Source organism: Manacus candei, unplaced genomic scaffold (assembly GCF_025592945.1).
Source record: "Manacus candei isolate 608988 ecotype Guabito, Panama unplaced genomic scaffold, ASM2559294v1 h1tg000037l, whole genome shotgun sequence".
NCBI classification, from domain to species: Eukaryota; Metazoa; Chordata; class Aves; order Passeriformes; family Pipridae; genus Manacus; species Manacus candei.
In genome coordinates, this window is record NW_026138085.1 from 13,051,615 (window position 1) to 13,119,559 (window position 67,945).

The 67,945-nt window shown below is 54.3% G+C and overlaps 4 protein-coding genes across 9 annotated transcripts; 2 read left to right on the forward strand and 2 right to left on the reverse strand.

The window, feature by feature from the left end:
- Positions 1-410: 410 nt before the first annotated feature.
- NDST1 (N-deacetylase and N-sulfotransferase 1) lies at positions 411-21,611 on the reverse strand. Its single transcript, XM_051793853.1, has 15 exons — positions 21,524-21,611; positions 9,299-10,202; positions 8,305-8,787; positions 7,990-8,077; positions 7,605-7,759; positions 6,312-6,497; positions 5,873-6,001; positions 5,528-5,710; positions 5,078-5,174; positions 4,801-4,924; positions 4,474-4,648; positions 4,092-4,262; positions 3,114-3,223; positions 2,226-2,328; positions 411-2,106 (listed from the first exon to the last, which is right to left on the reverse strand). Exons 2-15 carry the CDS (start codon positions 9,806-9,808, stop codon positions 1,987-1,989), a joined length of 2,634 nt encoding a protein of 877 aa, XP_051649813.1. The 5' UTR covers positions 9,809-10,202; positions 21,524-21,611; the 3' UTR covers positions 411-1,986.
- A 4,500-nt stretch (positions 21,612-26,111) lies between these two features.
- RPS14 (ribosomal protein S14) lies at positions 26,112-29,052 on the forward strand. 2 transcript variants are annotated; one of them, XM_051793906.1, is made up of 5 exons: positions 26,112-26,250; positions 27,385-27,535; positions 27,842-28,003; positions 28,182-28,258; positions 28,942-29,052. In XM_051793906.1, exons 2-5 carry the CDS (start codon positions 27,387-27,389, stop codon positions 29,007-29,009), a joined length of 456 nt encoding a protein of 151 aa, XP_051649866.1. In that variant the 5' UTR covers positions 26,112-26,250; positions 27,385-27,386; the 3' UTR covers positions 29,010-29,052. The 2 variants fall into 2 exon arrangements, with proteins under 2 accessions (XP_051649866.1, XP_051649867.1); XM_051793907.1 differs by lacking the exon at positions 26,112-26,250 and adding an exon at positions 26,961-26,983.
- A 3,912-nt stretch (positions 29,053-32,964) lies between these two features.
- Positions 32,965-37,264, forward strand: CD74 (CD74 molecule). Of its 5 annotated transcripts, none has more exons than XM_051793897.1 (9): positions 32,965-33,103; positions 34,328-34,503; positions 34,617-34,708; positions 34,797-34,850; positions 35,023-35,118; positions 35,356-35,446; positions 35,827-36,015; positions 36,352-36,444; positions 36,589-37,264. In XM_051793897.1, exons 1-9 carry the CDS (start codon positions 33,033-33,035, stop codon positions 36,594-36,596), a joined length of 870 nt encoding a protein of 289 aa, XP_051649857.1. In that variant the 5' UTR covers positions 32,965-33,032; the 3' UTR covers positions 36,597-37,264. The 5 variants fall into 5 exon arrangements, with proteins under 5 accessions (XP_051649857.1, XP_051649858.1, XP_051649860.1 ...); XM_051793898.1 differs by having other exon boundaries at positions 36,592-37,264; XM_051793899.1 differs by lacking the exon at positions 32,965-33,103 and adding an exon at positions 33,812-34,019.
- A 430-nt stretch (positions 37,265-37,694) lies between these two features.
- Positions 37,695-57,596, reverse strand: TCOF1 (treacle ribosome biogenesis factor 1). Its single transcript, XM_051793915.1, has 17 exons — positions 57,467-57,596; positions 56,968-57,023; positions 54,158-54,300; positions 53,329-53,435; positions 52,710-53,061; positions 51,781-51,881; positions 51,136-51,360; positions 50,233-50,502; positions 46,164-46,338; positions 45,857-45,999; positions 43,831-44,004; positions 43,344-43,593; positions 43,024-43,109; positions 42,071-42,302; positions 40,437-41,000; positions 39,270-39,370; positions 37,695-38,728 (listed from the first exon to the last, which is right to left on the reverse strand). The coding sequence occupies exons 1-17, from the start codon at positions 57,569-57,571 to the stop codon at positions 38,696-38,698; spliced, it is 3,117 nt and encodes a 1,038-aa protein (XP_051649875.1). The 5' UTR covers positions 57,572-57,596; the 3' UTR covers positions 37,695-38,695.
- Positions 57,597-67,945: the final 10,349 nt, after the last annotated feature.

Sequence of the window (67,945 nt, forward strand, 5' to 3'; positions counted from 1 at the left end):
ACCCGGCTGGGATTAATTAGGCTCTGTCTTCGTTTCCTCCAGCACTTCGCAGGGGCCGGGCAGCGGAAGGCGGTGGGGAGGGAGCAGACGGGCGGGCAGGCTCAGGCAGGCAGGGACTGGATAATGGGGCAGGGGGGAGAAGGTAAGCAGGGCTCCCCCAGCCCCCCAAACCCCTGCCCCAGTGCTAACGCAGTCGGAGCTGGATGCTGTCCCGGGAACAGGAGGCTGTGGGCGCTGTGCAGCGTGGATGGATCCAGGACTAGACAGCTGCTGCCACCTCGTGCATGGAGGGCTGCTCCCACACACCCCCTTCTCAAAATCCCCCAAAGATGGGCCCAAAGGCAGCCAGGACCCCCAGGGACAGGACTGGATCATGCCACTGAGGAGAGACACAGGCAACAACCAGCAAGTAAAACCAGAGCCCCCCCTTTATTAGCAGTTGGTTCAACAGGACTTTACACCAGTGCCTGGGAGCCTCTCCCAGCGCAGCCCCACAGAGAGGCAGCAGGAGGTGCAGCCCCCCCACAGCCCCCTAAGGCTACAGGGGCTCCTGCTGAAACAACTGGCTGGGAACTCCACTGCCAGCAGGGCCCCTCTGTCACCCATGGTGCCCTGGCCCCGCTCAGGAGGCAAGGGCAGCATCCTGGGCACTGTACCCCCTCTGTCAGGAACCGCTGCCATCCTGCATCCTGTGAAGCAGCTCCATCCAAGGGGAAATCTGGGCCCTTATCCCGGTAAACCCGTGATGGCTCAGTCTCCTCTGCCAGCGAATCCCAAGGCGTGGGAGAGCAGAGCGAGGCTGTAGCTCTGTACGGCACCACTGGTATAAAGACGTGTCTCCCACTGGGAAACTGTCCCGTTTCCCCACTGACCTTTGTCCATGTCACGTGTAACAACCAAAGAGACCACGTGAAACCCTCGGGGTTTAGGTACAAATTCTGGCACTGAAGAAAAACAACCCCCCCCCTGCAAAACGGGAACCAAACGAACCCTTCCCCCCGCCCCCCTAAGCCCCAACATTATTAAAATACTTTTGTTTTTTAATATTCAAGAGGTTTGAAGTTCTCAGAATCCTTCTGATTGCTGTTATCCCGATGTTCTGTCCCCGGGCTCTCCTCCATGCTGGGGGATGCCGGGCACCACTCGGCTTTACCACAGGAAACACCACGTGTGTACAAGATTGCAGGGTGGGCTTGGGGGTCAGGAGCATACTGGGACCAGCATACTGGAACCAGTATGCCCAGAGCAGCACACTGGACCCTTCTCCTGCTAGGCTGCACTCCCACCATGCTGCCCATGAAGGGGGAGCCAGAGGCTGAGGAGCTTGAAAATGAATAGAGATGACAAAAGAAATTGTGCCTGAGTCTTTGAAATAAAAATCCACCTGGTTTGCAGCATTTCCAAGTAGGTGTTGGGGGAATCCTGCAAACTCTTCTGTTTCCTGCCGTGGGGCTGACGGCAGGAGCAGGACTGGGTTCCTCTCTGATTTGGGTCTCCACCAGCTCCATCACTCTGCTCCAGCTCAGCAAAGTCACCACCAGTGCACCCAGAATGGCTGCTCTGCCCTCAAACCAAGAGGTGAGGGACAGCTCTGCTGCTGCCCTCAGGCTCAGAGCAGTTGGAGCCTGTTTTGGGCAGAGAAAGGAGGAATTTGTGCCACTTCTCTATGTCAGAACAGGGCAGCAAGGGGCCAGAAATTAAAAAGGAAAAATAAAATGAAAGAAAACACAGGTGTGGGTCAGGCAGAGAGGTGACAGCACAGGGACTGCAGAGTCGGACTGCTGCTTGGGCAGACGTAGCCTCCTGGGGGTCCCCTCCAAGCTTCTGGTGCAGCCATATGCTCCTGGGGGTCCCCTCCAAGCCTCTGGAGATGCTGTACACTCCTGGAGGTCCCCTCCAAGGCCACGGCTGGGTATTGCTGAGAAGGTCACGCCGGAGCAGGGGTCAGCCCTGCTCAGGTATTGCTGGGGGGGCAGCAGGCAGCAGCTACCTGGTGCTCTGCAGCTCCTCCCGCAGCCAGGTGGGCAATGTCTGCCCCATTTTGTACAGGAGCTTGGAGAGCTCTATGTTATGGTCCCTGTAATAGTCCCGCAGGAAGGCGCGCGACTGCAATGGGAGAACAAAGAGGAGGGTCAGGGGGACCAGCCCCAAGCCCACTTGCCTGGCACAGCCCCCAGCCCCCAGCCTGACTCAGGACCATCCCAGGACACTTTCTGCATACTCACATCCGAATCCATCTCGGGGTACTTCCTCCCTTTGCTCTTTCCCAAGCATTTCGTTTTTCCTCCATCCAGAAGCTGACACCAGAATCCTTTCTTTGGGTCAAACCTGCAAAGTCAGAGCTCTGCCTCAGCCCTCTTGCCCTCCCCCCCACACCTTCAGCAGGCAACCACCCTGCCCAGCAAGCCCTGCTGCTGCCCAGCCCTGCACAGGGCACTTCTCCACCTCTGGAATCCACAGCACAGCTGACATCACCCCCCTAGCACAACAGGTTCCCTCTGCAGCTATGCAATAAGCAGCCCACGAAGGCTCATTCACCACCACACCACCCTGCTGAGGGGGCATGGGGTCTACCTGGGTTTAATTACTATTTTCTGTGGCACCTTTGTCCTTGGATGCCCTCAAGTGCCCCACAGCACCTGGGTGAAGATTCAGAGTGGCCTCATAACTAAGCCCTGGCAGAGGTACACTATTATTTTCAGAGGTAAATTATTATTTTTCTAGGAGCTCTGGAGCCTCCTGCTTCCCACAGTAGGGTTTAACGCCTGGAAGGCTCAGAGCAGGGTGACACTTGTGGAGTTGCCACATGGCCAGCAGCAAGAACTGCTCTCATGCCTTCACAAGGAGGTGGGGTGCCAGGACTCAACACCATCACCTGTGCCACAAATGCACTCCAGAAGCCCAGAGTTGCTCTTGGGCTGTCTAGAGTGACTCCACTGTGGTGTCTGTCTGAGCCTCAGGGGAAAGCCTGGCCTCATCAAAACCAGCAGCAGCTCTATGGAGAGCCCCAGGACTGGGGGCTGCTTTGGGACACTGCTGAGTGTCCCCAGGGTAACCCGCTGCATGGGAGCAATGTCAGGGTGGAGGAAGGAGAAGTTCGGGGAAGGACTCACGCAAGGGTCTTGTGGTAATCGATGAAGTTGGTCACGCCGAGGAATTTCTGGACCGTCTCCATCACTTTGGCGGGTTCCGTTCGGAGCAGCTTGCCGTCCAGCACCAGGATCTGGAAGGAGCAAGGAAGGGTAGTGAGGTGCCGCTGGCTCCCAGCCTTGCTTTCCTGGGGCACCATACCCTCAGCCATCTCGGAGTCAAATCTGCCACCAGCCCCTTGCACAGGGGCCCCTGCTGAATACCAGCGTGCCCTGCTGTTCCCTTACACTGGATGGTGGAAAATGAAATGCAACTAAAAGTCAGGGCTAGGACCCATCCAGGACAACATTAGAGCTTTGGCTCAAGGCTGCCCAACCCATGGCCAGACAGGATTGCAACACAGCAATTATGCCAGCAGCAGGCAACTAATAGACTTTATAAGGTTAATCGACAGTGGAAAAATCATTCAGGGATTGATCCCGTACACCCCAGCAGCGCTGCACTGTGTGGGTCACAGCAGGGTTGGCATCCAGCTCCTATTTTGCCTGCAGGCAGCTCAAACCATGGGCAGCTTCACCTGCTATTTTTGTCCTGTTCGATGCTGTGGTGACACCAGACAAGGCAGCCCCGGGAGAGTCTGTGGACAAGCGTGCAGGCAAGTGTTGGGTGACCCTGCAGAGCCACCCACAGCCCTCCAAGCTCCCTTTCAACCCTGCTGTGACAGGACATCTTTCAACCCTGCACAAGGACATCTTTGTGCGTTGTCCATCACCAGCCTCACACTGCAAGGGCTCCCTTTTGCACAGTATCTCCCCACTGCCCCTCCTTCCAAGTACTTTTACTCTTCCCTCCAACGTTTTCAGGGTATAAGAAAAGCAGCTCCCATGGAAGCACCCCCACAGTGGGCCTTGGATCCAATCTCTTTTGCCCCCACATCCTTGCTTGGGTGAGGGGTCTCCCCAGGTGCTGCCACTGTAGGATTGGGGTGCTCCCATCCCTACCTGGTTGGCATGGTAGCTGTTCAGCCAGCGCTCGATGTGGGTGGCGTACCAGCCCGGCACCAGGCAGCGGTTCTGCAGGGTCCGGAGCTTCGGAGCAGCCTCGGGCCCAGCCGTGATCACCTCGTGGAAGGTGTATTTCAGGGCAATCGGGTCGTCGTGAGCTCGCTGGTGCTGTCAGGCAGGAGCAAGGTAGGTTTGTTCCTGGGGTAGCCCCAATCCTGGGCTCCCTGTGAGGTGCAGCGGCTCCCAGACCCCCAGGACGTGTCCTCATGCATCACATTCAGCCAACAGTGTGGCATCAACTGTCACCTCACATCCAAATCAAACTCCTTGCCCACTGCCCCATGGGACTGCTCAATCCAGAGGAGAGGCAGAGGCTCACCTGATACCAGGAGTAGGCTCGATCTGCAGGGTTGATAAGGATGGTGATGACTTTGGCCTTGGACAGCAAGGCTGCAGCTCGCCGGGGAGCCACTTCAGAGTCAAAGTAGTTGGCACTTTTCTCAAAGTAAAAGTCAGAAGTGGTGTTGGAGGGGATGGGGAAGAACTCCATGTACCTGGGGGAGGCATAGTGTGAGGTAGGCAAATGGTCACGAGATGTGCCCAGCACCCCCCTCACAGGTGACATCTCAGACAATCAGATGGGAAACCCCACACCACCACTGCTCCCATTCCTGCCCCACTCAGTCCCCACAGCACAGAGACCCACCAGTCAATGCCCTTGTGATAGTTGTGTCCATTGAAGAACTGTATCTCCTCAAAGGTCTCTGAGCTGGGATAGTTGCTGCTCAGGTCCGGGTGCATTCCCAGGAAGAGATAAAGGGCGGTGGTTCCTTCAGACAGACAGAAAGCAGGAGCTGATTTGGGCCAAACCTCCCTCCAAGCTCTGCTTCAGGGCAGGAGGGCAGAGAGAAGCTATCTGGGGGGGTGGGGAGTTCTGTCAAGCCTCTTGGAATGCTCATGGCACCAAAGGTGAAGGGAAGCACCTGTTTTTTGAGGCCCGATGATGAGAAGCTTTGGGAATCGGTCACAGGTCTTCTCTTTGGACCAAATGTCTTTGTGCCGTTTGTCTTCACAGGGATCCTGCAACACGGGGGGAAGGATCAGAGAGAGGGCAGCCTGGATGGGACTGCACACCTCTGCTCAGCCCCTCCAGCCTGAGCAGACACATGGGGAGGCCACACTGCTCAACAGGCAGGACAAAGACCAGGCTCATCTCCAGGTCTACAGGGCAAACTCCTTCCTGGCACTGCCCACAGAAACAAAGAGAGGGGAAAATCCACTGCTTACCCAGGGAATCAGAGGGAAATCCAGGTTGGAAACTACCTGAGGCAGTCATTTAGTCCAAGCTCCTGCTCAGAATGTGGGTATATCACACTTCCCTCGCTCAGCACAACAAACAGGGCCACTCCACCTACTCAAGGCATAGGGGGTACCTGCCACAGCGGGTCCTTCTCTTCAGAAAAGATCTGGAAGTATTTCTGTGCCAGCTGCACAGGTGGCAACGTCTGCAGCTTCAGGTTGGTCCAGGAGTTGAGGAAGCGGACCAGGTGCTTGAAGGTGTACAAACCAAGGCGGTCGTTGCCGTAGTTGGACAGATGGGTCATGAAGATGCTGATCTGAAGCAGAGAGGACAGAGCAGGGGTTTAGCAGAGCCTCACCCAGCAGCCATCCCATGCAAACAGTTCTGACCCTGGCTGAGGACACCGGGGACTTCTCCCATAGCAGCGCTGGGATAGCTCTGCAAGACGCCTGTCCCTCTGTCCCCGGGCAGTACTCACAGGGTTGAGGAGCACAGTCAGGAACAGTTCACCCCCGTTGATGATTTTGTCCAGCTCACTGGAGCCACCGGGGTATTCATTGTAGAAGATCGTGTGTGTGAAGAGGCCGCAGGTTTGCCGGGGGAGTACCTGGGGCAGGAAAAACATATGGATGGCTTCCAGAGCTGGGTCCCTTTCTCTTCCCAACAAAACGGGAGTCCTTAACCCCCTGGAGGTCAGGACCAATTCCATTGCCCCTCACCAGCCTCAACTTGAACCCACACAACAGAAGGGAGATTGTGGACAGAGGGAAAAGCCAAAAATTGTCCTCACACGAGCCTCTCCCATGCAGGATGAGCAGAGGGCACAGCCCCCTCGAATCGAACCACCTGCTGAGGTTCTGGGTCTTGCTGGGGGGACAAGAAGAGAGAAGCACCAGAGACAAAGCCTGGCCACTCACCATGATGCCGTTGTGGATGAAGCCGCGGCGATAGCGAGCAGGTTTCAGGTGTGGATACTCCTCCGTGCTCGTCACTTTGATTGACCAAACCTGCTTCCACGCCTCATACAGCTGCACGTGCACGGGGTACACCCCCGAGTGGTGCGGGGCCACGGCGTACCCCATGTCAGTGGGGATGCCATGCTCCTGCAGAGAAGGGAGTGGGGACTGCGTGACTGTGGACACCCCAAAATCACAACATCCCAAACTAATCTCTCTGCAAGGGACTGCCCATTCCCAGCTACAAATTGTCTAAGTTGTGCTTCTGGAGAGCAACCAGGGAAGGGGTGTGCATCCTCTCCTAAGCCTGGCTGTCTCCATGAAAGGGAGCCCAGGAGCAGACATGCTGGGTGGACACCCACTCCTGGCTTCACTCAGATCCTCCTCATCCCTGTCTTCTGCTGTCACCCACAGAACAGCAGCAGCAAAGCTTTTCTGTGAAGAACAAGGAGATACAGCTATACAGGACTGTAAATTGGTTTATATCAGGAAATTTAAAACAGCCTGGAAATTCTGAGCTGGACAATTGCCTGTCCCAAGTAGGGGTGATCTGGTGTCTCTCTAATTAAGCACATCTAATTATCAGGCAATGAATTCAAATTAGTCTGAAGATCCCTCTCTTAGGCCATAGGATGCAATCATTATTACTGAATCTGGCTTTACTCGCTTGGATTCAAGACAGCTGTGGGTCAGTCAGAGCACAATCTGGTGTCAGTGCTGGTTTCTGCAGGGCCACACAAAGGACAGCCAAAGAGGACAAACAACCCCTGAGCAAGCTGAAGGGCAGAGGCTGCCTTTCTAAACCAAACATGTCCCCAACAGCTCGGCCTGCAGAGGGAGTTTCCATCAGCTGAAGCCTCCCGGAACAGCCACCGCCCCAGGATCCTACATTATCACTCAGCACAACATCACATGGTGCCAGGCTGAGCATCCCCCTGGACTGGACCTCTGTACCCCCACGGTGCTGGGCCAGGTGGGCACAGTTGCAATGCAGAGACAGAGTCTTCCCTTGAACAGGCACTGGGGCAGCTCACTGCCAAAGCAGCAAGTTGGCTGGGGCAGATAAATCCTTTTGCTCCAGGTACTATTGTGTAATTGGATTTACCCACCCAGCTGCAATGTGGGGGACATGACTTAATGTCACCAGGTCCCTTTATTCCAGTAAGCAGAGATCATCCCCTGGGAATCCTCTCTGCTCCCCTTCTCCTCTCCTCCCCCCACCACAAACATCCCCACCAGTGGCATCTTACTCACGACAGCGAATTTCTTGTTTAAGGTCATCTGCTCGGCGAGAACCGACTGGTTGTGGAAGAGGTGAGGCTGCATGTGGCTCCACATGTGGGGGAACCACCAGAACTCCTTCACATAGGACAGCAACAGGTCATCACCTTCATCCTCGGCATCGGTACCTGTGGACACGACACCTGCTGTCACCACGGAGCATGGAGAGCATGTGAGCAGCCAGGGCTGAGGAGGGGGAGGCTCTCTCAGTGACTTTTGGTGCAGGTGGTGGGAGAACAGCGTCGGATGCCTGAGGACCTTCCTGCAGCCCCAGCATCAGCCTCTTTGAGCACCAACCGGTGCCTCAACACCAGTGGTGCAGCGACCACAGGCAAAGTGATGCCCTCGCCCTCCTCACCTGTGTGGAAGAATTTCCCTGAGTATCCCAGGTTGAAGGTGAAGTTTGGGATGTGGGTGCGCAGCTCATTCTGTGTGTCAAACAGCGCCTGGGAGAAGGGGAGGGAAAGCAAGGTGTCCTCAGCATGTGGCCTCAGGGATGGCTCCCACACCAGGGTGAGGACCCGTGTCCATGAGAGCTTTGCAGAGGGGCTCCCAGGAGAACGGGGGGATGCTCTGGGGACAGGAAAGCTCATCTCTGGTGCATCCCTGAGCAAGCACAAGTGTCCAGCCCCATACACCCCTTGCCCACCCAGCCAGGACAGCACAGCCGCACCTTGACATCTTCCACTTTCATGCGCGTGCCCTCCTTGCCCACAAAGATGTCATCAATGTCCACCAGGATGTAGCGGTCGAGGGGCAGGGAAAGCCTCTTGCCCGTCAGGAAGGAGACAGAGTCCACAAAGACCAACTTGTGCAGCCAGAAGTTGAGGTTGTTGCCAAACAGCACCCTCTGGATGCCGTCGTGGAGGCCCAGGTCCTGCATCACGGTGGTGTGCAGCGCGGCGTCCACGCTCATGTGCGGGATGGACTCGGCTGACTTGGTCTTGGCCAGGAGGACTGGCTCGTAGGTGGAGTGGTTGGACTGGAAGACGGTCCAGTCCTCCCCAGGGAGCACACCCTTCTCCACCTCGCTGGGGCGTGTGATGTAGAGCAGCGGTGACTTGGGGTTGATGCTGCAGTCCTTCAGCGCCAGGTTGGAGTGGAGGAAGAGGGGGAAGCCCTTCAGCTGGGCACTGAGCAGGCTGTTCTCGTTGGCCTGCATGAGGAAAATGGGACGTTGGGCACAAGGCAGGGGCTCACTGGGGACACCAACAGCCATAGCAACAGAGGAAGCGGCTCATCACCCCTGGACATCCAGGTGCTAGGTCCCCCTTTCCTCTCTGGAGCATGGGGTGCCCTTGTCCCTTTCACACACTCAATCCTGCTGCTGAGCGAAATATCTGCTCGTGCTTTTGGCGGACCCCAGCAAGGGTCACTCCTGGGAAACAGGGATGCTAAAAGCAACTGGACTGATCCCAGAAGTGTGTTTTTACCCCCAAAACACCCAGAGGCCACACATCCCCTCCACAGAGAGAGGGCTAAGATAGTGCCACCTGCTAGAAGCCTATGCCCCACGCCAGGTTGCAGCCCAGCTCCACACCAACTCAGGCTGCCTAAAGAAAGCATGGAGAAGGCAAAGTCCCTGTGGGGCAGCAGGATCCCAGAGCCTCCCTGCTCACATCTGGCCTGGCACTGGGGTCTTAGTTCCCCCCTTAGTACCCCCTTACCTTGAAGAAGCCGATGATGCCCACACCGTACTCCACACAGTACTTGTCCAGCAGCTCCCGGTTCCAGGCATCCAGGTTGACATACTTGAGGACGTTCTCATAGATGATGAGCGCAAAGCGTCCCCGGTCCTTGTCAGTCAGTGTGGGCATGTCCCCCTTCCCCGGGGCAATCTCTGTCCTGTATTTGAAGCGACTCGACTCCAAAATGGCCACGATCTCCTGGCCCAGCTGGGAGTAGAGGCTCTCTACGAAGACCAGCACCAAAGGGTCTGTGCGGGAGGAGTCGACCACCTTGACGGTCTTCAGCGGCAGCAAGCGGGAAGGGGCGACCTTGGGCTCGTCACAGTCCGGCCCTGCCACGTCCCCAGAGGGCTCCAAGCCCCTTTTCCACCCATATAAATAATATGCAGAGATGAAAACACTGAGCAGGCAGAAGGCAAAGAGCAGGAGCAACACCACCTGCGGAGAGAGCTGCCAGATACCCCGCCGGGCCCTGGCCAGCACAGTCATCCTTGCATCTGCTGGGCAAGGTGGGGCCCCTCTCCCCTGCCCGTCCCCTCCCCTCACGAGCCCCGGGGAGGGGAAGAAGCAAGCAACCAACCAACCAAAACAAAATTAGACAAAATAAAATTGAGTACTACTAATAAATTAAAATACTAGCAGGCCGCCTGTGCAGGCTCTCTCCCCTCCAGCAGTCGGGCGTCCCTCGCTGTCAGCTTCATGTCACCATGGCAGAGGCACCGAGAGTCCCCTTGCTGAGCCGAAATTCCTGTGGTGATGGCAGTGGTGGCAGCAGCAGCTCCATGGCCTCAGCAGGGCGAGGGGGTGGCGGGCGGCCTGGGTGCGGAACGTGGTGGGAATGTGGCCATGGCAGCTCCCTGGTTCCCTGGCTCCACACGGTGCCCTGCAAGACAGAGGTGGGATGAGAGGGCAGCAACAGGACCAACGCTGCTGATGTTATTTCTACCAGCACAACAGCCCCGGCTGGCGTGCCAGGGCTTGCCACAGGAACGCCGTGAGCTCCCGACGGCGCTGGGGATGGGGCGGGAGCGCAGCGCGCACGCGTGGCCTGGGATCCCGACAGCGATCCCGTGGGGTGAGCCTGGAGTGCAGCAGCATCACCAGGTGCTATGGAGGGGAGCCCTCAGCCCCTTGTGAGTCCCTGTCACCTCAAGCAGCTGGAGCAGCAGCCCCACTCCTGGTTGCCCAGTGGGAGCCAGGCTGTGTCAAGGAGAATGTTGGGGGTGGTCTGAGCCTCTCATGGCCCACCCTGACTGGCAGGGAGGGACACAGGCTGCCGGCCAGATGGGCGGCTCAAGGCCAAGCCAGGAGCCGCCAGACAAGGTCACTGAGAGGGGCACACAGGAACATCCACATGGAGCCAAAGAGACCTTGGGAATATTTTTCCCCTCCCTGTGAAAGGCACATTTGAAAAAAGAAAAAGGATGGCATTGCTTGCTGGGAGCTGCCCAGGTGACACTGATGCAGCCGGTGTGTTTTAAGGAAAAAATAGTGCTGGCATGGTGGCTCGCAGCCCTGCCCCAAACTCACCACCAGTGTTGGGGACAAGGGCACGAGTCCCTGCTCCTCCCAGGGAGAGCTCCCTATGCCCTGCCAGCACCATGGCTGAGCACCCTCCCAACCGACACCAGCCAGGCTCCTAACAGGATTAAACATGGCCAGCTGAGTGGTACTGTGGATTACAGGCTGGGGCTTGGCAGGGTAATCCTGTCATCCCTGCCCTTCCCTGCAGCGAGTCCTGCTCCAGACACTGCTTCCCAACCCTGCCAGTATGGCACTGCTTCAGCCAGGCCCCTGCAGGTGCCACCAGCAGCCAGTCTCCATCCAGCCTCTGCCACTGTCTCCTCCATCACCACCACCACCCACCAGCAACCTCCCCTTGCCGTCTGTACCAGGCACAGCCGAGCACCTGGGTTTATTGATTTGTAATTTATCTTTGTGCACATGGATCGTCTCCAGGCAGGACCAAGAGACGATGGACCTTCACTCTCAGACCCCCAAGGTGTGCCCTGCCTGTCTCACCTCACTCCTTTCTCCCCTGCAGTGGGGCTGAACTTTCAGCATCCCCGGGCAAACAGCCTCAACAGGATTTTAGGGCAGAGCACTTCTCCAGGTCCAAAAGGAGAAGCACATGGGGATGTTGATTTTAGGGATGTGCCTGTGCAGAGGGAGGTACCTGCCTAGGGGTGGGGAGAGCTGGGACTGTGTTATCCAGCACCCTGACCATGCCATCCTGCTCCCTCTCCATTTCTTTCATCTGCCAGGAGCAGTGGGTGCTAGCAGCATTCCCACAGTGATGGGTGGGCAAGTGACAACAGTGGGTTTGGTGCCAAGTGCCGGAGCTGGCGGGTGATGGACAGGACTGTGTGTCCATCCTTGCACCACCCTCCATGAGACAGGGACTAGGGCTCTGCACCTCCATCACCTGCCACTTCCAAGGGCGCTTCATTAGTCCATCTCTTCTAAGAGCTTTTAATTATGGTACTTAATGACCAGGCTTTGGAGACAGGATCTCTGGGCAGACGCTGGCTGACTCTCCCCAGGCTGCCACGTCAAAGCCTGCCCGGGCAGGGGGCCAGCACCGGACCCCTGGAGCAGCCAGGGGTGAGCCGGGACCAGGGCAGGCACGGTCCCGCCCCACACGCCCGCCAGCGCGGCAGAAAGCAGGCAGGAATCCTGCTCTGCCGGTTCACTGCTGGAGCAAACCCTCCATGGGGAGGATGCTGAGGGTTTTGGGGCAATGCCACGGGGTAGGGATGCTCCTGCTTTCCCCATATGAGTGGGTGCTGGTTGCACTGTGCCCAGCAAACCCCTCCAGTGGCGGTAAAGCTGACAGCTCTCTACCAGAGAAGGAAGCAGGTTTAGATCCAAGAGCACAAAACAAGTCCTTGAGACCAAGAGCTTTTCTAAAACAAAAGGGAAACATGATAAAATAGAAAAAAAAAACCCACAAGAGCTGGCAAGGTGACAGCCAGGGTCAAACTTCCTTTTAACCTGATTTTTAGAAGCTGCTCAGGTGCCTTTTAAACCCACAGTAGTTATTTAAAAGGCACCAGATGGAAATGTCAGCCAGAGTCCCACACACACACCTCAGGCCCCCAGAAACACTACACAGTGCTGGCAGGTTCCCATCACCCAGGTGAGTGCTCAGCCACAGCCACATGTCAAGGACCTTGGGAGAAAGAGCCCTGGAAAATGCTCTTTGCTGGTGGGTTTCTGAGCAATACCACAGCCCAGGCTCCACTGGAGAGGAGGCTCAGCAATGAGGCTTAGCCACAGTGCTCTTAATCCGGCTGCCCTGACAAACACAATCAGTGTCCAAACGGCTTCCCAGCATGGCTGGGAGCCCGGAGCACCCTGCGGAGCTGGATCCGACCCCAGGACAGGCAAGGAGTGCAACCAGTGGGCAGGGAAGCCCTTTACTATCAGCACTTCAAATCTAAGAGAGCTGCAGGAGGAAGAGGAAAATGGCTGAAAAGCTTTTCTAAATGCACACCCCCCCAGTGCAGTTGGGGGCTGCAGTTTCCCCCTGCCACAGACACTCCCTGGGGAAACACTGAACCCCAGAAAGCCAGAGGGGCACTCAGGAGATGAGAGGGGATGAAACCATCTCCATTAGCAGCTTGCAGTGCTCTTCCTTTAACCTCCGGTGAGATTTTGCAGGGATGCAATGGGAGGATTAAATATAAGCAAGGAAGTGCAAGGAGATCCGGAGGAGAGGGAAGGGTCAGTCATCCCAGCAGACAACCACAGCAGGGTTTGATTTATTGGGGGGTGGAATAGGTCAGGCTGCAGGTGCAAGCAGTGAAGATCAGGCAGTTCACAAGTCTAGACTGTCAGATAAATCAACTGTCCCAATCCCACAGCCCAGGGATGGGAGGTGAACTCAAAACCATGGGTGTGACACAGCAAGAAATTGCTCACACACTTCTCTTGCACTGCTTTGGAAAGGGCTGCAAGGGGGGATCAGGCACCACTTTCAGGGAGAAGACACCCCAAGACTTTGTGCAAGAACCCCAACCCGACTCCAGCAGCTCACAAACCTCCAACATTCAACCCACAGAGATGAAGACACATCCTAAACACCACATCCAGATGGGTCATCCTGCTCCTCTCCTGCCAGCACCCTCTGGGTGGGCACCCCTGCTCCTCGCTCCTCATGGTCGCAGGGAGAGACCCACCACTGCTGAGTGATCACCAGGTCACCACCATGCCAGCTCCACTTCTCCATGTAAGCCAGCCCTGGGGGTTAAGCAGGAATGGAGGAGGATTTAGAGGCAGGATGCTAAATTGCATTGCACAGCTCAGTGATTTGCAATCACTCCTGCTCGCTCCAACACTTCCCTTCCCATATACAACCACCGCAGGGAATGTGGCCGGCTCGGCCCCACTGACACATCTGCTTCATCTCCCACCTGGACACTGGAAGGCAAAAGGCTACTGGAAGGTCTAAATTTGGCCAGGCCAGGACCCAGGCCCCCAGCAGGGCAACAGTGCTCATCCCACCCTGCCTCCTGTCTCTCCCACACCTCACACACTCTCGCCAGCATTCCCAGTGATCACTAAATGGTGGCTTGGAGCCCTGGGAATCAGCACTATCTGTAAAAGATGCACAAAAGGCAGCCAAATTATTAATAATAGGTTTAAGTTCCCTCTAGAGGGAATTCCCTTCACTCGCTGGTAATATTTAGAGGGCTACAGATCTAAAACCACTGAGCTAAGCACGTCCTTAGAGAGGAGATTAATGCCATCACATTATTCAAGAGACAACTGCAAGCTCAAGACAGGGGAGCTTGCTTTGAAAATGAAAGAGTAACTGGCGTGAAAAAATGGCCTTTAAACACCCACCTCTGCACTGCTGCCTGGATCAGTTCTGAATGGCAGCAATGCCAGCTGCCACTGGAAGTATCTGCAGAGAGCTGAGAGCACTGGCAAGGGAAAAGAGCTATCATAGGGTGCAAAGGACCACAGCCTGTCCCTGTCCCCATCATCTCCTTCCCCAGCCAGGGCCAGACCCACTAGCCAAGACAAGACACAATCAGGAGGACATGATCTCCTTTACTGTGGTGCGTGATGATGATCCCATCAAGATGCTCCTGGAGCTGGGACTGAAGCCCTGCACCAGAGCAGCCCTGTGAAGCCACAGCAACCCAGGGAGAGGAAACCTGGCACTGCAAAATCAAGGGATTTTTCCTGGTGAACCCCATGTCCTGACAGCCTGGGTCACGAGCCTTTAGGATGGGCCCAAGAGACTTGGACAGAGGGGTGAGCTGTAGGGATGTCCAGCCACCTCCTGCCAGGTGGCAAACCCAGGATGTCCGGGCAGGGGAGTGGGATGTGGAGCAGACAGAGAGAGGAAAACATGCAAAAGGACACAGAGGCACAGAAAGGAGCTCGTCCTGGTCACCTACTTGCCAAGGCTGCCCCGAGGTTTTGTAATGCCAGATAAGGAGCGTCTTAATGGTAGATTACACAGGCTGCTTAAGCGCTTTGCAAAAAGTACTTACAACCTGCCAGGGAGAAAAATACCCTGCTGATGGGAGAGGGACAGTCCCAGCACTGCTTTCCTAAGGACACCCGCCTTCCGCCAGTGCCCAAAAGGTGCAAAATTAAAGGACAATGGCAGCCTGGCAGCTGACCCTGGCACAGGAAGGGTCAGGCAGCCACCAGTGCTGCTCCCATCCAAAACCCACCCAAACTTGGCTTCTCTCCTCTATGCACAGGCTGGATAGGAACAAACACAAGGAAATATCAGGCAAACTCATCCGTGATTTATAAGGTCTGGAGCATTTCCATCCCAGGAGGACTTCGGCAGGAAAATCCCCCTTTTTCTCAGCTCTTTTTGTAAGATCTGAACTATAAAGCCCAGATAGAAATGAGCAGTTGGAGCATCCACCTGGACTGCTTCTGCTGAATCAAGTTTCCCCTCAATGCCTCACTCCCCTCTGGAAATAAACCTCTGGCTCTGTCTGGCCACCACCTGCCTGCTCCTGTGGGAAAGAAACCAATATGAGTGATGAGCCCAGTGAAAGTGGTCAAGGATTTTCACTCTAAAAAAAGTTATTTTTAGCCAAAGTGCCCAGCTCTGGAAGAGGCGGTTTTTTTACCCAGAGAGCCCTGTTAGCACCTCAGTTTTACTGCAAAAGATAAAAGTAATGTTTTTCTCGGGTTTTCTTCAAAAAAACGATCATGAAAATGGTTCTTTCGCTGCAGAGGGGTGGAAAGGCAAAGTCCAGTGTGTGGTAAATCACTGCAAGTATTTGGTGAATTTTGAGGGGAGAAAAAGCTTCAATGAATTAATTTTTTTCCATGGCAGAGCGGCTGGCAAACCCAACTGGCAGGGCTTTTAAGGACTAGTTCTAGCAAACCTCAGATCTTAATCCCATGTGCCCAGGTCCTGCCCATGCCAAATCTCATCTCCCAGCCCCTTCCCCAGCTCCAAGGTGCTGCAGCCCCTACCAGTGAGGCTGTACAGAGGAATCCCCCTGCAGAGGTCACCCCGTTTCTGATCCTGAGGCACCAGCGGCTCCCACCACCTTTGTCCTCAGCATCCCGATCTGGAAGAGCACCTCTCCATCTCCCAACACCCACCATGAAACCAGCCTCCTCCATAAACTAGGCCAGCAATTAGCAGCAGTCATTAGCTTTCCTACACCCCAGGGATGCTGGGCTGGGCAGCCAACCCCCGGCAATTATGATCCCTGACACCATCCCAACCAAACACCCCAACATCCCAAAGCCAGGTTATGGTTCGGGTTGTGCCACTGCAACCCCCCCCAAAAAGCTGGAGCCCTTTGCAGGTGACTCAGGGGTATTTTTTGCCCTTGAATCCTTGGGAACAGCCTCGGAGAGGAGCTGGGGGAATTCTCCCAAACCTTAATTGAAAGAGGCACTTAACGAGGAGAGTTTCTTTTGTCTGTTAATTGAAACAGGTTCTTAGTGACAAAACTCTCCATGAATTTTAAGTGGGTTCACAGAGGGGGAAAATCTACTCAATGAATTGGGTTTTCCTGCTTCGAAATGTGCCATGTCAGTTCCTGTGGCTCTCCAAGCACTCAGGAGCCTTTCTGGATAATCAGGGCCTAAATCCCGAGTATTTTAAAAAGAAAAAGGGTAAAGGGAAAATAATCCCGCATGAATTTTTATATTTCATGGAGCAGCAGTCTGTGCTCTACCCACAAGGTCACAAGAGGACTCCTACCAAAAAAGCACGGACTGAAAGCCCCTTAATGCCACCTTTTGCAGCCTCTGACGTTTTGCTTGGCTAGACTTTCCCTGCAGAGGTGTTGATCCTGCTGTGAGTGTGAGGGTGACCCTGGATCATAGAGAGCTGCAGGGCAGCAGTGATTCCCTCAGCCGAGCCAAGGCAGCGCTGTGAGACTCAAAGGACAGGCCAGCTGCTTCTTTTTTTTGACAGCTTCCCACTACGGGGATCCTAAAGTTGGTAGGAGAGCAGATCCATCCCACCACAGAAGAACTGCCAGCTGTTCTGGGGAGCACAGGCTGCCCTGCAAGTGACAGCCCAGCCCCAAAACAGCACTTTTGCAAAGCAGCATCCATAAAACCACAGCATGAACCAGCTTACGGAGAGCAACTGACCCAGCCAGTGCCTGCATTCTGGAGAAATCCCTGCAAGGACGGAGCTGGCCCTTCCTCCCAGGGACTCCCTAGGATGCTCCTGCCAGACCACATCCATCCTGCATGATGCCCCAATGCTTTGCTGAGCTGCAGATGACCTCCACTTCCCTGCAGTCTGCCAGGACAGACACTGCCAGGAGCCCAAAGCACCCCCAGGGCCGGGTGCTTGCGGCCAGTATTGAACTAGAAGTTGGAGCAGTCCCTGCTGTGAGTGTGGGTGTGCTCCTGTGATGGCTCCTGGAGTGGCAGGTCCTTTGGGAAGGGCTGAGCAGCACACACTGACACACAGGCGGGATGCTTCCAGGGCCAGCACTCTCCAAGGTCATGGCTGGGCCAGGCTGGAGGTCAGGTCTTTTATTAGACCAATGGACACAGTTGGAAAAACCGACACATTTTGGCTGCACAGACATTCCTTGGACATCTGTTTTTTCCTAAAGGTATTAGGTAGGCTAATAAAAGACATTACCTCTGCATGCAAACTTTGTCACCCTTAAAACGCACCAGAGGCTGCAAGGCTCAGCAGCCCATGGGGAGCAGGAACAGGCACAGAGCACAGGAGGCACTTGCTAGAGCTGTTTTGTTTTCACCCCCTAAAACAGCACTGGTAAAGCCCATGCCTGCCCCCGGCAAGCACAGCACTGGGGCTGGCACCCAAACTGCTTCTTGCCTCCCCTATTTCCAGATCTGTGTCTGAGGTTGCAGGAACCAAGAGGCATGTCCCAGGGAAGCCTGTTGCTTTAGTTTACCTTCTCCCCGGCTACAGCATCAGCCCTGTCCTTTCCTTCTCCTCCGCAGGGGCTCCAAGCCAAGCAAATGCTCAAGGAACCAACTCTTGATGGCCCACCTGCACCTCCCCATGCTTCTGCTTTCAGCTTGTGAGAGCTGATAAACTACTGGCACCATCTGCTCCTTCACATGACCCCGGACAGCAGGGCCAGGGGACCACACTGCTCCTGGCCTGGGGACATTCCCCATTCAGGTGGGCTCCCACGTCCCCACCAAGCCATCAGGCAAAGCATCCCCATTCCAGGTACCCACACAGACTCCTTCCCTCCTGGCCTCAATCCCACTATCCAACATAAATCCACGAGGCCAGCAATGCACCAGCACAGTAAGGGATGGATCAAGGCTGATAGAGGAGACTGAAAATGGCCTGGGCCCTGTGTCCAGGTACTGATAGCAGTTTGCAGCCATATCTTTAACACTTTTTTAACACATTCCCTTTTTTTAAGGGCTCCAAGCCCTCAGGCTACAGGGCTGTATAAGGCTGTGAAGGTATAGACAGTGTTGGGAAGGAAGGGGATACTGGGTGAGGTGCTGACAAGTAGCTAGAAAACACTTGAGTTTTGCTGGGGCCAAGGCATGGGAGGAGCCATGAGTTTTGCTGGAGCCAAGAGAGCAGCAGGTTACCCCAGGGAGCAGGGACAACTTGGGGGCTGTCATCCTTCCACACCATACCTAGAGCCATGGAATGAGATACACATCTCCCTGTGTGGTGCAGGGAGCAGAGCAGGACATCCCTCACCGTACATCCAACCCTTAACATGCCCAAGCCCAGAGAGACAGAAAACACTTCTTCCCTGCTTTACATCAGTGATGAGACCTTCCAAGACACTTTGGGTTCCCTGGCAGAAGGGGGACAACAGGGCAGAGCTCCGGGGAGACAGTCTTGGTCTCTCCAAGACAACCTCCATCTTTGGACCAGACAAGTAGCAGAGCTGAACTCCAGACATGCCCACCATGAATACCAGGGCAATTCCTCCTGGGACATCCCACATTTAGGGATCTCTTGACCTTCCTAAACCCCTCCAGGAAGGCTCGTGCCACCTGATGGTTGTGCTGAGGATCCTGTCCCCTTCCTGGGACAGAGGGCTACAGCAAGGTCCTGCTGTTTTTGGGGAAGACATGGGAACCGAGGCACTCCCAACCGCAGCCCCCTCACTGCTGGCCAACAGTCACAAGTGGAATTTACAGCTTGATATTGATTTGTCTTCTGCAAGCTCTGCCATTGCAGTCGGTGGCTTTTGCAGGAAAACAACATGAATCATAACCTACAGGCCGCCATCTCCCTGCGTCCGCACGGTGTGACTCATCCAGCCCTTCCAGGGGTCTTGGCACTGCTCCTCCACACCTGGGGATGGGCACACGGAGGAGTGCGGGGGCACCATCTCCCACTGGCACCTGGGGACTGAGTTGTCACAGCCCCCCAGGTCTCCAAGAAAGCAGCATCACACTTTCCCTCCACCTGGGTCCTCCTGCCCCCGTCTCAGGCTCCACCACCACCAGCACACACGTGGTGATGGCAGCGGTAAGAACAAGCCAAGCAGTGCCACCACCAGGGCCAAAAACACAAAAGGAAGCCAGGGGCAGTCCTGAGGTACTGAAGTTGAAAGGGTTGGAAACATCAGTGAGAGAGACTGGTAACCCCTGTCCTCCGAGGCCATGAAGCAGGCACAAGACACAGAAGCTTAATATCTTGCTTCTCTCTTTGTCTTGAGTCCTAACCTCATTTTAGCAGGCTCTACCCCAATACCCAAAAATAAAACCACGACTCATTAAGGTACATCCAGAAGGCAGAATTCCGTAAAAAATCCTTTTAAGCAAAACCCTCCATGACCCTGCCCCAGAGCACGAACAGCCAAGAGAGAAGCTTCATCTCTGGTGCCCACCCAGAAACCCCCAAGACAGGATGCTCAGTGGGATCACAACCCTCTGTGCCCAGCCCAGCACCCAGAGATGCCCCCAAAATCAAACCTGTTTATAAAAGCCTGCGGAAGGAGAGGAGCAGGCAGTGCTGGTGACACTCTGCAGCAGGGACACGCTCGCCTGTGCCATATTTCACCATGACACGCTACTGAAGAAAATATTAATCATTCCCTCTTCATTCCAGCCTGGTTTTTGACTGAGGCGTCTTTTTCCTTCTGTTTAAATTACCACCAACAGCGCATTAAACATGACATGTTCTACAGTACTGACAATACCGCACAGAGAGGGGGAAAAACGCAAAACAACCTGTAATGAAAAGTCTGTTTGGCTGGGATGGGTTTTCCATCCCCACCCAAACACAGCCACACCAGACCCACCAGCTTCCCAAAGGGAAAGGCTTTGTGTGAGTGAGCTTTCCCGTCAGCATCCGTGTCCCATGGCAGCGACATCAGGTTGGAAGGGGGGAACTTGGGGACTCCAGCTGCTGGGGTGACATGGTACATACCGGGGGCTGGGTGAGGTGAACCTCATGGGAGGCTTGGGAAGGTCCTGGCTTCCCCTACGCACACAAGGATGCCCCAGACACAGATAGGCATTGGAAAACATGAGTTTTGCCTTCACCATCCTTGCCCAAAAGAAGCACCACGGGTGAAGGGAAGATGCTTGGCGATCCCTTGGGGACCGCCAGCTATGTTGGGGTTTATTTTCCTGCTGTATCAAGTCCTGCACGTTTTTTCTATTGTTTAATTTCCTTCTTCTCCACCCACGGCAAGTTCACTCAGAAGCAAGGAACTTATTTCCTATTGAATTCATCCTGGTTGTTTTATTTGGAATAGGACAACTTCCCTCAGCCATGGTCGCTGTGTGCAGCTGAGCGGAGAAGGCACAGGGCCGCTCACCTCCCCATCTGCACCAGCCCCAGGGAAAAAACACTCTTAAGATCAAAGTAACAAAGATGCTGCTTTGTTGCAGGAAGAGGTGCTGTTCCAAGACCGCCGGTGACAAAGGGGCACTGCAAGGCACTTGCTTCCCAACACTGTGAGCACCAGTAGTGGGAAGATGACCATTCCATGGTGTGCTGTGGCAACTGCTGGTTGAGACCACAGGAAGGGAGAGAGCCCCAGTGCTGGGATAAAACTGCAGTGCTGGGAGGGAGCACAAGTCTTGATAGGAAGCCAAGCCTTCCAGGTGATTCCAAAGGTTGCCCAAGCTGGTGTGTCTCTGTACCACGGGGTATCAGGGGCTGCCCCCGTCAGCGGTGGAGGCAAACCCAAAATACTTGGGGAGATAACACACACAGCTATGCACGAGTGGCCCAGGAGCTCACCGGTGGCTGGGAAAAAGCCAGGACCTCTTCCAGAGGTGGTGGTGAGGTGCTTCACAAGGGACGCCAGCCAGAGTGGCCAAGCCGTGCCATACGCAAGGTGTGAACCTCCACAGCGGCTCTGGGCCGCGCTGGTCCCGCACGGCTTTAGCCAACACCGCTCGCACCCCTGCGGAGCGGGGACGCCCCAGGCCTCGCCTGCTCCCGGCCGGTGCCCGGGCAGCGGCGGGGCGGGGACACCCCCGGCCCCCGCGCGGCCTCCTCCGAGCCCCCCGTGCGGCGAGTGCCCCCTCGGCCCGGCGGGCCCGCGGGGCGGCTCGGGGCGCTGGGCTCCCCGCCGGACCCCCCGCTCCGCCCGGGCCGGCTCCTCCCGAGAGCACCGGGGGCAGCCGCGGTTCCCGGCGGGGCGGGAGGAGCCGCCGGGCCCGGTCCCCGGCGCAGCCCGGCCGGGGCGGTGCGGGGCCCGGCCCGCGCTGCCTCCCGCTCGCCCGCCCGTCCGCCCTTTGTCTGCGCCGCCCGCCCCGCTCGGGCCGTACCTGCCGCCGCCGGGCCCGCTCCGCCAGGCCGCCGCCTCCACCGCCGCCCGCTCCGCCGGGCTCCGCCGGCCCGGCCCCGCTCGGCGCGTCCCGCCCGCCGCCCGGGCAGGCACCGCCCCCGCCGCCCCCCGCCAGCACCGCCCCGGGGGCCGCGAGGGGCTCCCGCCGCGCCGGGGGCAGCGCTGGCCGCGGGGATCGGGGCTGCCCCTGCCCCGGTGCCCCCCCTGCCCGGCTCCTCGCCCCGTCCAGACCCCGGGGTGACCGTGAGCCCGGCGATAATCCCCCGGCGGGAGGGCTCTGATCGCCGGGCTCCGAGCGCCTGTGATGATCCATGTGCCCGGCGATGCTCCCGCCAGGCCCCCGCGCTCCCGCGGTTCCCCGGGATGAGCGTGATGGGGTGTGCGAAGGGTACGGCACAGGGAGTGTGTTTGATAGAACTGGGGTGTCAGGCTCACGGCTCCTACATAGAGCCCTTTCATCCTTCCCCCAGTGTGTATGCACACCCTTTTGTGTCAGTTTTGAAGCCAGCCAAGCCTGAGGTTGTCCCCATCCTCCTCCCCAGCCGCAGAACCCAGGTTCAGAGTGCTGGTACACCACATCGTTTTAGCTTTTCCGCCCCGGCTCCAAGACAAGCTCAAGGGCCACATCTAAGTCATGGGCTGGCTCCTCCAACCTGCATGCACATACACACAAAATTCCCTTCATTCCTCAGAGAGGGGAAAAATGAGCTTAACGTGGCTCAGCTGCTCCACTCCTGCCCCTGCCCTGCCCTTGGAGGCTGCTGAGGACACCAACAGCTTGCGGGGACATGCTCCAGTCCAGGGGAAGGGAGCCCACGTTAACCACCAGAACGAACTGCCCAGGTCCATCTTACTGCCCATGTCAGAAGGGATGTGGTACATTAGGACGACCCTGTCAGGTTTCATGTCCAGTCCATGGGGACAAGTTTCATGTCCAGCTCACAGGGATAGGATGTGGCAGGTCTGCTGGGTTTGGTTTAGGCAGCATGTTCTGGGAGAGCTTCTGACTGAACCGGTGTCGAGGAAGCAATTTCAATCAAATGAAACAGACAGATAAACAAACAAAAAGAAAAGAGGAAAGGAAATCATAGGGAAAGAGACACAAAGAATGGGAGACAATTACAGCTGCAGATTTTCTAATGGGCTCTGAGGCGTTTATTGAAGTCAAAGATTTCTTTATCCTTAAACATTTCACTTCCCTCACAAGCCTTTTCTCTGAAGATCCCTGAATAACTTGCCAATGCCAAAGTTACTTGAAAGCTCAGAAAACAAAAAGGGACAAACAGCAAGTTTTTAAACTGCGAACTGCTGTAAAAGGTATTAAAGGGATTACAGTTTTTTTCAGCCTTAAATGATTTGCAAACTCAGCCTGAAAAAAGCATCTCCCCTGGGAACAGCATTCCGAGGCCATGCTAACCTCTGCCAGAGGAGATTCATGCACAAATCATTGAGCAAAAAGCCAGCAATGAGTAATCAAAGGCACGCACCAAACTCCAAGAACAATCTGCAGAATCCACAATCTCCAGTGGTAAAGTTTTCCACTGAATAATTTCTTCTGTGAAAAAGGAATTCGTTGAATTCTTGGTCTGACATTTGCTAATCCTTTTTTTTTTTTTTAAAGAATGACTGACTCGCGGGAAACAGAAGGCTGCTCAGAAAGGCACTGGGGTTTATTAATACCAGCTCTGCCATTTTACATGAATATCAGGTAGCTTTTTTTTTTCCTGTCTTCTGTTTGCAAACACAAAGGAAACCAGTTCCTTTCCTGTGTGCTTTAACTCACAGGCTCTTCTTCAGCACATCTGTCGGAAAGCAGTTCAGCGGCTTTCCTCCACATTGTCTCCAATTTATTAATCAACACTTTCAGCTCCCTACTGAGTTACAGCCAAATTATGGTCCTTGAAGTCCATGGCAGCACTTCCACTGACTTCATTAGGACCAGAAACTGACTCTTGAAGTCTCTGCCAATTCCTTAAGTGCTTTAACTTCAGTGTTGGACATTTCTGTTTTAATCTTCTTATGCCTGTTTCTGACACATCATTTACATGTGTGCACGCACAAACTGCCTTTCTGAAACTAAAAACTGCCTTAAAAGCAAACAGAAAAGTTTTATTCATTTACCTGTGAATGGGTGGACTCAGGACCCTGAATGTGTCTTTGCCAGGGCTGTTAGAGGACAGATGCCATTTTGAGGGGCCTGTTAGAGAGCCCCAACCGCAGACCCTGCTCCATACCAGGGAGACAGCTGGGGTTCATCCTGCTGTGGGAAGAGTTTTGGCCTATTCCAGCTCCAGTCTCTGTTTCAAGGCCACCACTGGTCCGGTGGCTCGTGAGAACAAGTCGCAGCCATGGAAACTGTGATATTTGAGCACCAAAAATTCCTGCTTGCGGGAAGCCTGGAGCTGAGACCTTCACAGGTCAGGCCATTTACTTCCCACTGACCCCTCTCAGCCTGAACTAGTTTACTCCAAGGCCAAAGCCCCGCAGGAGGAGAGGTTGGGAGCTGCGTTCCCATTTCCCTGGCCTTTTGGTTTAGTCACTGGCTGAGTTATGAAATCTGCCTGCAGCGTAACCCTGTCTGTGGGTTTCCCAAGGGCTGGAGCGGCTATTACCGAGGAGCAGTTGGAATGTTAATTACCCATTAAGGAACTAAATCTGGGGGATTTCTCAAAGCAAATAGACATAATCTCTGGCACTGACCCCACCTCTGGCACTGACCCCACCCTGGCCTGAGCATCCTTCCCTTCCCGGCAGGCTGGAGGATGCAATCCTTGCAGCCTCTGCCCAGTGCCTCCCTTTTTGCTCATCTCAGCCTGGGAAGACTCTCAGTGCTGTCCTCGGCAGTAGGACAGCCTGGCTGGAGCTGGCATTCAAGCCCCAGGAACATTTTGCAGGGTAGGCAGTTCTCTTGAGGATACACCAGGACTAGTGCAAGGCAAAGTGAAAGGGAAGAATGTGTCCTGGGGAGTGGGGAAAGCCCCATCCTGCCCAGAGGGACCAGGAGCAGCCTGTTTCCCAGCAGCTCTGGGGCTGAGGGCTCTGTGGAATTTCGAACCGATGGGTTAAGTTTTTAACAGCTCATCCGGTTATTCCAGCCTGTTACCCCATAAATGGAGGCCTGTCTGTTTCCTTGCCTCTGGTTTGCATCTGTTCCAGGGCAACATCCACAGGCTGGTACAAGCCTCGCCAAGGATCATCACAGTCAGCCCTGCACACGTGGCTCCATGGGGATAAACCCACCCTGCCTGGCTGCCATGCACCCCTGACTGTCCCCAGGCTCCTCCTCAGAGGGGTCACCCGCAGCCACACATGGCCTGATGCAGGCTGACCTTGCAATACCCCCTGCTGCTGACTCCTTCCTTCCCCTTTCCTCCAAATCAGGCCACGGCTGCTGTCACTGGAGCCCCCGGCTGGAATTACAGCAGTGCTGCCAATGTATATTTTAAAAACCTCTCCTTCAGTATTTAAACTGGAAGATCCCTGATGCAGTGGCAAATGGGTAACAAAGACAGGAGTGAGTGAGGGTGGCCCACTAGGTCAAGACAGGCATCCCTGAGCACAGAGGGTTTTCCCAGGGAAGAAACCTGGCACGTGGGAGTGCAGAGAGCCTTATGGACCAAACCTCCTCTCCCTGGTGGCAGCGCCAGAGGTTTGCAATCTGCCTCTTTTCCAAAGGTCTCTGATGTTCCCTGTCCTTACTCTCCTGAGCGCTTTCTAAATTATTTGGAACCAGAAAATATTTGCTTGCAGGATAACCTTTATGTGAAAATTTACAAATTTTGCTGTAGAGCTGGAACAAACCTCCCTAATCACAGCTCTGGTCCCTGTGCCATCGCTCAGAGCTGCACAGCCTGCGCTGCTCCCATCAGCTGCTGGAGCTTCCCATGGAGAATCACCAGACTGAAACCTCTCCCATTATCTCCTTGATGAAAAATACTCCAGACTTACACATACTGAACCACCACACACATTCCCTTGTGGGTGAATTCCCAAGCACCTCCTTTTAGCCAGGGCTCCTGCCTGAGCTCGGGGCAGGGACAAACAGCTGCCTGGAGACCCCCATGACACCTCGCTGTGCTCAGTCCCCACAGCAGAGCAAGGAGGAAAGGCCTGTGCCCCAACATGGCTGAGTGCCAGCTGTGGCTGTGTAGCCAGGGGGAAAGGCCCTGCGTGCTGGAATTACGGCCATCTTCATCCGGTTGTTTTTTACACTGGTTCGTTTCCAAAGCTCTCCCGGGGCAGGTCTGCCAGGAACCCAACCACCCAACCGCGCCCGCCTCCATCTTGGTGAGGGGCAGAGGGACAGGAGGTGGCAGCGCCGTCTTGGGAAGGTCGAGCCGAAGGGGAGAGGCGGTGGGGCAGCCGCCATCTTGGGGAGGTCAGTGGGGAGGCAGAGGAGGGCGGTGACGGCGCCATCTTCGGAAGGTCGAGGCGGCCGCCATCTTGGGGAGGTCGGCCCTGCTTGTCCTCGGTAGCGCCTCGGTCACGGTGTGGCGGCGTCGTCCGGCGTGGCGGGATCGGGACCGGGATCGAGACCGGGATCGAGATCGGGATCGGGATGAGGACCGGGATCGGGATCAGGGCAGAGCCCTGTGCTTGCCGTCGGGGACACGTCGCGTCCCTCCATCCCTTCCGGGTGAGGCGGTGCCCCCCGCCCCCTGACCCCGCCGCTTCCTTTCCGTGGCGGCCGCCGGAGCAGACGGGCAGGTGAGTGCGGGGCTGTCTCGCATCCGCCGCCATCCGCCTGCCCGCGCCTCGCCGCGGGCCCCGGGCTCTGCGCCCGCCCTCACGGGCCCGGGGCTGCGTGGGGCAGCGCTCCCGGCGCGGGGCGGGTGCGCCCGGCCGAGCGGGGCCACGGGCCGCAGGCGAGCCCCGGGCGGGCGGAGCGGAGCTGCCGGCGGGAGGTGCAGGGCGGCACGGCCCTGAGCGGCCGGGGCTGTGCCCCCGAGCGCGGGAGAGCGGCGGGGTCGTCGCCCGGGGGTCGATCCTGGCGGTACAGCGTTTGCTGTGTCGGCCTCACTGGGCTGGGGACGGCGCTGTCCGTGGGGCCTGTGGATGTGTCGGGAAGGGGATGTGGCGCTGTCGGGGCGGCCGCGCAGGCACTGGTGTAAATTAATGTTGTCTGCGGAGAGGGGACCAGCGAGGGTGAACGCGGGTTCTCTTGGAGTTGGTTTCCTGAGCGAAGTGGTTGAACATCTCACTTGTGCAGGGCGCCGGCTGTAGCAAGTATTTGGCAGGAGAGGGCAATAGGGAACCGTCTTCCTGTGCTCGGGAGCAGAGGCACGGGATCCATGGCCGCCAAAACAAACAGCCGAGTGCCGGGTCTGCTGTCTCCCGTCGCTGAGTGTCGATTTCAGAGGCAGAAGATTTACCTGGGCTAGTCCCAAGGATGTGGTTAGGAGAGCAGTAACATGGAAGAACCCAAGCTAGTACTTAAAAGGTGTGCAGAGTTGAAACTTAGTGACCAAATGAGGTCTTTAATAGTTGTTTGGCTTGGTATTTTCTTTCCATAAAGTCACACGAACAAGGGGAAGTGCTTGGCACTGCTGGTTACCAAGGAAAGGGCCTCCCCCGTGTGCAGCTGTGGTGGGGCCTGGGGACAAGCACAGCAGGAGAGACCCCACTAAGCAGCTGTGGGTGGTGACCTGTGTGCCAGCATGCAGCAAAGCTGGGAATCCCGGGGTTTGTAAGAAATCCACTTGTACCCCCAAATTGCCGCTTCTGTTTTGCCAACAGTAACTCATTTTTCTTGCTTGGTTGAGACAGTAGGAATTTCATAAAATCCTTTAGCAATGCTGAGAAACCTAGCATCACTCATGCTTCACTTTGGTTGTTGTTCAGAAATGGCACCTCGTAAAGGCAAGGAGAAGAAGGAGGAGCAGGTCATCAGCTTGGGACCGCAGGTGGCTGAAGGAGAGAATGTGTTCGGTGTCTGCCACATCTTTGCTTCCTTCAATGACACTTTTGTCCACGTGACTGATCTCTCTGGCAAGTGAGTATTGAACACCCATCACCTCGCTGTGGTACATGGCTCCTTCAGGTGCAAAAACAGAAACTAGGCTTGGCAAGAGGTTCCACCAAAGTCCTGGAGCTTCTGCTGAGCCTGATGGGATGGTGCATGTACACGAACCAGGTGGCTTGGTGAGCTCCTCTGATCAATGTTGTACTCAGGGTACTGGGTGGCAGTTTATTGATCTGGTAACATTGACAATAACAGGTTCTCTCCCTCCCCAGAAGCTGTTCTGGGGGGAGGAACAAGGAATGGCTTTCTCCTGAGTGTCGTCTTTTCCTTCTGTAGGGAAACCATCTGCCGTGTGACCGGTGGGATGAAGGTGAAGGCGGACAGAGATGAGTCCTCTCCCTATGCAGCCATGCTGGCAGCCCAGGATGTTGCCCAGAGGTGCAAAGAGCTGGGCATCACCGCCCTACACATCAAACTACGTGCAACTGGGGGGAACAGGTACGTCACAGGGACACTGGTGGTCACTGTGGTGGCTGATGGTGAAGGGTTTGGGTCTGGGACAGGAGGAGGATGGTTTGGGATGGGGAAGGTGGGATTTTTAATATTACTAGTTGTTTGTAAACTCTGTTCAGCTTCTGAGTCATTTAAGGTGTTGTTGGTTCTGACTCTCCTCCAGGACCAAGACTCCTGGACCTGGTGCTCAGTCAGCCCTGAGAGCTCTGGCCCGCTCTGGGATGAAGATTGGCCGCATTGGTGAGTGAGGGAGAACGGGATTAATTAGTGAAAGGAGCTTTGTAGGCATGTGTGCTGTTTGGTGTGATGGTTTAACTTCGGGATGTTCTTCGTGGCCGCTCAGGTGGCACCAAAGGAAGGATTTAATTTAAGCAGATCCCTAAACTGATGATTCCTCAGGAGGTGGTGAGAGCACAACTCGGAACCCAGGTTTCTGTGTAGAGGGCAAACCTCAGCTCACAGCAGGGTACCACTGTTCCTTGGATGTCACAGCGCTTGTCCCATAGCGGTTCAGTCACCTAAAAATACCTTGGTGGTCTCAGCTTGAGACAGTGACTCAGTTATAGTGGAGTTCTCCAGCTGTTGGAGGAGAGTCCTGAACTTTGTGGGGGAGTCACAAGAAGCTGCGGTGGTGGCTGTGCTGAAAATTCTTCAAGCATCCTCTTCCTTTGGAAACCCTGTGGCTGCTTGGTTTAAGTGGGATGGGAGATGGGAATTTTTGCTTCCTATACATTAAAAGCTCTGGGTACCCAGCTTGTGGGAAGTTCCCAAGTTCCACTCTACAGAGCATACCTTCTGCCCATGTGTGGCCCCTGCACTGCCGAGGTGCAGCCATGAGGCTGGGGTTGGTGGCTGTGCCTCATTGGTTTCTGGGGGTACCTCTGGAAGGTAACAGTGTGTTTTGGGTTTTCTTCCCCCTGCAGAGGATGTCACCCCCATCCCCTCCGACAGCACTCGCAGGAAGGGTGGTCGCCGTGGACGTCGTCTGTAAACAGCGCTGCATCTTCTGTTTATTAAAGCTCTCTTAAACCTCTGCTCAGCTGTGTTTTCTTACTGGGGTGTGCTGGACTTCCGTATAATGCCATCCATGGATGGCTTGGGCTCTGGAGCTGGGCCTCTGGGTTGGGGGGAGGTTGGAGGTGAACTAGGCTGGCTGATCCAAAGCCATGGTGGGTCTTGGGCTTCAAAGCAGAAGCTGCTTGGATACTTGTGCTTTCAAACTGAGTCATGATCTCTTGGAAGTGTCCTTGCCACAGGGAAAAAAGGCTGGGCTGGGAGTGAGAAACTACTGCTGTGTTTTCTGCAAAATGCTGCTTAATTCATCACTTCCCCTTTCTGTGGAAAAAAGTCCCCTGCCTGTGCAGATGTTCCTAAGCCAGCATTTCCTTTGGCACAGCCATAGTGCTTTATCTGTTGTTTTTTATGTGGCCATGGAAAATTTTAGAATAAACTTCCCCTACTGTCCTAAAAAGTGCAGTTTGCCACTCAAATAGCTGTTTTCCTGTACTTAAAGTTTTCTTTGAACTCTGTGTTGAGAACTTGCTGAAAACACAAAGCCAGCAGCAGCTCAGCCAACATGGAGCTGAACAGAGGAGGGGACAGCTCAGGAGTGCAGGGAATGGGACTGTGTGTGTGCGACCAAGAGCTCCAGTCAGTGGTTTTTTAACACAGTGAATACTGTTGCTGTGTGTTGCTGTATGACCCAGGGGATATTGGCGTGGCTGCTTCCTGGGGCACTTTTGTGGAAAACTACAGCAATAACAAATCCAATGCAGGACCTTTGTGGCAGCACGAACAGCTCATCTCTGGGTGCTGTTTGAGTTCCTCTCCCCTCTGCTGCCCACCCAGGCCCAGCAGGGCCGCCCAGGTCCAGGCCATTCAGCCCTGCTGGTTTTAAGGGCAGTTTAGAAGTGGGAAGGTGTCTGCTCCACATGAAGGTGGATTTGCTCTATTAACCCTTAATCCTTGGAAACTGGAGCCCTGCTGTGTGCACAGGGATGGCTGAGCAACCTGCCCTATGCCATTTGGTGCCCTGGACATGATATGCCATGGGCAGGCTGCTCACTGGGCTTGCTGCTCAATTAATGGCAAAAATACCTTTGATTTCTTGGCAGGCCTGACGTCTTTGAAATGGCTTCCTGCGTTGGTGTGTACTCCCCAGGGGGGAAATGCTGAATGAGGAAGAGAAACCGGAGATCCAGCACAGAGTGGCTGCCTGGCACATCACCTTTCTGGAGGAAAAGACCCTCCTGTCAGAGTGGCATGGATGGCTCTCATGGCTCTGGCAGTCCCTGCCCTGACCCAGGTGGTTGTCTCGGGTGATTCAGTGAGGAACTGCATCACCTGCAAGCCCCCTGTAGCTGGGTGATGGCTCCCAGACTGCATGGGGGTGAGATGTGTGTGCCTGCCCACCCTGTGTCTCCCCAGCAGGGATGCTCATCCTGCTGAGGGCATGGGGCTGCTCAGGGGCTGTGCTCCCCTCCCACACACAGTCCGTGGCCACTGGTGAGCCCTGTGGCTCAGCCCTTCCCCTCCAGTTTGCCCAGGGCCAAACCTGAGCTGCTGGGGGTGTAGCCTTAGGGGCAGTGGGAAATGTGGGTCTGTTCCCCAGACCTTATTCTGTGCAGGGTCTGGGGGCTGAGAGCTGTGAGACGAGGCCCAGCTGGTGATGAATGGCTTCCTGTGAATGCACCTGGGTTATTCCAACTGCCTGCCTCAAATAATTGCTCTGCCGGCCTGGTCCTCAGCAGGTCTGAGCCCAAGCCTGAGACCACTCCTCTCTCCAGATGGCTTTTTTTCCCCCAAAAAAAGACAACTGGTTCCTCAGCTTCCTGTAATGGTGCTTGTTGAGTTTTTGATGGGCAACAGCAAACACAAAGCCTTGGGGTTAACAGGGTGGTGAGGAGCCAGTGCCAGGCTTGCGCAACGGGGGAATGAGGAGGGTCAGACAGGATGGGAGCTGCTGTCTGAAAGGGTCTGCATCTTCCCTGGAAAAATCAATTTACAAACTGGAAACACCAGATGCCACAGCCACAGGCAGAAAGTGTGTGGGGGGGTGTGAAGTACTGAAGAGTTGATGGGGAGTGTCCGTGTGTGTAGTGAGGGCTGGCTTTGTGCTGGTTGTGCCCGTCTGGGCTGGGGCTTGGGGGGTTCAGCCTGCCAGGGGGAACAAGGCCCTCCTCCACCCCCAGGTTATCGCCCACGTCTGTGGTTTGCAGAGCCAGGCCCAGCTCCATGGAGTCGCTGGGGTTTCACTTGCAAAGTTCCTGTTCAAACTCTCTCTGGTTCCCCTTTGGGCTGAGGCTGGTCACGGAATGTGCCTGGAGTGTGGCCTCAAGGCAGGAGTTGTGGCCCAAACGAGGAGCTGAGTGAGGTCTGGAGCCTCGAGGAAAAACCTGTGTGTCTCCCAGAACCCCCAGTGCCCACAAGGAGAGAGACAAAAAATTTATGGAAAGCTTTTATGTTCTATTTCCTTTTATTTTAGCCTTCTTTTCTTTCCTCCTTTTTAGCCTCCTTTTCTTTCCTCTTTTTTCCCTTTTAGCTCCATTTTCTCTCCCTTTTCATCTTCTTTTCAAACACCTCTGATGGTTTCTAAGTACAGCTTTATCACTGGTAGCCTGGGGTGAGGCTGATGGACACTCCTGGGCTGGTGCTCCATGCACCCTGGGTGCCCAGGGCTTTCCCAGCTGGGTCACAGGAGCCTGTGGGTGGGACACCAGGCTCCAGGCACCTAAGCCCTTCTACAGTGGGGCTGCAATGTCCCACGTGGGAAGCCAGAGCATTGTCCCACCATGCCTCCTCCAGGAAGAGCAACTGCCAGGAAACCCTGCCCCGCTGCCTGGAAATGCTCCATGACGATCCCTTTCCCTGCTCTCCAGGCACAGCCAGGGCTGGCTCTGTGTCCCTCCAGCCAGGTGGCTCAGGACTAATGCTGGAGAAGGAGTGGCTGAACCAGCCCCAGCAGGTTTTCCAGGTAACCGGTGGTGTCTGGCTTTTAGTGCCTCACACGCAGTTTCACTTTTGGCTGAGCCTTGGGCACGGTGGAGCTGGATCCTGACGCTGGAGCCGGCTCTGTGCTGGGCACAGTGTGACCCTGGCTCAGTGTGGGCACTGGGGGTGTGTTACCCCTGGCACTGCCCTGGGACCTTGAACAAAATCACCAAACCCAGCATTATGCTGCTTCTGCCCATGTAGCACTTGCAGGGCTGTTGGGAGGGCTGGGAATCCCCGATGCTCCACTCCTACTGGTGCTTTGGGGTCGCTCACCTTGAGGGGCTGCTCCTCCTCTCTTAGCTTTGGGGGTTCAGCCTCTGGAAGCTGCTGCAGGCAAAGCAAGGAGGGCTGGAAAGCACTTAGTCCTTGAATTGTTCCCCCTCACCCTGAGAAGTCCTGGCCAAGCACCCCCAGCCAGGGGGGTCTGAAGTGACCCTCAGCCCGGGGTTTGAGCTGAAGTGCAGTTTTTCCCCAGCAGCAAAGATCAGTGAGGAGGGGTGTACCTTGACAGTGTGTCCCCACACGGGGGTTCTGCTCTTAGTCTTGGGTGTGGGGTCTCTCCCCATGGTGTCCCACACCTGGTAACCCACCTCTGGACCCCACTTCCTTCTTCACACATCGTCTGTCACCTCCCCCATCCCACCAGCACATCCCGTTTCTCAGCTCCTGCTACCCCCCCCCCCCACATATACCACCTCCTGCCCCCCCAGGGGTACCAGAGCCCCCAGACCCATGTCACTGGTGTCACCAGGCTGGGCACTGTGACCTGCCCGTGGCGTGGGGGGGGCAGTGATGCCCCCACTGAGTAGCCGCGGTGCTCACCACCGAGTCCAGCATAAACTCTGTACTGAAGACCTGTGGAGCAGAGCTCTGCCTGGCAACAAGTGATGCAAGTGCCAGCAGCCAATAGGATTTTTTTTTTTACTCCCCCCCCCGGGTGTCAGGGCAGGGTGGGGACCGGAGGGTATTTCCAGGGACAGAGCTGGGGGTGCTCATTTCCATCGGGGAGCCCACCGGAGCCATGGCAGAGGAGCAGCGGGACCTCATCTCTGACCGCGGCAGCGCCGTGCTCAGCGTTGGGAACACCCAGAGGTGCCACTGCTGGGGGGCAAGGGGTGGGGGGCAAGGAGAGGGCAAAGTGGGCACAAGTGGGGACGTGGGACAGGGGGGGCACTGCGTTGGTGTGGGATGGAAGGGGACACAGTTGGGCCAAGGGGGTACAGAGTGACTACGGGGCAGAAGGTGGGGGGCACAGGGTGGCTACGGGGCACTGTGGAGCCAAGGGGGCTGTGGAACGGGCCAGAACATGGCTGTGAGGCAGGAAGGGACACGGGGAGCATATGGAATGGGTGGGGTACAGTGTGGCTGTGGGACAGGGGGGACATGGAGTGGCTATGGGATGGAGCGGGACTTGGGTGGCTATGGGATGGGGGGGCATTGGGTGGCTATGAGGCTGAAGGGGGTCACTGTATCTCTGGGGCAGTTGGGGACAAGTCATGGCAATGGGGTGGACAGGCTCAGCGTGGCTGTGGGGCAGAGAGCCATGGCTGGAACCTATGGGGGAGGCAGCACGGCTATGGGACAGGCTGTGGGACAGGCAGGCTGATGACGTGGCTGTGGGGCAGGCGCGGGCCCTGGACCCAACTGGCTCTGCGGGGCCGCCATCCCATTGCCACCGCGTGTCCCAACTAGTCCCCATGTCCCAAGCCCCGGGGGGGCAGCCCCCGCCAAAGCTTCCAGCCAATCAGAATCGCGGGAGCTGTGACATCACCAGTCTCCGGGCAGACACCCCCGCAGCGCTGTCCCGTTCGGGACATGTCCCTCGGCCGGGCAGTGCCCGCTCCCCGTCGGGCAGCGGAGCCAGGGGATGGCCTCTGGAGCACCGCTGCACCCCTATAGTGCCACATTCACCCGTCGGGGCAGCATCTGGCACAAAATTTTAAAAATTAACTGCTGTCCGGCATCCCATGGGCTGTGTCCTCTGCCTCAGGAATCAGCGAAGATTCAGGTGGCTTCATAATCCCACAGAAGGCGATGCCCAGAGTGATATCGTGCCCCAAAGTCCCCTGGCAGTCCCCTGTCCGCACCTAAATGTGCCCACGTACCCCTCGGTACCCGTCCCGTGCCCCCCCCTCCCGCCCCCACAGTGAGTTTCAGTTCCTGGTGTGACCTTCACACTGAGTTTTCACTTCTGCACCCTGCAATGGGGGAATTTGCATTTGTCTGGCTGCAAACCCCCCCGGGAAGGGCGTGTTTGGGGCGGGGACAGGGTGATGTCAGAGGATCATCTCCTGAGCTCCCTGTCCGTTCCCGCAGGTCGGTGTTGGGGCGCAGAGCCGGCCTCTCTGTGCTCTCCATCCTGGTGGCCCTGCTGATCGCTGGCCAGGCTGTCACCATCTACTTCGTGTACCAGCAGAGCGGGCAGATCAGCAAGCTGACCAAGACCTCCCAGACCCTGCAGCTGGAGGCTCTGCAGAGGAAGCTGCCTGCCAGTCAGTACCCCTTGGGCACCAGTGTGTGTGTGGGGTGTCCAGGGAGAGGGGACAGATTCCCTCTGGCCCACCCAGCCCTGTTGGTGCCTCTCACAGTGCTCTTTCCTGAGCAGGTGCCAAGCCGGTGAACAAGATGAAGATGGCCATGGTGAACACCCCGTTGGTCATGAGGGTCCTGCCTGCTGGCCCCCTTGCAGACCTTCCAGTAAGAGAGTTTCACCACTGCTTGGCACTGCTTGCTGCCCTCAGGGCTTGCTGCCGTGCTCACACTGCTCCTTTGCTTTTTCTCTCAGGCCACGGCCCCTGCTAGCAACAAAACCGAGGACCTAGTGAAGCACCTGCTGCTGGTAAGGTCCCCTGCACCCCCACCCACCCCACAGCTGCCCCCCTGAACTGGTTCGGGGTCTCTTGGGGTGCTGGTGGGAGCTCCTGGCCTCCTGCAGCATCTGTCTGGATGATATCAGCACACTCCCACCTGATTTTTCTTTGCCCTGTCTCATTGTGGTCATTTCTTTGCAGCAAGCAGACCCCGGGAAGATGTTCCCGGAGCTGAAGGACAACTTTCTGGACAATGTGAAGAGACTGAGAAACACCATGGCTCACGCAGACCTGAAGGTCAGTGCTTGCTGCCATCCTACTCTTCCCCATCCAGGAGTCCCCTGCTTGGGGGAGGGACTGGAATGTCCCCACCTGGAAAAATGAAGGGCTGCTTGAGCCAGGCTTGGGCCACTCCCACCCCAGGGAAGGGGATGGTGCTCACCACCTTCCTTGGCCAAGCTGGAGCTCATGGCACAGCTCCCCTGGGGTGAATTCCCCCCATGCCCATTAATGTGCTGGTCCCCCTCGTTGCAGTCCATGGAATCCTGGATGTACAACTGGCTGCTGTTTGAGATGGCCAAGAACCCCAAGTCGGAGGAGAACAAGGCAATCCCGGCAACTAAAGGTATTGGGGATGGGGCTGCTGAGCTGGGGAGGGTCAGGGAGGTGTTGGCATGGGTCATCCCACAGGGAGCCAAGCCCTCCCTCCGGTCATGGTCCTGTTCATTCCGTGGAGAGCCTCTGCTTGGTGACCTATAGGACATCACAGAGCATCTCTGTCTGCTGCATGCAGGGCATTTGGGGTGAGCAAAAGGCTGAACAGCTGGAGCACCACCCCAAATCCTCCACCCCTGGCTAGCCCAAGAGCTTGAGAAAGGTCACGGGGCTGGGGCTTGTTCACCTTTAAATTAAACTGCTTGTGGGTAGAATCTCCTGCTGAGGCTGCTGAGGGGGAGAAGGGCCTGAGAGGCTGATGGGGTCTCCCCTCTGTTTCTGTTACCCTAGTGCAAACTAAGTGCCAGGCCGAGGCCAATTTTGGGGGTGTCCATCCAGGCCGGTTCCACCCACAGTGCGATGAGAACGGTGACTACCTGCCCAAGCAGTGCCATTTCTCCACTGGCTTCTGCTGGTGCTGCTACAAAAATGGCACCAAGATTGAGGGCACTGCTACTCGGGGAAAGCTGGACTGCTCTGGTAGGTTGCCAGGGAGGGGAAGGAGAGGAATGAGCAGTATGCAAGGACTGCTTGGGATTAGGGAGGAGGAGAGCTAGGAGAGGAGAGGAGAGGCATCCATGCTGTAGGGAGCACCCCTCTGGTGCCAGCATGTTAAGACTAGAGGGGACCCTTAAAGCCACCCCAGGTCTCTGCAGGTGGAGCCAAGGTATGCAGACAGGGCTTTCCACGAGCCCCCCTTGCCCCCAGCCCCCAGCTCAGCAGTGGGTGCAGCCTCTCCCCCACTGCCCTCTGTGGGATGGGGCGTGATGGGGCAGCCCTGGGGTCCAGCACCCATATCCTGCCCTCCCTTTGCAGGGGCTGCTGCTCCTACCAGTGCCGCTGCCACCCCGGATCCGGACGAGATGATCTTCTCCGGGGTGGACACGCTCAAGCTGAACGTGGAAAAACGTGAGTGTCCAAGTGCAGTCCAGGACCGGGAAGGGGAGCTCCTGGGGGAGCACCAAAGCGCTGCTGGGGAGGTTGTGATGGAGACAGGGGTTTTGGTTGGTCCTTGAGCTGTCCTGCTGACTACCTCCTCTTTTTCCCCCACAGCAGAGTAGAAGATGCCAGCAGTTGCCTCCAGCATCCCAGCTCCTGTCTGTTTTTTTCCCCCCCTTTCTTTTCTGCGCTTACATTGCTGACCTTTCCCCCGCTGTAGAACAGCAGCTGGGGCTGAGCTGCCACGACTCTGAGTGCTAGAGACAAAGTGTCCCCTCCGAGGGTGGGTAAAGCAGGCTGGAAAATTATTTCAACCATGTCAGATCCATAAATCCTGTTCCCTTTGGCTCATCGACATCCCACAGCACCTAGGCAGTGGCAGAGCTCACCCCTGCTGAAGAATTAATGCTTCCTTGCACTAAATGAACATTAAAAGCAGCAAAACAATATCCACCAGCTTCTTAACTGATCCCCGTAGGCTGGAGCCCTGTTAGATTACTGGAGTAGAGGGTTTTTATTGTGGGGTGCTCAGATTTGTAGACAGAGATCTTCGCCTACAGCCGCAGCAGTGGGTAACCGTGGGCAGAGGGGCTTCTAATCTTCCTGAATATATCTGATTGTTCCTTTATAAATGAGCTCAAAAGCTAATTATTTCAAATAAACTTTTGAATAAGAAAGCCCTGTAAGCAACTCTAGCAGGGCTGTGCTTGCAGTTTGCAGCTGTTGTAGGTTAAAAATAAATGCATCTTAATAAAAAAAGGGATAAAGAAAAATCTCTGCAACACTTGGACACCTGTGTCCTCACCCAGGACTGTACATGTTTTTTTCCCCATTGCTGGCCCCTCCCTTGTTTGATTTGCCCCCTGGCCCCCATCATGGCCCAGGAGGCCGAAGTCTCCTTTCAGTGAGTCACAGTGTGGGGGGGGAGAGGAGAGGAGCAGCCCCCTGTGCCAGGAGCCATCTCCCTCCTGGAGCCAGAGAGCTCTGCCCTCACCCAGGGAGCACAAGGGGATGTGGTCCTTTTTTCCTCACCTCCTAGATCCCAGTCTGTCCCCAGGGAGCAGGAAGAAAACAATTATTTTTTTCCCCAAGGGTTGAAACAGTGCCCATGAACCCAGGCAGACACTGGGCTCTGCTCTCCTACACACAACATCCTCCAGAACCAGGTGGTCTTGGTCACCTCCCTTCCTTTGAAAGTAACAGAAGCAAAATCTTATGTTGTTGGGTTTTATTTTGTACTCCATAAAAAAACAACACAAAAACTGACTCTGCCTTGGCTGAGAACAACTGCTGGACACAGCTGTTCAGTGCAACTCCACGGACATGATAATCACTACTGTCAGTGTTAGAATAAAAAGGAAACCCGAGCTCTCTTCTGTAGTAGCAAAAGGACTGACACCACAAGTCACAGAAGGAGGAGGGGAAAAAAAGGTAAAGGTTTCTCTTAAAAATATAGCTCTGTGGTAAGAGAAAGGGACGACTGGGTGTCAACAAGGAGAAAAGCAGCTTGTGCTCTGCTCTGGTCAAACTGCCTTCTCCAGTTCTGTTCCATGGGGAGGGACAATAAACACATCTCTGGGCCCCAGCAGGGCAGGAGGAGGCAGAAAGTTACACTGCTCTGCTCTAAAAGTCACAGTTAAAAGAAGTTATAAATTATATTTAAAAAAAAGTTGGAATTCTCCTGATGAGCTTCCTTTTCCTTTCTTCTGTTTGATCTTCACCCATAAATCCTTAATCACAGGAATGCGGTACCTTTGGGGAGAGGAGTTAAAAGCATTAGGGATGGGGAGGAGGAGAACAGCCTCACAGCTGAGCAGAGCACGGGCAGAGGCATCTGGTCCACTTCCAGGTGGCTACAACATCACCATCTAATCCACATCACTCTTCCATGCTCCCTGTGGTCAGCAGGGACAGACAGACACTGCCAGAGGCCGCTCATCTCTGCTGGTGACAGAGGTCAGCAACATCCAAGCTGGATATCCAGTTCTCAGCAGCTAAAGAGTTGAGGTCAGACACATCCAGAGAAGCCAGCACACGGCTGCATGACATTCCTCACACTGCTCCACTCCCTGGCCCTCTAATCTAAGGCCAGGCTGGCTCAGTGACCACTTAGAGGGCACACTGTCTTCCCAAAACTGGCCCAGGAGTTCTGAATTTGGCCAAGGTTACCGCCGCTCTGAGGTACCAATGGATAGTCCCCATCTACAGGCCATGTACCTTCTCACAGTCCTTCAGGCTCAGCTGTTTTCTTCTTCTAAAAAGAAAACAGGGAGAAATAAATAATGATCATCAGCACTGCAAACATGAAGGACCCAGCAAAGCCACAGAGGCTTCCTGGATATGTCCCTGTGGAGGTGGTAGCCACCATGAGGAACATCCTGTAGTCTCCCTTTGAGCCCTTGGAATGGGATGCAGTAGCCTGCCAAGCCCTCAGCAGCTCCAGCTTCTGCTGAGAACAAGATGAACAGAGAGCTGAAGAGCAGCACTTACTCCTTGGACAGGCTCTCTTTGCCACCAAAAGGGCCCCTGGGTTTGACCCTTCCAGGGACAGGGATCTCTCCTGGGGCAGCAATACAAGAACAAGCCCTTCTTCGAGCCACCCTAATCCCAAACAAAGTTCAAGATTTCTCAAGATTGGCCACAGTGAACTGCAGGCTCCTCTGTACTGCCAGCAAAGCCAGGACATGGCTCTGTTCCTTCTCTAGCCTGGTACGCTGCCAGGATGGGATGAGCACCACAGCCATGGCTCAGAACAGCTCTGCCCACGGTACCCCAGCCCAGGGTCTGGCACATACCTTCTTCTTCTTCTTGTGAACCTCAGCAGAGCCATCTGCTACAGGCTCCCCTTCAAAAGACACCTTTTTGCTTTTCTTCTTTTCTTTTCCAGTCTTCTTTTCTGGGAGACGGAAAGAAAAGCCAACTAAGAGAGGGATTCTGGTATTGTCAGCCTCTGAGAGGGAGCACAGACTGGCAGGAGAGCCCCCAGTAAGTTTTTGATCACATCCAAACTTGAGCAAGCTTTCCAGAGCAGGAACTGGATGAGGCCAGAAGCCTGCTACAGGCAGCTGTATCCGGGGATGTTTCCCTAATACCTCTGAGCCAGAGCAATTTGATCCCACCATCTGTCTACACATGTGGGTGGAATTACATAGGATTCCCTCCTTTCCATATCCTGCTGCCCACCCGCTCCAAGGAACCGCTTCAGGGCTGGAGGAGCTGGGCACATGCCAGAAATGAGAGCAAGGGGAGCTGCTAACACAGGATGGGCATGAGGTTCAGCTCAGCACAAATGCTCCAAGAGGCTTCAGCTCACCCATGTCCAACTGCCCACATGAGGGCCAATGGACAAGTCTGTCTGCTCCAAAAATAAGGGCTGCATTTCAGCAGAACAGAAACTCCAGCAGATATGGCCCAGTCAATCCATCTCCTTTTCTTTTTTTTTTTTTAAAGCCTACAAGATCCAGCACAGAACCAGCTCTGGTTTGCAAATGCAGGCTGCACTGCAAAGAAAAAAATGGCCTTTGGATTAGGGCAGCAGGCAGAGCACTACAGAATGGCAAGCTGTAGAAAGGTAACAAGTGACAGGATAAGAGGAAATAACCCCAAGTTGAGCTAGGGGAGGTTTGGATTGAGTATATGGAAAAATTTCTTCACTGAAAGGGTTGTCAAACACTGGAACAGGCTGTCCAGGGTAGTGGTGGGGTCACCATCCTTGGAGATATTTAAAAGGTGTGTAGATATGGCACTTGGTGACATGGTTTGGGAGTGGGCCTGGGTTAATAGTTGGACTTGATGATCTTAGAGGTCTTTCCAACCCAAATGACTCTGATTTAAGAGGGAAGCAGCCAAGCAGGAAGTCAATAGGGAAGTGGGTGCTACTTACAAGGCCCTGCACTGGAGGCTGAACATGCATCAGCTGCAAGAACCTACTGCCAACTAGGCCCCAAGTGTAGCATGCTTACTTTTAGCTGGTTTTTTCTTTTCCTTGCTGCCTGCCGTCTTCTCCGGGTCACCATCTTCTTTCTTTTTTTTCTTTTTGGGTACTTCTTCATTAGCCTGCCCTTTCCGTTTCTTCTCCTTGGGCTGCCCCACAGCCCCATCCTCTCCCCCCAGTTTCCGCTTCTGAGACGTTTTCTGCTTCTTGTTCTCTTTGTCTTTGCTCTTAGACGGTTTCACAGCCTTGTCTGCCGTGGAGGATGGTTTCTTCTTTTCCTTCTTTTCTTTTTTCTCCTTTTTCTTCTTCTTCTTCGCTTCCAATCCTTCCACTGCCTGCACTGCAGGGACTTTGGCAGCAGTGGTGACCTCGGTTTCGCTCCCTGAGCTTGGCTCCCCTGACTGTGGGACGGAGAGCGGGGCATGTGATGGTGCTGGGGTCACTTGCACCTCTTTTGCACCAACATCATTCTCTTTCGCTGCCAGGGCTTTCTTGAGTGAAGGTTTGCGGCTGGCATGACCTGGCTCTGTTTTTCCTGCCACCTTCTCTTTGTTGGAGGCTTCTGTGGCTTCCTGCCCTGAAGGGGGGTTGTGACAAGAAGGGGGGTTGTGACAAGACAACAGTGACAAGAGAGAGAAGGCAACTCAGGGAGCACTCATTACACAGACCACAGTCACAGGAGGATGGAAATATGCATTTTCTCCTCACAAGAAAGCTAAACCTGCTGGCTACCTATAGCAGTCAAAGAAAGATGCCTCAGCCTGAGATCAATTATCTGGAGAGGGAAGGGGGTGATAACACTCACAACAGCTTTGGCTGTTTGACAAGATGGGTGAGCACAGATAGATCAGTCCTTCCCCAGGACACCATTCCCAGTAAGGCAGGGACTTACCAAGGTGGTGGGGGTATCCACACCACCATGTTTAACCATCATCCATGGCAAACCCCAGTGCACCTGGGCCTTCTCGAGCCCATATATAGCCTTGACCTCCTCAACACTCTTTTGCATGATGTAATTATATGCTCAAGGGGCCAACAGACCTGTTTGAGCATCTAGAGCAGGCCAGAGCTCACAGCCAGGCCACAGTTCACACCAGAGCAGAAGCAGCTTCCAGCTCCAATTTCTGCTATTTGCCAACAAACCAGGGAAATGGTGGGACTTTTCCTTTCTCCACAGGTCTTCCCACTTGCTTCCCCTGCTCTGCGCTCCAGATATGCTACAGACCCCACACAGCACTGGGCATACAGCCCAATGGGAGGCTTAAATAACAGCACTGTGTAGCAGATGTTCTTCAGCTAGTGTTTGAATCTTCCACAGAAGCCATCACTACCTCAGCACACCAATGCAGTGTGCCTCAGCTCCAGGGAGAGCCCTCCCTGCTCCTGTTAATTACTGTGGATAAAGCAGAGCTCAGAGGAGACAAAGGCACTGAGCACTGAGCCTCACAAGCAGCCAGCATGAGTAGGGTGTTCAGGGAGAGGGCTGTGCCATGGCCAGGGAAGCCAGCAGACGGCAGCAGCACTCCACGCTGCTGGGCTCCGTGATGGAGACACACTGGGAACACGGCCCGTCCCACTGACACCCTTGCCAGTGTCACCCTCCTGTGCCAGCACGGCTTTGCTCCAGGGACAAGCAAATTCCCAGCCCTGCCAAAGGAGACCCACCTGCTTTGTGGTTTGCAGCCACCTGGTTGTCATCTGTGTCGGAGTCACTGCTGTCAGTGCTTGAGCTGTCGGCTGGGGCTGCTTTCAGAGGGGCCTTGGCGGGAGAGTTTGCAGCAGTCACAGCTGCCTTCCCCGGCCCCACTTCACCCACAGGCTGGGAAGGAACCGTCTTTGGGGTCTGGGGTGCTGCTGGGGCCTTGGAGAAGCCCAGATAGCCTGTGAGGAGGGACTGAAACAGCACAGACACACTGAGGAGTCACAGCAGGGCAGCCTCCCACACACCAGACACACAGAGCTGTCTCTGCTGCTATTGTCCTCATACTCCAAGTGAAGGGCCCACCTTTGGCCACTGGTGGAGCCAGCTCTGAAGAGCTCAGGGCTACCAGGAGAGGGGCCAGCCCTGACAGACACCGGCTGAGCTGACAGCCATGAGAGCTGGCGGCCAGAGGTTCTCTTCTTTGTTCTCGCCCAGCAAGGCAGGCTTGGGGGAGGCTCCTGGCCATGAGTGTGCGCCCACGCACAGCTAATGCACTGCAGATGTGCTGCACGCCCTGCACGTTACTTACAAAGGGAATTTAATGGCTTGGACACGGGTTAAGTTACAAATAAAAGTGGGGGAAAAAAATTCCTGCTGCTATTGGCACTGTGCACCAGTTCTCCTGGTTTAACCCTTGCAAGGTACCATCTCCTCCCGTCTCTTCTCCCAGCAAAGGCACCATGAACCCTGGACCCGAGGCTGGCTGCCTGGGGAAGCATTCCAGGTCCAAGAGACTCCCTCTTCCCCCACCAAAAATCTTGCTCACACCACTCCACTGGAGGGCCCCCAGTTCTCTGCTGGAAAACCCACCCAGCACCCTGTCTGCTGTGGCTGAGGATTGAGTCCTCTCTCAATCCTACTTAGGAGCCTGCTGCAAGACATGAGAGGATCCCAGCCTGCTCAGGTCCCATACCTGTGATGCTGCCTCCTCCTCCTCCTCACTGGACTCTGAGGAGGAGCTGTGGGCTGGCTGGGTCACTCCTGGTTTCTGCAGCGAGCCTGCTGGAAGAGCAGAGTTCATCCCATTAAAACCACCACTGCTGTCTGGAGCTGAGCTCACCTACCCAGCACAGGTACTGCCACCAAAAGGCCCTTCTACCTCCAAAGAAAGAGGAGTGCTCTGCCAAACTGGAGAGAGGGAACCACTCTCCAACCACTACACATCTCCCACAGGGTAGCAAAGCACTGTCTCCACCCTGACAGCACTTAAAGCATCTTCTGGAGAGAACTGACCAGTTCTGGGGGGCTCCTTGGGCGCCTCCTCCTCGTCACTGTCAGAGGAACTGCTGCTGTCTGTGGTGTCCTCTGCCTGGGTGGGCAGTGTGGTCTGGCTCAGCTGGGCATTCTGCACTGGCTGCAGGCCTGGCTTCTTCACCTTGCCAGTGGAACTTTCTGGGAGCAAAGCAGCCTGAGGGGCGGCAGTGTTGGCTGGAGGAGCTTTTCCCACAGGAACCGTTTGCTTTAAGCTGGAAGCAGCGGGGGCCTAGGGAGAGGAAAATGAGATAGATCTGAAAGGAGGAATAACTAACTGCTCATGTCCATGAACTATAAGCAGCAGCCCAGAGCAGATGGGCTTGGACCACCTTGGCCCTTCTTCAGGTGACACTACTGCAGTTCGTGTCAGGGTTAGCCCAAGAATCTCTCAGGCAGGACACAGAGACCCCAGCAGACCCATCTTCTCCCTCTCCTCAGAGAAGCTCCCCACCTCCTCCATCATTACCTTTCCTGTCAGCACATTGTGCTCCAAGGAATCCATGCTGGAGCTCTCAGACACTCTGCTTGCTGGAGGGACAGCAGGAGTTTTTGCCTTCTTCCCTGCGGGCAGGGTGGCATTGGCCTTTGCAGCCACCGTGCTCAAAACCGCAGTCACTTTGACATTCTGCTGGGGTAGACTCTAAAACAGATGAGAAAGAAAATCACGACAGAGCACAACCTGGAAAGAAAAGATAAAGAAGCATACACCAATCCAGCACTAACTCATGAGCCTTTCCATCATTTTCAACACCAAGGCCTTTTGTTTTTTTTTCCTTCTCTCCTTACAGACCAGCTCTGCCTCCCATGAGCCTCTGAGGCCTCTGGCACAGCCATGAGCAGCAGTAAGGGTCAGCACCCCGGGAGTGCAAAAGCATTAGCTCAGTGCCCCAAAGGCACCCATCAGGAGGGCAAACAAAATGTGTTGTGCTTGCAGGCTGTGAATCCCTACACACCAGCAAGACTGCAGTTGCAAACCTTTGCATAGCCACCACTTGGACTCCAAGATGTCTTCTACACTCTAAAAATCACACACTAAGAGTTAATTGGTAAGAAGGATAAACAAAGACACCAATCACAGAGAAAATCTGCCTCCAGGTCCACAAGCCAGCAACAGATTACGGAGCAAATTAACAAGACGCAGTTTTGTTGCCTCACATTTAAAACCTCCCATCAAACTTAATGTAAGAGGAGTTAAAAATAGAAGAGCCAGGGGCATGGAAATCAGGCACTGACGACAGGGTCAAGACACAAATGCCAGCAGAGGAGGGAGCAGGAGCCACGAAGGAGCATTTGGCCTCCTTGTTTGTGTTACCAAAAAGGCTACGTGAGCAGCTCTGCCTCTCCAGATCTCTGACAAGCTGGGCCTTTGTGGGCTGACATTTCCCTCACAAAACATCTGGCCTTCAGAAAGGAAAAGGCAACGCTCTGCCATGCAGAGCCACCAATCCAGTGTGAGCTCTCAGCCCTCTCACACAAAGCTCAAGTTACAGTAGCTGCATTATTTTATACAGTCTTAGTACTATAAACATGCTTTACGCAAGGACTGCTCAGGCTGGCTGCCTGTCCATCAGCTGGCGGGAGACAGCCTTTCCATAGCCACAGCATCAGGCCAACATGGGGAAGGGTTTCCTGAGTGCACATAACGTCCCTCTCCCAGCAAAGGCACTGGCAGAGGATGGGTATGTGTGGGATATGAAGTGTGCTTGGCCACTAAGCCCTGGGCTCAGAGCACCAGCCAAGCCACCACCACATAGGAACGGTAGCAACGTTCCTCAGTCAATGTTTTTTCATGCAGCTTCTTGGGCTCAAACTGCAGCAGAAGCGCAGAGACACCCAAGAGAGCTTCACACCAAGGCAGCTCTGTCCCCAGGGAGCTCAGCCACAGCCTTGCAGGACTGGCATGGAGACACGAAAAGACTCCAGTGGGAGCACTGGGATCAGCTCCATGACACTCAGCGTGCTCTCAGCACAGATATGAAGTCACCTCCCTTCTCCAAGGCAGGGTCTGGCTCCTCTAGCTGAAAGGCAGCAGGACCACTGTGCTACCCTTCAAGACAGATCCTTCCATCCTCCCAAGGTTTGCAGAAGAGGAGTCCAGAGAGCTCCAAGCTTTCGGGAGGAATCAGGCAATGGGTTGCCTTGGAGCTACACAGCTGATGGAAAGACGCTGCCTGGAAGGATTTGGCTGTTTTTCCAGTCTTACTTCCTAGAGTAGAGCAGAGGCAACAGAGTCCCAGAGGAGGTCTGGGTTCGTGTGTCTACTCGTGTTCCTGTCAAAGCATTCACACCCCCCCTGCTCTCACACACTGTAAGATTGCTGTGGCCAAGATGGGCACCCAGATCCACGGACACTGCCAAGAAAACCTGATCCAGCCAAGGGGGGGCTCCCCTGAATCACATATCACCTGCACAACTACCACCTTCCAAATCCTGAGACCTCCTGAGCTGCAGAACTAGCAGCCTACACACCCAGTGCATCAGCAGCTCCTCACCTGAGAAGGGGGGACTATTTCGTTCTCTGAATCTGACTCCTCGCTGGAATCATCGCTGCTGTCCACAGCTGGAGGGGCTGTGGCTGGTGCCGAAGCCAGTGCCTTCTTCACATTTGTTGGCTGGGGCACAGAATTGGTTTTCACTGCAGGAAAACCATAAGAGATTGTCATTGCGAGAAAGAGCTGCTCTCTGTGGCTATCCAGAGCAGGAGCTATCACAACAGGCCGCACTGTTCCATGTGCAAGGGAGAGGAGGAAACCCACGAGGATGCAGGTGAGGGATCGTGGTTACTACCAGGAGACTCACCAGCTTGTGGAGGCTGCCTCTGTGCTGCAGGGGACTCCTCTTCACTGTCAGACGAGTCACTGCTCCCACTTTCTGAGACCTGGCTTTTCAAGGTGCTTCCCACTGCTTTTTCAGGCGGCCCAGCTTTAGCAGTCTGGCTCAGGTTGGGAACAGGCCCGGGCTGTTCTGTTAACCTCTTAACAAAACAGAAACACAGGCCCAGAAATGCCGTGTTAGTACAGGTGTTGTTTAGGAGTTTAAGTGCAGTTTCAGCTCAAGTTGGGTTTTGTTTTACCCTAACACAGCTGTTACCAACACTCCATCCTTGGCATGTTAGGAGTGGAAAAGGCTTCAGTTACTGCCTGGACTGAGCTGCTGTACACACATACTTCTGCATTTAGCAATTTGCTTCTGACAGGAAACCCGAGAGTGTTTCACTCACGAGCATGCAGGCTGACAGTGCTCGTAAGCACACAACAGCAATTCCTTCTTCAGGCAGAGACACTGGCTGGACAGGAGCCTGAGGAGAAAGCACTGCAACCCCAAGCCTTTCACTCCAAGGAAGAGTTTTATTTAAGTTTGACCTACCCACAGCTCAGGGAATCTACGGAGCTGGGAAGCCTTGTGCCATAACACTTGCAAGATTCAGAGACAGTAACAGAGCAGCTACATCCTAGAGGTGCTGGAGGGCTCAGTGTTAACACAGGGCTGTCACAAGGGTTTGGGGACACAGAGGGCAGGCAGAGATAGACTGGGATTCACCTTGGAAACTGATGTGCCAATAGGTCTCAGAAATCCCCAGACAAAAAAAACCTCTGACACCTACTTTCTACAGCACCTGTCGACACTGATGTCCCAGGACAGGCCACAAGCCACCTCCCAAAGCAACTGCTGTGTCAGCACTAGGAAGCCACAGTCATCTCAGTCCCAGACACACAACTGCCAAGTGAGACTCTCTCTCTTCCTGGTCCCTCTCCCAGTTTGTGCTGAGGGCTGCAGACCCCCGTCCTGCACCTTGAATGCTAGTGGTGGCAGAGGGACAGGCAGCACTTGTGCAGAGATCTGGGAATTTCACCCCCCACAGATACTCCCCAGGCTCACAGTGCTCTGCACCCACTCCGTTTACTCCACTCATGGCTCATCTCTGGGCTGCTCTGCCAAAGAGTACGTCGTGTTTGCCAGGGCAGGCAGACCCTGTCCCCCTGGCATGTGATGGCAGCCTGCTTTGGCACTCAACGAGAGAGTCCTGCCCAGCTGCATCGCCCCTGCCACCCCCTGCCATGCTGCCAACACAGTGATATACCCCAGCAGCAGAGAGCACCAGCCTAGCAGGCCCCCCAAAAGACCAATCCTACCATGCCTCCTGCCACAGCCCTGCCACAGCCTGCCACTGGGGCAGTGTTTATCATCTCCAAGCCAAACACTAAACAGACAACAGCATCTGCATGTTTATCCCATTACAGAACAGCTCTCCAAACAAGCCAAGTACATTTTGACTCTGCTTAGAGAAACAGAAACCTCCACAAGTGCTTGGGGAGGGGGGACTGCAAACCTCAATTCTCCGTTTTGTTTTGATACCAGTGAGTCACAATCTCCAGGAGAGAGGCCAGATTTGCAAAGCTGAAGAGAGAGAACTACTTGAAGCACACAGAAGAATTCACACGCATTACTCTGAGCGTGCTAGCTCCTCTCCCTGCTGTCCCAAGCACTGCTGTGCAAGGGAAGAGCTTACCAAGATCAGAGCCCACTCACTCAGTTTTAAGCCCTTCATAGCAACAGGACTGGTTTCTCCCCCTGTGCGGATGCACAGCACAGGGCTGCTTGATTTCCTAACTTAGCAAGGGAGTGGGAACAAGCTGCCATGCAGGAGCATCCTAACACAGAAAGAACACAACAGCATCCACAGAGAAATCACCGTAAGGTTTGCACAGCCTCAGGACTCCTCAGATCTTCCTGGGAGGAGGCCAAGGTCCCTCCATCCCCATCAGATGGATGACAGCTGCAGGTGGGATCAGACTGGCAGCACGGCCGAGTTACACCCAGGGAGCAGGTAACACAGGCAGAGAGCTTCTGACAGCTTGGGAGTCACAGATACCGAAGTAACTCGGAGAGGAGGAAAATAACTCAAGAGGAAATCATTTTTCCTGCTCCCTCTCCAGCCCCCAAAGCAGGAGCTGCCTGCGGCTCCCTGAGTGTGATGACTCAGCTCCCGCACAACCCATCTGCCACTCGCTGGGTCCATTTGCATCATGCAGCACTGCATGACAACAGGGGGAACAACACTGAGCCACGTGCGCCCAGCACGTTGTACAACCACATTCCATCGCTGCTTGTGCACCACGGAAGCACCGCGGGATCGGATCGGGATGGGGACTGGGACCAGTATCTCGGCTGTGTCATGGCCCAGCAAAGGTACAGCTGTCAAGTGCTCGGGAGGGGCAAGAGGGTTCAAAGAGTCTCTCTTTTGGAGATCTGGCCTCTCCCCACAGGGCCTGCAGTCCAGGATAAAAAGTTGCAGGCACAGCTCCTGCTAGCGTAGCCCACGTGGGTTTTCCCGGGATGCTCAAGGAAGACACGGGTTCCCAAAACGTGGGTTCACGTGCATCTCACACCTACTCCTTGTAAACAGAAGCAAAAGCCTGTCCATAGAGGGTTCAAGTGCCACCTTTGGCTCAAAACGTCCAGGAGAAGAGGCAGAGCAGAATTAGCTGTTCCGAAAGAAAAGCAGCTCACAGCATCTTTAGGGTCAGACTGTCCCCCATCACCATCCTTCCCCCCCAAAAATATGCAAAACACCTTGTCAACTTCTTTAACTAAATATTCCTGAGTCTTCAGGGGTAAACATACCAATTAAGCAGTTCAATTTAGGCATGATGTTCATTTTAATTGTGCTAATCCACCCCCACAGGGAAGGATGAAGCAGCTTCCAACGCTCTGTATCTGTTTGGATCTTGCACAGAAGCCAGAGGAAGTTGCAGGATACAGTAAGTCAGTGGTTAGCATATGCCCAAGTAGCAGATGGTGAGAATGAGCTAAGAAGAGTTTGACTGGGAGGACAGGACTGTGGACACAGCTAAGCCCAACGGTTTGTCTTCAGGCTTCACTCGTGGTCTCTGCCTGTAGGTTACTAACATGGCAAGAAACAGCCTCTTCGGCAAAAATAGAGCTCCCTCGATGACAAGCTCTTCCTTGCTGTGTCAGTTTGCAAGAGGGAAGATGCTGAAGTGGTTAAACCAGCAGGTAAAACTTGCTGCTGACAGCTTCACAGAATCAACACTGGGGGAAACAAACCTACCCCAGCACATCCTTCACCTACAACCCTGCTAAAACGGACGAGTCTCGATGGTTTTGCAGCAGGACCCCATGGCACAGCTATCAAAATAGCTGCTCCTGTCACCCAGAGCTGAATCCTCACATACAATCAATCATGCAGGAAGAGAGCAGCAAGAGCTAACTGTTAGAGATGCGTCCCCCTCCACCCACCTTAGCAGACCAAGGCTATGAAGACAAAAATGCAGAGCCTTGCTGGCTCCTGCCTGTCAATGCTGAAAGGACGTGTTGACAAAGAGCCTCCTTGCACGGACACGTGAGGCTCTGCCCCCGGCTTCTCTTCCTCCCTTGCAGACAATACGTGCCACCTCCAAAAGGCTGCTTTCAGGGCACTTTCTGAAGGGCCCTGCAGCTCAGAGTCAAGGCAGAAGGTCTCAATACAACATGTGGGATTTAATTCCCTTTGAGTTTAGCCACCTGGGTCCAATCTGAGCTCATGGTTAAAGAACTCAAACCAAACCCTCACAGGAGAGCCAAGACCAAGCTACCTGTGACCCTGCACACAAGGCCCACTCCAGAGGGGCAGTGCACGAGTGAAGAGAACAACTGGTATCAAACAGGGTACCCCCCACCCTCCTCTGGTATGGCTGAGTGAGCAGAGTTAGTCTGTACTTGTTGCTTCCAAGCAGGAAGATCTTCCTCTCTGAGGGAGATACAACATACTTCTGGTGTTTCAAGAGATCAGTATTAGCATTTAAGGGATAAACATCTGTCTTGCATACCCCATCCCTTGGCACTGGGCTGAATAAGGATCACCTACCTTCTGGCTGATGGGCACAGGGAGATCCTCCTCTTCACTGTCTGAAGAGTCAGAGCTTTCCACTGGCTTTACACTTTCAGCAGGCTTTGTGGGAGCAGCAGTCCTTCCCAGCAGGGTTTTAGCCTGCTTTGGCACTGCTGTTTTTGGTGCTGGCTTCCCTTGTGACACTGGAAGTGTTTTTGCTGGAGATGCTTTGACGGAAAGTGATGCTGCTGGTGTAGGTTTCACTGGGGATGGGACGGCCTGGGAGGATTTTGGAGGTGACTTTGTCTGGACAAGACATGAACAGAGTGAAATAAGGCAAATTCTCCAGCAGCATAATTCATTTGCTTAGACTGTAATCAAGGGAAGAGATTTCAGAGCCCCCTGGGAAAGACAAACCCTGAAGAAAGTTTAGTGACTGGCAGGACACAAGGAATTCTTTAATCTGGCTGTGTGGGGATAGTCTCCCAAGATGAGAAAGCAAGACCAGATATTCTTCATCAGCCTGTTGCTACTAATAGTCCTCTCCAGTGAGGTACAAGGCAGTACTTTGCACTCTCCACAGCTGGGAAGCTGGACTGCACTACAGCTTGACAAATTAGACACTATTTATTGCTATTTAAACCTGAGGAGCAAATTCCACCACGACAATTTGCCTCTTCAGATGGTAAAGGAATTACTGGGAGGCTTTTTTATTTAAAAGTACTGACGGATTTTTTTGTTTTGTTTTAAGAAAGGCACAGTGGGGTGATTAAAGCTCAGAGCCAAGACACTGAGGTGCTTTTGAACACCCCACGCCTTTTCCTCCCACCCCCAACAAGACTTTGCTACACACTACGTGCATTTACAACATTTTCTTTTCACTGCAGTTCCCAGCCCTCAGAGGTGTGCAAGGAGAGAGAGAGTTTCAAACAGACGCACTTGGGTTACTGAAGGAAGTTCTTCATCTTCACTGTCTGATGAGCTGCTGCTCTCTGACGTGTCAACGGGTGGTGCAGCCCCTGGAACCGTTGTGGATGTAGGTTTGGTGTGGCTTGGTGCCAGCGCTGTTTGCTTCACTGCATTCTTCTTGTGAGACACCGGAGAAGTAGGTGCACTTTTCACAGGTGCTGCATTAAACTGTGCTGCTTTCACAGCTGGTTTTGCCTGGTAACAAAAGGGAACAGGAGAATCAGAAGAAAATGGCTGCATGGAATGTTTTAAAGCAAGCTGCCTTGCTAACTTTGACCAGGACAGGCTCGTTCAGACCCTTGGGTTGTGGAGTATCTGAAAAAAGCCAATTTCTCCACAGACTCCCTGACTACATCCGTGAAACTGCACACCAATCACCTCCTACAGATCAAAGGATCTCCCTCAGCTTCAGGCACTAGTAGAAACTGGGATGGAATGATTGATGCCAGCAGGGGTTAATGGGGCTCTAAGCCACATAGCATGTTCTCTGGCTTTGGGGATCTCACACACCCAAGGTAAAGGGTGTTGTCAGAATACAGCATTGTAGCATTTCCTCTCATCTCCAAAAGAAGGGAAGTGACTTCTTAGGGACAAAGAATGTGTTGGAGTGGTTACCTGGACGGCTGGAGTTGCCAGCTGCTCCTCTTCCTCAGAGGATGTGTCCTCACTTGATTCCTCACTGCTGCTCTCGGCAGCCCCAGCCGCCTGCTTCGGCTCTGGAACACAAGTGAGGAGATGTCACAGCTGCTGCCTGCTCTGAGCCCCCAGAGAGCGATGCTAATGTGGCTTTTGAAGTCAGGGAAAGAAAACAAGCCACAGAGAGGGCTAAGGGATTTGCAGGGAAGAGGATCCAGCCCTGCTGAAAGCATCAGTGGCCTGCTGGGAGCAGCTTTTCCAGACAAACACTGGCCCACAAACACCACTCCAAGAGTGCAGGCAGAGATGGGAAATGCTTCCTGGCCACCCTCTGACCCTACGGGGAGCTGCCCAGCCACAGGCAGGGGCACCCAGCCTGGCTGGGCCTCCTCTGGAAAAGAGCCAAGAGAAGGATCATTTTCAGAGCTTCAACAGTCTGTGCCTCACCCCCCTCCTCCAACACACACATACACACACACACACACACTTCAAAGCACTTAAAGATTTCCCTAAAGACTTCAAAACTCCAAACTAATCATTTGCAATTGGGAATAAAGAGAAAACGCTGCAGTGCCTTTCCAAAAATCTGAAAGTATCTGTAACATCAGTACTGCATCTCTTGTGGACACACTATGCTTTACCCCCAACCCTGTAGTGCTGGGTGCTGCCAGACAGACATCTTAGCACAGGATCTGCTGCTTGAAATGGGAGCAAGCACGCTGGATTCATCCCACGGAGCTCCAGAGCTGGCTGCTTTGCAGTGTTCTAGCAGCCTCCCCAAGGAACAAGCATCACTGAGCTTTCCAGCAAGGGAGCTGAAAGGAACTTGCTGAAGGCACGTCTCAGACCCGATTCACAGCAGAGCTGGAGCACACACACACATTTACAACACCCTGCAGGCTCCTTACCCGCTTTGGGGGCTGGGGCCTTCACAGTCGGTGTCTCCTGTTCCTCCTCGCTCTCGGATGAGGAGCTGCTGCTGCTGCTGGAACTTTCCGGTGCTTTGCTCACTACTGGTGCTTTGCTTTGCCCTACTTTGACCACAGCTGCTGTGGCATGTTTGGGCTTCCCAGGAGCAGGCAGTTTCTGTGCCTTGGCTGGAGCTGGAGCTGCAGCCAGAGCATTGGGCTGCTGCTTGTTGTTGGAGAGCACAGTTCTGTTGGGAGCAGGGAGTGCCGCTGCTCTGCCCGCTGGGGCAGTGGGCTTGGGAGGAGAATGCAGGGAGTTGGCAGTTTTGCCACCCACCACAGCTGGTGTTACCTACAGGAAACATGAAAATTAGAAGCCTACACACAGATGAGGGGCTAAATTGGAGACAATGTACCTTCAACAGCAATTTGGCAACCAGGCAAGCGCTTTAAGGAAGGATTTGGGAGACAGACATCTGCGAGAAGGCTTATGGCAGCACAGGAGGGTCATTTTAATAACAATTCCACCTCAGCTCACAATTCTACACATGCCAAGGAGTCTGGGACAGTCCTGGCCTCAGAGTACCATCAGCCTTCAAAGCCAAGAGAATTGCCTTACCGCCACTGCACCTTTCCCAGCCGGCGTCTCCTCTTCTGACGAGGACTCATCCTCCTCACTGCTTTCTACAGTCACTGCTGAGTTCGTGGCCAGAGAAAGGCTGGCTGCTGCACAGGAGAGAGCCACAGAACAGCTCTGTGAGTGTGTTTCTCACAACAATGTGGCCTCTGGTTTGCAGGAAGGTCCCAGCAGCAGGGCAGGGTCCCATCTCCACACCTGCCCCAACACCACCATCACTGCTGTCCCTGTGACAGACAAGTGCTTTGCTCCTCCAACCCATCCTTCTCCCCAGCACCAAGACAAGGAACCTGCCAAGATCTGCAGGTTTTCAAAGGCTAGTCTACAGCAGATGAACTGAGCCAAAATACATCAGACACATGGGTTTTTGTTAGACTCTGCAAGCCAACACCACCCACATCAGCTGCACCAGGGATCTATCCCCACTTCAGACAGGGGCACTGGCTTTCCAGACCAAGTCCTTCCCTCACCCATGTAACAGGCCCGTCCTGCTGACCCCACACACACCTGGGACCAACTAGTGCTCCACAGTGGACAGTGAGAGGTTCCCAAGGTTTCATCCAAGCAACAACACCCATCCCTCCCCAGTGAATCATAACAGCTTTTTTTCTAGCTTCAGCAGACATCTGTGCTCCTCAGAAACTCCACATGAGAAGAGAAGAGGGTGCTAAATTAGTTGTCCTATTTTTCTATGAGCACAAGGGAATAGCCATCACTTTACAAGCATCTTCTCTAGCCAAGCAAGTTGGGTTGCTCCTACACAAGCCTCCAGTCCTACTCTGTCAACTCCAGGGAGATGAAAGGCTCCTACCATTTGCAGCTTTTGCCTTTTCTTTCTCATCCTCTTCTTTCTCTGAGCTCTCAGAGCTGCTCACGGGATCAGGAACTCTGATCTTTTCTGGGATGGCTGCCTCGTCATCACTCAACTTTCTTCTCCTCGAATTTGGGGGAGTTCTAGGGAAGAGAAATGGTGTCAAAACCCATAAAATACATCTTGAACAAACTGCAATACAATTACTCATTTACTGTCAGGTGAGGCTCCAGGACAGGCAGTGTAATTCCTCTACGGCTCCTAAAGGGATGGGAGAAATAATTCTCTAACCTGCAAGGGGCATCTCTAGTCCTCAGGGAACTCCCAAGAGCAACATATCCCTGCAATACTCAGGAGATACTGAACCTAGACCTTTTTTTTCCGTGCCCTAAGCAGACTCTTTCTCACTTTAGCAGAGAAGTAAAAAAAATATATGGTCAGGACGGTGTTCAACGCAGAGCTAAGGCATCCTACACAACAAATTCCATCTCCAGGAGGCAGCTGTAGCCACAGAGTAGTAAGTGCACCCTCAGGGTTAGGGCAGTGATCCCCAAACAGGTCTTGGTATTCCACAAGACCAGAAGAAATGAATCTGAAGGCTGTAAAAGCCATTTGAACTTGGGCTCCTGGGTCAAAAGGGCAAGAAAGTCAGGTTGCAGAGAGGTTTAAGAAAGAAAGGGGCTGGAGCTACAGAAGATATGTTGGAAAAAGGGGAGGAAGAGGCCACAGATAAGCATTAAACACTTGAGCTGTTCAATTGGGTTAAAACATTAAGCTGGAGAAAGATTCCTCCAGGCTCTAAATCCTACCTGACCAGAACAGATGATGTGGGCTAAAGTTACCCATGCTTTCATTTGAAAATTAAAGAGAACACATTTGCTTCAATACAAGGATAACACTGGGCACAGGGTGTGATTCATACAGGCAATACTTCTAAGCCCTGAGACACACAATTATCAGAGGCAAATATCCTCACTTCTGTGCCAGTTTAGCTCATTTTATTTGTTCATCTGTTTTAAAAACAAGATTAGTCCAACAATTTGGCGAGTAAAGATTGTGCTTGTCACCAGAGCGTTCCAGCAGCACAGCTGTAACAGCAAGTTTCGTGCAAGCAGGCTAAGCCAAAGGCATGTTTACTATTCCAAAGTCCTGGTAACTACTCCAATAATCCCTTAATTGTTTTAATAAAACAACATGCAGCCCACACAGGCAGCTCTGATCCTGCAACACCTTCCTGATCCAGTGGCAGCTGATAGCACAACACAGGCTGCTGTAAGTGATCAGGAGCTCAGGGATTCTGTGTGAGGGGAAGATGTGGTGTCTGCTAGCACTGTCCCTGCAGCTTTCCAGAGCATCTGAGGGCTGCAGGGCTCTGGCTGCTCCTAGGACTGAGCTGGTCCAGCTTTCTCCTGTCCCAAGGCACCTTTCCACCCACTCACTCCCTGCATCCTCTAAGAGTAAATGCAGTTCTGGAGGGAGGCCACTCCTGTAACTGCAAGTCTCAGCTTTCAGGTTCACTCTGGAAGAGTTTCTGCAGGATAGCACCAAGGACACCTTGGTGAGATGGGCAGGAGCCACAGGGTAATTTAAGGAAGGACATTTTAGGGCCAAAACCCTATGGAGTGACAAGATGTAATAACTGCAGCTCAGTCACAGGAGCACTCCAGGACACTTTCTGGATAAAGAGAACTACTAGTCAACACATCCCTCCTTCTGACTCCAAACCAGGCATAGCTCAGGCAGATCAGGAATAACAGACACCTTTGTGGGGCAGGACGACAACAGAAGGGTGACACTGAAGAAAAAGGAATTAAACCTGATGCAAGTCCCCTGTTGCCCCCAGGTTTAACAGCAGCAGTGTCTGGGAGTGTTTGCTGCAGCAGGCAGGGTAAGGTCACCATCATCACCCACAAGAACAACAAACTGTTTTAGAGGCAGGAACTGCAAGCCTCTTTCTGTGCTGCTACACCCTCACCTAGACCCAGCTTTTCTCCTGCCCAAGTGTGGAGCACAAGAGCAGGGACCAAGGCTGCAGCAAGGCATGAGGTGTTCCAGCAAAACCACACCTTTGAGGGAAACACTTCCCAAGGCTGCTGGTACGGCCGCGCTGAGGAGCATGCTCATTCCAGCACTCCCAGCTCCAGGGATTCCCGGGATAACCCAGCGCTGAGGCTGCCAAAGGCCTCCCTGCAGCCCTGCACTCACACATCCAACCAAAGCAAACCCTGGGTAGATGCCACTGTCACTGCACCCCACGGATGGGAAGGCCCCACACTGCAGACCTTCCCGTGGGGAATATGTAAGCACTGGGAACACATCAGGGCTTGAAAGGACAGGCTGAAACCAAAAGATGTCCTCTGAGCCAGATCATCTGTGATCTATGCCAAGGTTTAAGTCCCTGCAAGAGTTCTGGCATTTCAACATCTGCTCAACGTCTCTGTTCCTGGGTCAATGCCCCTGCAAAGCACGTGGCTTTAAAAAGAAAGTGAAACAGAACCAGGGAACAGATTTCTGACAGTAAAGCACGACTGTGAGCCTCATAACATTCTAGTATTAACCAGCACTAACAGTATCAGCTGCTCAAAACTAAAGTAACAACTTATCTCCAAGCTCAGGAAATTTTAAAACCACAGTAATCTTGAACATCTGAAATGAATTGCTGTGAAACCACAGGTTAGGAGAAAAGTCTGCTGAGCACAGTTATCATTGGAAATACTCTGACAACTGGGAATTCTAGCAAATAAAGATCACACATGCCATGTTAGCACAGCCTGGAATCTACCTGATACTCATTTTGCCCTTTGACTTACTTTTCCCAGTGAGTAAAGATGTCCTCGAGAGAGGTCGAGAGGGAAGGGAGCAACTTCTGTGAAAGCAGAAGGAACACCAGTCAGGCATCAGCCCCGTCTCGAGATGCGACCACCAGAGACCGCAGGGGCCCGTCCAGGAACCCGCGGGCAAACGGGACCATGCCATCCCCCCACACACGGTCCCGGTGAATCCCGCAGGACACCGTGTCCCCCTGCGGGTCTCCCCGGCAGCAGCACGTGTCCCGGTACGGGACAGCGCTACCCGGCGGGCTGCCAGCCTCCTCCGTTCCCCCGGGCGGCTCGGGGCCGGGACACCACGTGGGCTCAGCGGGCCAGCGTGCAGCCGCGGAGCCACGAGCGCACCGGCGTCGCACCCGGTGGTCGCTGAGGGCGCCAAGGGGGTCCGGGCCCTGCCGAGGCCCGCGCGCTCCGCGGGATCATTCCCCCCGCCGCGGCCCAGCTTCCTCCCCCGAGGCCCGGGCGCGTCCGCCCCCGTTACCTGCCCGGTCTGCGCCTGCAGTTCGCGGGCGGCCCGCGCGAAGCCGCCGCGCAGCAGGTGCTGGTGGATGAGGGCGAGCAGCTCCCGCCCGCCACCGGCGGCCATGGCACTCCGCGTGCCGCGCCGCCGCGCGTCACTTCCGCTTCCGCCGCGCCGCACCATGGGAAATGTAGTCCCGGAGGGGGGCGTCGAGGGCACCATTGGGGGGGATCTGGTGCTAGCGGGGGGCGGAGGGGGTTGCTCCGTGGGGGTCTCTCGCACCGCCCCCGGCAGGGGATGGAGGGCGATGCAGGGCGGCTGGGAGTCACCTCGTGGAGGCCCCGCACATCGCCCTGGTGGGAGGTGGAGAAGGGAAGGGCGAGGAGGGGGTGTCGCTCCATGGGGGTCTCACACACCGCCCCGGTAGGAGATGGGGGAGGATGGAAAGGGGGGTTCGCCCGGCCGGAGCTGGGCCCCTCACACCCCCTCGGCAGGAGATGGGGGCGCTCTGGGAGCGGAGGGGGCGGGGGTGGCACGGCGGGGGTTACTGCACCACCACCGTGTGTAACTCTGTGCGTTTTGGAACAGATTTTCCTGCAGGATTCATCCACGGCGCTCCGGAGCTGAATCCTCGGGGCTGATTTAATGCTGAGTGGACATTAAGCTGCTGAGAGGAGCCGCTGGCGTTTTAGGGGCTAAAACAAGCAAAGGACGAGAGGGAAGAAGCTGCTCCTGATGCAGAGCAGCTGTTGGAGAGGGGCCTGTGACAGAGGGGCTGCCCCGCTGCCACCCCCCGCCCCGCGCTGATACTTTCCAGGAAAAAATCTGGCTCCCATCACTTTGGCAGAGGTTTATTTTTGGAAGGTTTAATAGTGTCCATGGTGTGCCTGTCGCTCATTCAAAATACAGACCCTTTATTCGTGTTCATAGGCAGGATTAAATATAAAACTGGCGTGGCTCCAGCTGGCTCTTGCACCAAACGTCTCTGACACCAGCATCGTCCAAAGCTGTAAAGCCACGGTCCAGGTGGCAGTTTTACAGCTCCTGTAAATGAATCCCAGACCTGGCCAGTCCTTTCTGGGACTGACCTCCCCCTGCACAAGTGGTCATGGTATGAACATGGCTGTGAAACACGCAGCGACAGTGTGGCTGCCCCAGGATGGGGTCCCAGCTCAGCTACTGCTGCTCCGAGGTGACCTGAGGTAACCAGGTCTCAGCTGGTGGCCTGGTTTAGGGCCCTGGTTCTCCTTGCTGGAAAGGAAGAGCCACATGGAAGCATTCTTGGGTAGAGAGCACAGAAGGGTGTCTCTTGGGGAGGCTGTGGAAGGGGCTGAGTGGACAGAGGCAGCCTGGGGACACTGACTTCGTGGCCTCTGAAAGTGTGGTTGGGTGGAGATTGAGCCCCCAGGGGTTCACAAAGAGCTCTGTCTGCTGCAGGTACGTGGATGAACAGATTTAGACTTGCTTTGACATGGCCTGGAATGGCTTTATACCTCCAGGAATTGCTCAACTCGCTTTGTTTATATAAAACCCTCCCCCAAATCTGAACACCAACACAGCTCCCACCAGCAGCCTGGTGATTACAGGAGTTGATGCTCGGGGCTCAGGCAGGAAGGAGTGGAGGGTCCCTCCTGGTCAGCAAAGCTCTCCAAACAAATGTCAAACTATTAATGGTGCAGGGAATTGCAAAAACACCGTTTGGAGAGGTCTAGGTGGAGGGTGGATGGGATACTTAATGCTGAGAGGATGACAGGTGACCAAGTCATCAGGTACCAGTGGAGAGACAAAGGAGAGGAATACATCCTGACAACCCTCAGGGGTGGGACAATGTAGACAGACACTCAGCTCAGGTACAGGCAGGAGAGGAGAGCATAGCCCTGCAGGGCATGATGGCAGTGTGCTGGTCTGGGGTTGGAGGTGTTCTGCCAGCCCAGCTTTTCCAGAGCTCTCCAATCTCTGTGCCAAGGGATGATGCTTCACAGGGTGTCTGGGGAAACTGGCTGCATTAGTTTCCCCCAGCATTCGGGTGCCAGGAGTCCAATAAACCCCTGCTCTGCTGCATTTTCAGGCCTCCTCCTCTCCCATGGCTTGGGACTCACATGTACTAGAAAGCATAAAACGTTTGGCTTTGACCAACTTCATGGAAGGGAAAAAGACAAAGGAGCACAGATGGCAGGAAACACTTTCAGGAGAGATTGCTCTGGAGGAAGGCAAATAGAGGATGTTAAAGCCCTGAGCGCTTATGCACAAATGGCTTGAAAAATTGAGTCCATTTCCCCGCCCCCCCCAAGTGTCTCTTCACAGGTCTGCCACAGTTCAGGGTCACCTGAGTCCAAAGATTCATACCCTCAAACCACGAATACCCTCAGCAAACCACATCTCAGGGCCTGGGAATAACACGACCCACTTGAATGAAGAAATCTGAAAAAAAATAATATGTACGCTGCACCACAATTACAGGTAGAGAAGGTATTTGAGGCGGTTAGTAAACATGTCAAAAAATAAATACAGCTATTCAGTCAGCAAACAGCTGCATGATTATAACCAGGAAAATATATGCCAGCCCAAAGCCAGCTGAGACCCAACAACATGCACTTATTAAGGAGTGGTTTTTGTGTGTGTGTGTGTGTGTGTGTGCATGTGTGCATTTTTTGGAGGGAGGTTGAAAACATTTTGCCCACTCTTTATTTTAGGAAGGTGAAATATCCCTGGCGGATTTCAAAAGCCAACCTCTCGGGTATGAGTTGTCCATGCCAAGACACTGAGTCACGGAGAGATCGGAGGAAGCTGTTGGAAATCCAGACAGGGGATAAAACAGCTGTAATTGAGGAGCCAGCTCAGCTCCATCTCTAATAACCACAGAGCCCTGTCCTCAGCCTTCAAGCTGAAGGCTTTGCTCACTGCCACTTTCACATGCTCTCTGGTTATTGCTTGGGGTCAAACTTGTCCACACCTATTCCATTCTGAATGACTGCTTATGTCTGGGCCAAGCCCAGGTTCAGGGAGTGTGCCTGCAGGCTGGAGAGTGCTGTCCTTCCTCCGTTGTGCCCAATGGGAGCTGACAGCCTCCAGGCACGTCTGCTGGACCGCTGGGCTTGCAGGAACACGCTGCTCTCCAAGCTTCGGTTTAATGTTTTTATCCACACGTAAGCTTCTGGCATGTCCTGTGTTGTAGCAGTCTGGGACACATCTCCCATCGTTATCCAGCCTTTTTGTTTGGTGCATGTGGAGTTGCTTATGCCTGTTTAGGAGTTGCAGAGTGAAGGGACTTCGTGATTTGTAGGGCAGGGAGCAGGGACAGGAGGAAAGGCACTCTGGCTGCTCCTCAGCTGCTGCAGCTCCTTGCCTGACCCATTTCATGGCTGCTGTTTCCAGCCAGAGCACGAGCTGCAGGCACGTTGATCCTTCTGCCTCGGCACCAGAGCAGGTTGGGATGGGTGGCCAGGGACATGACCCTTGCAACCCCCAACAGGTAACTCTGATGTGTCTCATGACTCAGAGTGTTGGCTGAAAGTGCTTAGGATAATCTTCATGGCCGAGTTCAGAAACTGAGCTGAATTTCCTTGCTCTGAGTGCCCTGTTGAAAGAGCTTTTAGCCCTCTCCCTCCTGGAAAAACCCTCAGGGGTGCCACTGGGCTGAGCAGAGGAGGGAGTATGGAGGGGATGGGACGGGACAAGGTGCAAGAGATAGATGGAGATGAAAGGTGTTAAGGGACAGTGAGGAGAGAAGGTGGGAGCATGGACACAGGAGAAAGGGGAGCAGTGAAGGAATAGAGAAAGGAGTTCTCTTTTCCCAGGGAAGATGAGTCAGGGAAGGGAGGTAGGAAGTAAAGGAAAATCTGAGAAGGGATGGAGAAGCAGAGGAAATGACCAAATTAGCCTGAGGGGATTTGCTCACTGGGGGCCCTGCCTGGACAGCTCTGGGTGTGGAGGGGGTTTTCCAGGTGCTGCTCTCCCCGGCTTTGAGTCACAGTTTTTACCAGCATGTCTCACCACCATCTGGGTAATATCCTGGGCAGTAGCCAGGCCTGGAGGCAAAACTGTACGTGGCCACAGTCACTGTCCTCTGCCCAGTCGGAGGGCTCAGCCTTTGCAAGGACAAGGAGCAGCTTTGGGAACAGTCTGACTCAGGAATCCTGTTTTATTCTCCCCCCTTTGTTTTGCTGTTCTCTTCCCCCCTCCTCCTTTTTCTTTGTCTGCTAATGCACAGCAGATGGGAGGAAATGCCATTTTAAATGCCACAGCATCCTGATGAAATGTGATGGGTTATGGCAATCTCGGATGAATCATGGCATTGTTTTGTGTACACTGCCCTGCTGCCGCTCGGCCTCACTGGGGCAGCTCTCTCAGTGTTTAGCAAATACACCGAGGACTGTTCAGGCATCCCCAGCAGCCTGGTTACAGGTGCCCTCCCGGACCTGGATGTCCAAGTCACATTCATAAATTAACCAGCCGCATTTGTGGAGGCCAAACCGAGGCTGTGGCACTTTGAGACCAGCATTTAGTTTTGAAACATCTGCTCCACGCCGCCTTTGGGGCTTGGGGGTTATAAATGACACTCAAATCCCATGCTATGTTCATAGGATTTTTGTACACAGTGGAAGAACAAGACTGGGAGAGCCCAACAAGGTGCAGCACAGCCCTCCCTGGCACCTCCAGCTTAGCTGCTGGTCCCCTTGGAAAGCCGAGCTGTGTCACCACATCTGCCTCTTCCTTTGCCCCACAGCTGGGATGGATCCACAGAGCCAAAGCTGAGGGGATTTCTGTGATGTGGCCACTTGCTGTTGGGGCTTTGCTTGGGGTGGTCAGATCATTTCCCCTAAGCTATGAGGCAGGTATCAAATAATATTGACTCACTCTCCAGCAACTTGCTGCCAGATGAGAAGGAGCAGCTCAGAAGTGAAAAAAAATATTGAAAAAATACATATACGCATATCCTAAAAGCTCCATCACTGAAACTCAGAGCAACCCAGTCCTTTTGGTTTCAAACTAATTAACCGGGGGGAAAAAGTCACCTCTAAGCCTGCGAAATATAAAGCAGTTTTTAAATTTCGGTAGCTGAAAGAACAGATTTGAGAACTCCAACGAGCAGAAGACGTGACATTAAAATTTGGTTGCAATATGCTTAACAATCTCGATTGGAAGTGTCTCTCTGGCTGTGTCTCACTGCCTGTGTGTCTGCTGGCGTGGCAGTTATTCAGCGCTGGCACTGAACATCGAGTAGCATTAAGCCATTTAATTTCTCATTTTTTTGGTAGCAGATCTAATATCCATCGATGCAGAGAGCAGAAGGGCTGTTATTATTAATCAACCCCCAGCCCAGCCCTGTTTTCCCCCAAGGTTCTTACTCTCATTTGTAAGCCTATCCCTGTTAAAAGGCCTGGCAGCCTCATGTGCAGCACAGCCAACACCAACAGCCACAACAGCTCTGCTGTGTTGATTCAGGACTCAACAGCTCTACCTGGAAAGAGAGGGAAGGGGCTATGTTTGCCTTCATGAAGTCAGAGATCTGGGGTATTATTTTTCTCTCATCAGACATCCTTTGCTGCTTTAACTGAAGTAAAAAGGCATGCGGCAGGAAAAGGAGGGGAAGGAGAGAGCGGGGAGAGGCAGAGGCTGCTTGTGCTGGGGTCATGCTGTGGCTTGTGCCCTTCCAGCATCCTGAGCTTTCTCAGCTCCATTCTGAGCACAGAAAAACTCTTGCTCTTGATTAAGTGACCCAATATGATCTTGAAAACGAAGGAATAACGTTTTTCTGCAGTGAGTACCTCGTTTGTGTGGCTGTATCCTATAACTTCACCCTGGGAGAGTCAGGTCCTGCTTATGCTCCCACCAGACCAGAAGCATTTGTCCCCAGCCCCAGGGTCTCTGTCCCACAGTCTCTGACCATAATCACTGCCTGTGGCCAGCCAGTTTGCTCTGAATTCCCCCCATGTAGGGTCTGGGAGGCTGGAAAAGAGAGGAAAGCTTGCCAGGGCAGGATGGCTGGGCAGGGTGGGTCACCCACGGGAGGACATGCCATGAGGAGCATCACTGTGCCTGCAGCATGTCCCACTGCCCACCCTGCCAGCACCATCCCGGTGTGGGCACAGCCATGTGCTGGCAGTGGGGATGCAGCAATCTGAAAACAGGGGGAAAAAACCAGAATAAAATAAGTAAGAACTCAGGCCTCTCTTTCTGAGGGTTTCTGCTTTGTACATTAGCATCCCTTCCCGGTCCCCTCATGCCTGAGCGTGGCTTCTGGGCACAAGAGACCTCCATTAATGGGCTCTTGATGTGTGTTTATTTCGTTTAGCACATCCTGAGTGCCGTGGTGAGAGCTTCAGAGACGTTCATTACGCTGATTGCTTTCCCTGCTTATGAAGATGGAAAAAGCCACAGTGGTTAAGGGAGTGGAATGGACAGATGCCAGATGCATTAGTGCTCTGGGAAGTCCCAGAGGGCCCCCCCTCGTTAGGTGTCTTGCCTCAGAAGGAGAAGGGTTGTGAAGAGCACAACTTCCCAAGACCTGCACCCATTGAGTCACGTCTGGCAAGGCTCAGTCTAAAGGCAGGGGAGACTTTTGTGAGCACATCTGGCATAAGCCTTGTTCTCTGCCAGACAAGGAGATGGACAGGACGGAAAGCTTGTCTCCTGGCACCCAAACCTGCCTCCTCTTGGGCTTCCCAGGTGGACTGTGGAGCACTCTGCCTTTGCTTATGTGGGATTCAGCCCCACACTGGCTCCAAACACATTCTCCAGATTGATATAATTTACTTTGATGTACCAGAAAAACTCAAGTTTAATGCATGAGCAACATGTACTCGTGCTTGTGTGGAAGTAACACGGTAGAGGACCAGGTTTGGACTTGCACCAGTGTGGACAGCTGAGATGGGCTTCTGTGACATCAGTCCCTGTTCTCCCTGCCTTGCTGAGGGGACAGCATGGCCAGAGATGCCTGTTTATCTGTGTATGACAACAGTACACAGGAATTACAAACAGATTCTTGCCTTATCTTGCTCGAGGGTTGTTGCAGTACAAGGATTTATTTTGGCTTTTCTGCCAAAAAAATGTATGCAGAGATTCCACCAAAGCACATATATATGTTTCTCTTGGAAACAGAAGAAAACCGTTATCCGAAAAAGCCCTGCACTGTTAATAATCTCTGGGGCTTTATCCAAGTTTCATTAGGAATCTGGACATACTTGAAATGGCTTTCAGATAAAGCTGAATGAATCTCTCTCTATCTTAGAGGCTGGTGCGGCTTAATTTCCTAGCTGAGATTTGGGTGGGTTGAGAATTAGGCAGGAGATTTCCAGCCATCTAAACAGGAAAGGAGGGAGTGCTTTAAAGCAACCCAATCTGAATGACTCGCAGGCACTTTCCATGGCATGCTGGGAGCGTGGGGTGAGCAGGGACGTCTTGGTTGAGGGAAGCTCTTCCTTGAACCAGATGGGCAAGAAATTGCCCTGAAGGCATGTGACTCATAGGGCAGGAGAGCCAGGAAAGCTGATCCTCTGGGGGTGGACAGCCTCCCCGAATCCCTGGGAGCAAAAGGCTAAAGCAGGGATGCTGGAGTAAGGAGGATGCTGAAGGAACTTCCCTACGTTCCCTGGATCAGGGGTCCTGGATGTGGCCACCTCAAAGCCACAGCAAACCTGCCAGCCCGTGTAAGCCACAAGAGGGTGACAAAGTCCCATCCTGTGCTGTGGTGGCCCTGGACAAACCCAAAGGTGTCCCTGGCTGGCAGAGGACAGCAATCCCCTTTGGAAGGCAACCAAAGGCTCTTGGAAAGTCCTTGATGAAGTCCTGGATAGGAGACAGTGCTGGCTGGAAAAGGGATGCTAGTGCTGAGGAGCTGAGGAATTTTTATTTCCACCTAGCTTTAGCTAGTATCAGTGCTGGCACCAGCAAACCATTCCTGTTGCCAAGAGAGGGGGGAACTCCCCAAAATCGCTGCAGCAGACAGGGAGAGGAACCTTGCCATTGCTCCCTGTTGGTGGTCTAATGTGAAACCCACACTTTAGAGTAATTTTGGAAACTTGGAGAGCTGCTCAGTGCCTGTCCTTCGTGCTCATGGAGAACTGCGTGGCCAGCCAACCCTGCACCCCCCAGTGCTCCAAACATGCTGAGGCTGGGGGACATGGGTGGGTAGAGGAGCCACAAAAACTCAGAAAAGGCTGGGATGGAGGTAGCTCAGTGCCACTGCAAATGATGTGTCAGGAGCATCTGTGCCACTGGGGAGTGGTGCTGAGGAGGGAAGATGCTCCTGGTCCTGTTCCACCTGCCTGGGATGTCCTCAAGGTACCAGTGTATGGTCACCCTAGACATGTCACATCACACAGGCTGCAGCCTCCTCCATGTACTACTTGTTGTCTTTTGGCCCTGTGGGGACTTTGTTGAAGATCTCAACCCTTCTGGCCTTCCCTGGGGAGAAGCAGCAGTCCCTGATGCCTCTTCTCTCTCCCTCCGAGGTTGCAGCATCCCCTGTGGGCAAGGAGCACAGGGCTTACAGCAACACGATCTTTGCAATTCTGCTTCCAGAGGGACAACCCGCATTTCTGAGCAGCTGCCTGGGGCACTGTCCAAGACAGAAGATTGAAGTGCTCTGGGAGGTTTCCACGCTGTAGTCTCATCCTCCCTCTGTCCCAGGAGGCCAGGGCAGCGGGTGTGGGCTTGACGGCATCTCCGGCCTGGAGCGCCAGCCAGCTCCCTTGTAACTTCATCTGTGGCTGGGGTGGGAAGAGCCTGCAGTGCAGCAGACGGGAGGGTGGCTCTGCCAACCTCTGATGTTATCTGCTGCTGAGAGCAGGCTGGGGGGGACTGCCCGTGCCTCCCTGCCTGGCCAGAGAGCTGGGCAATGTTTTCCCACAGAGTGTGGATTTGTTTTACCCTTCATGCTGTTGCAGGAGTGCGTGTATGGATATGATGTATTGGAATGTATATTTGCAAATCCCCTTGCTCCCATCTGTTGTTTACACTGTTATTGGTAAAAGGATGAGGGGACAAAAAGGTTGATTGCACCCCTGGGTGCTTCGGGGTGTGCCTGTGGGCCAGGGAACGTGGGGGGATGTGAAGGAGTGTGTGCAGCTGCAACTTCACCGAGTTTATACTCCAAGGAGATTCTTCTCTGTTCTCTTTAAATACTAGAAGTAATTAGATGCTGTTTATGAGTAATTGCTTGGACTAAACAGCCTGGTTTCATTCAAGTGGTCAGTATGAAATGCCTGATGGTTTGGTAGGGAAAAAAAGTAAGAAAGAATCCTCTCTCAGGCTCCCAGGAGCTGCTGTGGGGTGAAACCCCACCTTTCCTTACCCACCTGGAACTGGGAAGCCCTCCCAGAGGGAGGTGGGAGAAAACATTGTCTCCCTTGGGAAGGGCGGGGAAGGTGGAAGTGGGGCTGGTTATGCCAAAACCGAGGGGGCCAGGGGGGTTCAGTGGGAAACAGCTGATCCCACGCTTAGCTCCCATCCCAAAGCAACATGCAGGAACATTTGCTGCCACTCCCCAAGCCAGAACTGTGAAAACCTAAAGCCAATGTTAACGACCAGCTTGCAACACTGCTGGATTTTACAGAGCTCAGTGAAAATTGTGACAATAAATCTGCCTCAGGCTGCAGTCGTTAAGTTGTCCTCAATACCACAAAAATCCCTGCAGATTTCATGTTTACTTTGGCCCTGCAAACGCCGTGCTCTGTTGCAGTGTTAATGGCAAGAGAGCTTTCCGTGGCCTTGGATGCGGCGGAGCTGGTTTGGATGAGCCGGCGGCGGGGAGCGGATGGAGGGAACAGGCTCCGTTTGGTGCGTTCAGCACATTTTATCAGCTTATCCGATCCGTAGGCAGATGAAACAGTGCAAGTCAGGCGGGGTGAGAAGAGATTTCCCAACAGGGTAAGCAGGCATTTGGAGGCAGGAGGAGTGTGGGAACTGCAAGGGAGAGAGGAAGGTTTGGGACCTGGGGCTGGGGAAGGCTCTGTTCCCTTCTTCTGGCAGAGATCTCAGGCTGGGGGGCAGGACCATGAGGACCACGTCTGGCATCCCCCTGAACAAGCTCTGTATTTACCTCACTCCTTGTGCTGCTCCCTGGACATGGAGCCACATCCTGATGCATCCTAGAGATGTGATGCTGAGGAGCTGGACCAGGGCTGACCTGCGCAGCCGTTCCCACGTTATCCTGGCATCCCTGGGCTCTGGTCACCTAGCAACAGTGCATCAGATTGCACAGCAATGTTAAATAAATGGTGTTCAGCAGGATCATGAACCCTGCCGGGCCCCACATCCGCATCCCCACCGCTGGAGCCTCAGCTCTGGCAGCTCTGCAGTTGCCAGCACACAGCCTGTCATGTGCTGCCAGGGCAGCTACATAATCCGTGTTCATGCTTTCTCCTTCCCAAATCCCCTCCACCAGCCCGGATTTAAGACAGTCCTGTGGCACCTGATATATTGGGAACCACTTTCAGCATATTTGAGAATCAACTTCTTCTGGGGGGGGGATCCCAACCACACTTTGACTCGCATGCT

Coding starts and splice junctions, on each gene's coding strand:
- NDST1 (XM_051793853.1), bottom strand. CDS start 9,808: ATGACTGTGCTGGCCAGGGCCCGGCGGGGTATCTGGCAGCTCTCTCCG. Junction 8,788..9,298: donor GCATCATCGGCTTCTTCAAG/GTAAGGGGGTAC, acceptor TTCCTCATGCAG/GCCAACGAGAACAGCCTGCT. Junction 2,329..3,113: donor GATTACCACAAGACCCTTGC/GTGAGTCCTTCC, acceptor CTGACTTTGCAG/GTTTGACCCAAAGAAAGGAT.
- RPS14 (XM_051793906.1), top strand. CDS start 27,387: ATGGCACCTCGTAAAGGCAAGGAGAAGAAGGAGGAGCAGGTCATCAGC. Junction 27,536..27,841: donor GTGACTGATCTCTCTGGCAA/GTGAGTATTGAA, acceptor TTCCTTCTGTAG/GGAAACCATCTGCCGTGTGA. Junction 28,259..28,941: donor GATGAAGATTGGCCGCATTG/GTGAGTGAGGGA, acceptor TTCCCCCTGCAG/AGGATGTCACCCCCATCCCC.
- CD74 (XM_051793897.1), top strand. CDS start 33,033: ATGGCAGAGGAGCAGCGGGACCTCATCTCTGACCGCGGCAGCGCCGTG. Junction 33,104..34,327: donor AGCGTTGGGAACACCCAGAG/GTGCCACTGCTG, acceptor CCGTTCCCGCAG/GTCGGTGTTGGGGCGCAGAG. Junction 36,016..36,351: donor GGGAAAGCTGGACTGCTCTG/GTAGGTTGCCAG, acceptor CTCCCTTTGCAG/GGGCTGCTGCTCCTACCAGT.
- TCOF1 (XM_051793915.1), bottom strand. CDS start 57,571: ATGGCCGCCGGTGGCGGGCGGGAGCTGCTCGCCCTCATCCACCAGCAC. Junction 44,005..45,856: donor AAATAGTCCCCCCTTCTCAG/GTGAGGAGCTGC, acceptor CATCTGTTTTAG/AGTCTACCCCAGCAGAATGT. Junction 43,594..43,830: donor ACAATGTGCTGACAGGAAAG/GTAATGATGGAG, acceptor TCCTCTCCCTAG/GCCCCCGCTGCTTCCAGCTT.